Source organism: Helianthus annuus, chromosome 4 (assembly GCF_002127325.2).
Source record: "Helianthus annuus cultivar XRQ/B chromosome 4, HanXRQr2.0-SUNRISE, whole genome shotgun sequence".
NCBI classification, from domain to species: Eukaryota; Viridiplantae; Streptophyta; class Magnoliopsida; order Asterales; family Asteraceae; genus Helianthus; species Helianthus annuus.
The window spans coordinates 155,317,815-155,389,903 of record NC_035436.2 but is presented as its reverse complement, the minus strand read 5'-3'; the positions used below and the strand labels follow the sequence as shown (position 1 = coordinate 155,389,903).

The window sequence follows — 72,089 nt, the reverse complement described above, 5'->3', positions numbered from 1 at the left end:
AATTTTCATAATTCTCAAAATAATACACCGCAGTTCCGTTTTTCTGCGTTAGGGTTTGAATCGATTGTTGTTTTAAATGGATCCACATAGCAGTACCGGACGAAATACAGATGTTGAGTTTGAAGACGCTCGATCGGTCGGTGATCAGGTTTAATTATCTGCTTATCAGAGAGTTACGATTGATGAAGTTATAAATCCTAATTCTGCAAATGCAAATGCAAATACAAGTGGTGTAAATGAGCGTTCGAATGGTAAGTTTTTTTAATTCAGATGTTTAAATTGTTGGCAGATGTTTTTGTGTAATCGTTTTAATGATTTTGTATGATTATAACTGATTGGAAGGTTTTAAATGTTTATTAGAGGATAATTGATATGAAAGCAAAGTGTTTAAGTTCGCATGTTATGAGTCTGACAATTCGCATGTAATGTTAATTTTAAATGCTGATTTCGCATGTTATGATATAAATAATTCGCATGTGTAAAACATATTATCAAAATGGTGAATTTCGCATGTTATGAGTCCAACAACTTGCACGTTCTTATGATGGAATTTTGGAGTTTTCAATATATCGCATGTTATGAGTTCGATAAATCGCATGTGTTGTCTCTTTTTTATTTGATTATGTAGATGAAAGGCTTTATATTCCGGAGGTTGAAGCATCAGCTACACCTGTGGTTGGAATGCAATTTGCTTCTCTCAAACAAGCATACGTGTTTTACCAAACATATGCTAAGTTAGCTGGTTTTTCTACTCGCAAAGGTGGTGAAGTACACAGTGGTGGTATAACCAAAACTAAGCGTTTTGTTCATTTTAAAGAGGGACATAAGCCATTGTTTATTGACAATGCTTATTCGAAGTCAAAAAAGCCATTCAAATCGAGGAACAGAGGGACCATTAGAACTGGGTTCAAAGCTCAACTTATGATTTGTTCGGTGGATGGTAGATCATATACAGTCAAGAAATTTGTTGATAGCCATAATCACAAGTTTGTATGTCTACACGATATTCATATGCTGCCAGCCTACAAGCAATTGTCAGAAGTCCAGGAGGAAATGATATGGGAACTAGGCACTCTAAACCTTGGCCCTGTCAAAGCTTTTCATATAATGAGGAAACGATACGGTGGTTTCGAGAATGTTGGCGCCACGGTCGATGATTGCAAAAACTTTAGAACTCGAATTAATAGCTATATAGGAGAATATGACGCTGACATGGTGATCAATAGGCTAACTGACAAAAAATAATATTTAGTTGATTTTTCGTTTAAATATCCTGTTGATGAGGACAAACGGTTAACTGGTTTGTTCTGGGCCGATGGGTTATGCAAGCGTAACTTTATGGAGTTCGAGGATGTGATATCGTTTGATGTTACTTTCAAAACAAACAAGTAAGTGTTACATTAATGTTTTTTAATATTTTCGCATGTTATATGATTTTCTAAACTGGGAATATCACATGTTAATAAACATGAAAGTTAGGTATTGAATATATTGCATGTTATACTGTATATCAAGTACAGAGAAAGCAGGAGGAGAGTTAATTGAGGAGAAAGATTTTACAGAAAAAGATGTAAAGAATGTTGTTGCTGAATACAGAATGATAACTTTGATCAAACAGTCAGTTAGAGAGGCTATTATTTCATTGCTTGAACAAGAAAAAACGTCAAAGAAATTGTGGGAAGCATTGGAGAGAAAGTGTGTTCGGAGTAACGAGATTGTAAAGAATAAGAATAAATTGTTGCGTAAAGAGTTTGAAGTGTTCAATTGCATGAAAAATGAATCTGTTTGTAAGATGTTAGAAAGATTTGGACATCTGGAAATGGAGTTGGTGAGATATAACATAGATTATTCTGAAGAATTGATGGTGGATAAATTGTTTGATGCATTGCCAAATGATCAAGATTGGCAATATTTTGCTCTTATGCTGAAGAATACAATCAAGCCAGATGATCTAAAGGTTGACTTGCTGATTGAGAGGCTTGAAAGCCATGAATTGGAGTTAAAAAGATCTAAAGTCAACAGTCCAGCGTATCAGCAGAATGTAGAGATTTATTACAGAGGAAATGTACCAAATGCTGGTTCTCCAAAAACAGCATTTTCTGCTGAAAGTTCGAAATCAGTCAACAATGAAAGCCTTCACAGTGGTTTTCACAGTGGTTCTTCTTCAAACATTTCAGATCAAACTGCTTCAAAGAATGTATTTCAGTGTAATATCGCAATCGATTTAAAGAATGGGCAGAACTTCAGTGAAGAATCAGCAAAACAACAAATGGTTTTCTTAGCGTCTGTACTGGAATCGTATGAAGGCCTCGTCGCAGGGAAGATTGGAAATACCAATTTGACAAAAGAAGAGTATGATCAAATAGACCCCGAAGAAATGGAACTGATGGATATCAGATGGTGCATGGCCAGTGCAGTTCGTCGAGCACAACGGTTCATGGAAATTACGGGGAGGAAGTCAATTGGAGGGCCATCTACCAAACTGGGTTTTGATAAATCCAAAGTGACATGTTTTAAATGTAAACAAAAAGGTCACTTCAAGCGCGAGTGCAGAAATTCGTATGTTGCTGAAGATTCTGAAAATCCGTTCAACGAAGACTATTACAAGAAAGCGATTTATCATCAAAATAAGTCTGAACCACCAAGGTTGAAGCAGCAGGAAGAAAAATCAAGGGCTCTTGCAGTCATTTATGATGATGAAGGCTATGATTGGAGCAAAGAAGTTCTTCCAGAACAAGATGCTGTAGGTTATGCATTTGTTGCAAGAGAAGAGCATGATGCCTGGTGGAGAAGAGACAGTGCAAGATGGGAGATTGGCAAGTTGTATGAACCATTTCAAGAAGCATAGAGAGCCAACAGATGGAATGAAGAGTTGGAGTGTTACTTGGATCCACAGGGTAATCCAGTGGTCGATCCGTCAAAAGTTGATTTTGATGCAGTAACTAATGTGTTTCCAAGTGAGCGTGTTTTCAACACAAAAAGGCTTTCTGATAGCAGCTATCTGCCAGAGTTGATGACTAAGTTGAGAGAAGTCTTTGAAATGAGTCTACCAAAGGTGGTAGAGATGAAGAAGAGAAAAGAAGAAGAGCTAAAGAAGATGATTGAAGAGGTAAAGACTGTTGCAAAGCTTGCTGGTGAAGAGAATCAAAAAGCTGAGGAAGAACAAAAGCCGAAAGAGATGGAAGAAAAAGTTGAGAAGATACAGGAGACAAAGGCAGCTGATCATGCCGAGGTGTCAATTACTGAGGTAACAGAATCTTCTAAACTACCAGATGTTGATTTAGTTGTAGAAAAGGAAAACAAGTGCAGGAATTGCATTGAAAAGTGCAAAGCCTGTATTGAAAAAGAAGAAATAATCAAAACAAAAGATAATGAAATGAACAAACTTGAAAATACATTAAAACTGAAATGCAAAGAAAGGATTGACACAGAACAAAGCTTAAAATTAAAAGTTGAGAAATTAACACAAAAATGTCATGATTTTGAAAAAGAAAATAAGGTTTTGAAAGAAAAATGTGATACAAAATGTGTTGATTGTATTGAGAAAGAATCTAAGTTTCTAGAGTTACAAAAACAGTATGATTCTTTAAAATGGTCAAGTCAGAAAGTACAAGAAGCTTATGATACTTTGAAGAGCCAAGTCAAAAGTTTTGATCAGAGATTGTCTGAAACTTTAACAACCAAAGAAATGTATGAAAGACAGTTTAAAGAAAAACAAATTGAATTAAACAAGTGTGTTGATGAAATTGCTAATCTTAAACAAGTCTTGGCTGAAAAAGAAAAGATTGTTACAAAACTTCAAAGTTAACATAACTCTTCGTACATTCTCGAACGTATTTTCAATATCACACCAGATGACAAAGATACTAATAATTGTAAAAAGGGTATTGCTTCAGAGTTTCATCAGGTACCACCACCATTGAGGGATAATTATACTTTTTATGATGAGGAAAAGGTGGCAAAGGGTTTGAACATAGCTGACCAATTACCTGACAGTATCGATGTGACTTACACCAAATCTGATGATGCTGATGATTCAGAGGTGGTATGTAAGGTGGGTGATAGTGTTTTGAAAGGAAAGTCTGAATCACAGGATGAAGATGAAGGAAATCTTTATGATGGATATCTGAAAGACATGAAATCTAAGAAGAATTTGAATGATGATTCAAAAGGATTGGTTTATACCATGATTGGATCGGACAAATTATTCTTGGATGTGGTTTTCCCGATTCAGAATGTGATTTCAGAAAAAATTGACAAAGTTTTCAAGATGGTTGAAATTGAGAAGTCTGAAATGTCGAAGTTTGCTGGTAAAGGTTTCAAAGGGTATTATAACAAACCTGGTTCTAAGAAGAAAAACATGAAGTCTGGTTTGGGATATAAGAAGAAACATAATCGAAACAGAACTGAAAGGTCCAATTTTCAGACAAAAATGAATTTTGTTCAAGGAAAAAGTTTCACCGAAGAAGAAAAATTCAAAATTGGAAAACAATCTAATACAGAGTTTGAGACTAAGAAAAAGAAACAACAACAACCAAAAGATGTGTCAAAGAAAGTGTGTTTTAAATGTGATCAAATTGGCCATGTTGCACGAAAGTGTCCAACTCCAAAGTCTGTTGATGTTAAGACACAGAAATCTGAAAGTGTGAAACCGAGGTCAACCAGATTTGATTCGAGACAAACTTGGCAGTATACAACAAACAAGTTTGCCTCAAATCAAACTTGGAAATCAAATCCGAACAGGTTTAATTCTAGACAGACCTGGAATTCTCACACATCCAGAATGAGACCGTCATGGAGTCGGAAAACATCGGTTGGTGTGGCAAAACCTCAAAAGATTTGGAAACCTAAAAATGTTGTTCAAACTCAACAGGTTCAGAAAGAAACAAATTTTTACAAAAGAGGTCATTCAGAAGGTTAAGTGTGGTCTGTTAAGAAAAGTGTTGATTTGATGACAGTTGAGAAACAGAAACAGAGTTGGAAACCAAAAGTTGACACAATAAGTTCAATTTCTGCGGTGAAAACATCTGAGAATTCAGATGTGGTTGCCTATGATGCAAATTTTCCTCCGCTTAAGGCTGAAAATTTTAAAATTCAAATTGCAAGAGTCAAGGTTACACCTAAGGCTGATCAAGCCTAGGTGGATACCATGTTTGATTAAGTAGTTGGAATTGCCGGAGCTTCCTTTATCGCGAAGCATGAATCGGCATCTATCTTTATTGATTGAAAGTTTTATACAAAATTGTTTGAGTATTTGATAAAATTTGAATGTGCAGGTGCTAGATGAAGATGAAGATTGTGAGAATGTTGCACAGGAAGAGGTTGAAGATCTCTGGTTTTGGTCAGACAGGGAGTTTGTTGGTTGTTTTGTATAAGTTTGTGTTGTGTTTGATGATTGCTGTTTGTTTGTTTGGATTGATGTTTGTGATGTTTGATGTTAGTTTACATTGAATAAGTGGTGATGGACTATGCCGAAACCCTCACGGCGGAACAAAGATGATTACTCACAAGTTGAAGAACGGTTTTCTAACAGTCAAAATCAATGGGTTGTAAATCATGGGGGTACGTTATATTTTCTGCAAAACAGAGCATGAGATGCAGAAAATGGATGGTGAGACAAAGCTATCAGTATCGGTTTGTCAAATTTCTTTAATGGTTTTGCATTTTAGGGGGAGAAATTGTGTTAGAAAATACAAAAACATTAGAAAATTTGAAAAAGCCAAAAACATGATAAAATCAAAAATTTGAGTTTTGCATAAAACGAGGAAATGATAGTACATCAGTAGACAGTTACAGTATGCTAAAGAAATGTAATGATTAAATAGCATTAAGCAGTCTCACAAATGATATGTCGATAGGTTTTTATACATTTAGTAAGCTTTTTCGGGATATAAACCTAAATTCAAACTTACTTATTTCGTGGGGAACACTACTTGGATATATAGGTAACCCCTGAAATCTCGTTTGAAAGGTCTCGTATTCTGATATACTAGGTGGTTATACTCTATGATGTCTGGGGTATTATTCCGGGACTTCTGCTGAACGGTAGTTCTGACCTAGTCCTTGGCTAATACTTTATCCAAAATGCTCGAAACATAGCATTATAGCCCTCAGCTGATTAGACAATAAAATTGATAATCAGTTGTTGTAGCTGAAAAGATTCTCTAAAGGGAACACACTGCAAAGTCGAAGCTGATATCTCTCTGCTGAACGGAAGTTCTGACCTGAGATCCCTCAGTTCTCGCATACCCTAATTTATGTACAGACATCATTGTAGTATTCTTACCTGTAAGACTGAATATTGGGATTCTGGATACGGGAGTATATTCAAGAGGTGGGACACATGAATGAGTTTAAGTCTTAAAACATCTAAATCGTATCCTGAATCAGTTGAAATTTGTATGAAAATTTAAATGGATCAGTATATCGACAATCTAAGTGAATTGTTTAATTCTTAATGTGAATTTAAGCTCAACGATACTTGTGACTTGTCAAAAACTGATATGATCCTCTGATGCATACTCAAACAAAAAATATTGTTTGTAAATATGTTTGTATATATTTCTTTACTGCTTTATATTTTCAGAAAACACAAAAAGATTTTGATTTCTGCGTTATTTTCGATAAACCGATGTCTGAGTTGCTGAGTTTCAAAATCTTAGTATGCTGATTGTGTTTCTGAAAATAAAACGAGTTCATTAATTTGAAACTTGATATATTCAAAAACAGGTTGTGAAAATCTTCAAGGTCATTAATTTGAACTTGAATGATAATCTGAGAGGGAATTGGATTTTTGTTTACTGCCATATCTGTTGAGTTTATTGATAGGGGGAGTAGGTTAGAGAATTTGATTACTGGTTTTAAGTGTTGTTACTTATCATTTATATGAGTGATTACAGGAAAGATCCAGATTACGATCCCGAAAGCTGAGTCTTAGGGGGAGTCTGAAGTCGAGTTTATTGCAAACAAAAGTGTGCAAAGAGCTAGGTATCATTAGCTGAAAAGCAAGGTGTTGATCCCTAAAAGCACGGAAGCTTGACGAGAGGGGGAGCTTACTGATGATGAAGATGATCAATGAGAAAGATTGATGGATACTTATATTGTTACAATCTGAACAAGTTGGCAAAGATGATAAAGACTGAAGAGGTGGCATAACAGAGAATGTTCACTGAAGACTTCGTCAATATCCGAGGGGGAGTCTGTTGGTGCATTACGTCTATTGACTTCGTCTTGTATCATGTAATAGGATAGGATAGGTTAGAATAACCAGTGCACGAGGTTCGAGAAACAAGAACTGGTGAATTAGCATTGTGGACCGCTTATATGGACATTGTCCATATAAGCGAACCAGATTAAATCACCTGGACCGCTTTTGTGACATGTTCGTATAAGCGGTTCCAGAACTCTATAAATAGGTGCATGGTTGATTCATTTGTAACGGCTCGGAACTTGTAACGAAGTGCTGCCGAATTGCTTCCAGGTTGTAAACATTATCAGAATCAATAAAGTGAAGCATTATATTTAGTTTGAGCGTCTAATTCACTGATTCCGCCTTTGAATTGGAAAACGACTCTTCTGATCGACTCATTCAGGGTCAACGACGATCCAACACAAAACTACTTTGGAAGCAGATGCTGCTAAGATATACACCAGGTCTATATTCTTTGATCAACAGACAGAGATATATGGAACTATTACCGAATGTCTGCCAATGGACACCAAAATCAAGGGTGCCCAGATAAGGATATCGTTGAAAGGCTTTAAAGCTCATGGAGAAGGGCTTTTAGTGGTAATACAGAATATGTTTTAAAACATGCGATTTTGAAAAACCCCATGCGAATTTAATACAGAACATGTTTTACAACATACGATTTTGAGGAACACATGCGAATTTAAATTATTTTCAAGAAAATGTTTTTTTATACATGCGATTTTAATTTTTATTTTGTTTTTTTGTTTCTGTAGGTGTGTTTCTAGAATCTTGAAGAAGATGTAACTGCATAATGCAGTTGTCTGCGTTTCGAACAGTATGGGCTGCTATGTAAACTCATCTATTTTCTTTTCAAGATGTTTGGTGTTAAGGAAATACCAAACAAATATGTTATGAAGAGATGGACAAAAGATGTGGTTCCGAATGAATTAAAATCCAAGTTTGATGTAAAGGTCGATGCTAAGGATGAGCAATACAAGGCTAAACAGATTGCTCGCAAAATCATGTATACAGGGGAGTATCTGGTTAGCAATTTGATTACTGACCTTGTTCAACTCGTTTTAGTCAGGGATCAAATGAAGGAGATTAAAGAAAAAATTAACCAGAGTCGTATAACCAAGCCGCTTGATCCAAAGTTTGACCGGTTTCAAAGTTGATTGCTTATCAACAACCAGTAACTAATGCACCTCCTACTGTCCGTGTCCCAAATGGTATAAGAAACAAAGGTCGTGGCTCGCATAAAAGGATTAAATCAAAGAAGGAACAAATGATCAGCCGCAAAGGGAAGAGGACAAGGACATGTAGTGTATGCAATGAAAAAGGTCATGATATTTGGACTTGCGAGATACTGAAAGGTAAAAAACAAAAGAAGATGAAGGTAGTCCATATTGAAAAAGATCCCAGCCACAAAGTCAATGAGGTCGAAGACGAAGTTGATGAAGAGAAAGATGAGTTCGAAGATTACAGTGGAAGGAGTAATGATGGCAATGAAGAGGATGTTTGGGAAGAGGTTTCAGATGATGAAAATTAAAATTTTTAATTGTACATGCGATTTTACACGAGAAACATGCGATTTAATATACATGAGGTTTTAGTATACTAACTTGCAATTTTAGTATCTAAACATGCGATTTCATATACATCAGGTTATAAGTAGTGTAACATGCGATTCTATTGTGTTTCCATTTTATAACATGCGATTTTGTGTTATCTTGTATTTGTTACCAACATGCGATATATATGTAATTCATTCATGCGATATATATAAGTAATTAACCATCAGATGTTTTCAAACATGTATACAAAATAAGCATAATACGATATAATAAACATAAAGTTATTGTTATTGTTATTGTTTAACACAACAAAAGACTATAAAAATGATAAAGAGAAACCTAGTTACTTGAAGCAAAGATTTTGTCACGTTCTGCCGAGCTGAACTCCATCTTCTCTTTCACTGTAGACAGAGCATCGTTCAGAAAAGAGAAGACTAAGTCATCAGCTCGAGACTATTCCTTGATGTGCTCCAATGCGGCGTCTCTGAAACTCGGTGGTGGTTCTTCAAGGAGTCTCTCCCACACGCTTTGATTTTTCTTTATTTCTGAAAGAATCTTCCCCTGCACATCAGGAATCAAGTGAGAAGAGTTGACATCGGTGCTAATTTCTGTCAACTGCGAGTTGACCATAGTTCCTTTATTGCAATGTTCTTCAATTATTCAGAATCTTTAGAAGACATTTTTTTTCGTTGTTATCTCGTACTTTCTCCTTGTGTGTGTTTTGTGTTTGGTGTCTTAATATGGAAGGTTGTTATATCTGGGTATATACATTAAAATAGTAAATTTATTATGTAGGTAGGGTGGTAAGTTTAGGGTATTTATGTTAAAAGTGATCATTACAAGTCACATTACAGTCACACTGGTATTAAATTCATTTTTTCTTATATAAAATAGTAAATTTATATCTATTTTAATTACCAATTCATAATCTCTTATTGTGCACTTTAATCAACGTTGATATAGCTATATGAAATCATCAGAATCAATGTTTTTAAAATCGCAAATGGGTCGAAACAAAATTCGCACACTGTAACAATCCACAAACAATATCACATTTTTATTTTTGCATGTTTCAAACCATATTTTCGTATAGTTCACATGTTATAATAATAAAAAAACATGACCTATTTTCGCATGTTTCAATTCTTTTTCGCATGTTTATAAAAATCAATAACCTTTCTTTGTTTTTCAATTGTTTTCGCATGTTCAGAATACATTTCGCATGGCCTACCAAACCTTTCTTTGGAAACACTGAATTCACATATCATAGTGATTAACCTGGATCATCTTCTTCGATCGATGGTCGATCGATGTTATTGTAGTTCAGATGTCACACCCCGAAATATCAGAGCATTGGTGTGACTGGACTGGTATCTTCATTGCACAGCAGAAGCAAATAAAGCTAAGACTTCTAGAAAACGAACGCCACTAAGTACTCGACTCCACGTGGTTCTCCTATTCCAACCGCGCCATGATTTGAAAAAGCAACCTGAGAAAGAAACATGCGAAAAATCAACATAAAGTTGAGCGAGTTCATAGTTTGTTGAGTAAACTTCCGTTTTGCTCCCTGTGGTTTGGTCATTTTAACGGTTTTGCTCCAATAGTTTAAAAATAGCCATTTTCCTCCCTGATCTTTCGAGTTTGTCGCCAGTTTGCTCCCTAATCTTTCGAGTTTGTCACCAGTTTCCTCCCTGATGGAGTTAGAGGCTGGGAGCAAAATGAAGATAAGTTAGAAAAATCAAGGAGGAAAATGGCTATTTTTAAACTATTGGAGCAAAACCGTTAAAATGACCAAACCACAGGGAGCAAAATGGAAGTTGTTTGTTTGTAGAAGATTTGAAATAAATCTTTTAAATAACCAGTTTTTAAAAGTTGTTGTGAAAATATAGTAAAATTATTTTTCTCGGCATGTTATATGAAAACTGTGAGCTCCAAATAAACTTGTAAACATTTGAGAGATTCCTTTGAAAACAGGTATGTAAAGCGTCTATGAACAGATCATTAATGTTTTACAAGGACATTAATATATGTGACGGCATAGGAAGTACTCAACCCGAGTAGACGATTTTTAGTGTCAAATCACCTCGACTGTGTCGAATCACCTCGGTTATGTCAAATCACCTTGATTGTGTCAAATCACCTTGACCGTGTCAAATCACCTTGACCGTTGTCAAATCACCTCGTCTGGGACACAACAGCACTCTAAGTGGTCACACAAGGACCATGAGTGGGGCTCGGCCGTACCTGTTAGATCTAACCTCGTTCCATGATCTTTAATAGAATTAATGGCATTCAGTTTCAGCCTATGCTCACATGATCTAATAGTACATTTCATAGCCAAATCATACCCATGTTGACACGTATTTCACCCCCGAGAGTTATAAATCCGAAAACAGTTAAGAGAAAAAGGGGGACATGAACTCATTGGGTTGTCTCGTTTTTCGTACGCAGACCAATCCAGTCCGTTATTGTAACTAGGACATTCCGGTCTCTAGTCATAAAAAATAATGCACGTTTCGTAAATACGCGCGTGTTTTGTAAAACCGATATATTTAATATGATTCTTTTGTAAACCATTTGAGTTCGTTGAAATTAAATTTCAAATTAGTTTAGAAATGTGAGTTTTCATTCATCGAAATATAGTTTAACTTTGAAAAACTTTGCATGTCTTTCCACCCCGTAAACATTTATAAAAATGTAAAAGCGTAAAGAGATGGGGTTATGAACTCACCTGGATTTCCATGTGCAAAGCTAGCTAAATACGACCTCATGATGTTGTTTCCAAGATGTGACTCGCTAGCGTGCATTCTACATTATTCCTAACACGGAATATCTTATAAGTTTCTAAATAATGCGGTAACTAAGCTACGTGTCACCGAGCTCTACCGAATCGTTAGCCGAACGATTCGTCGATAAGTTGTCAACTTAGTAAAAATGATTAAATTATAATTGTTAAGTTTCGTTTAATGTCGGTGAGATTACTAAGTCTTGGAATACTTAATTCTTGAAAGATTTTAAAATATATAAATATTTATGTAAAAATATATAAATATATGGTTGTAATCGTGTTAGCGGTCTCGTGTAGTCGTACGTGCATGTAACGAATGTTATATGAAAAGAATGTATAACAAACTCGTATTATATATCGTATGCCGTTTAGGCATTTGAAATAAATATAAAAATTATATTTATTTTATAAGAGAATTCGCGTGTTACGATATTTGAAATAAATATATAAACTATATTTATTTTATAAAACGAATTCGTATTGTTCGATATTTGAAATAAGTATGAACTATATTTATTTTATAAGATGTAATCGTGTTGTTTGATATTTGAAATAAATATATAAACTATATTTATTTTTGTCAAACGAAAGTGTGTCATCGGTGTTCGAAACAATATAACTAGTTATATTGATTTTATAAAAGGATTGTCGAATTTCGAAGTTTAAAAATAAATATAATAACTAAATTTATTTGTTGTAAATAGTTTCCGACTCGTCGTCTTCGTAAGTTGTAAAGTGTCGTCCAAAATAATTTTATGCTTGTTTTTGTATTTTATAAAAGTCTTTCGGATCCGATAGGTTTCGTCTTATAATAAAACGCGTTTTGGTTTCGGATTTTCTCGAAAAACGGACAGAGTTTCCTCTGTTTTTGGACACCCCTGACAACACGAGATGTCGCTATTTTATCAAAATTCAATCAAGATTCAAACAATGGATATGTATAATCAATTTATATAAACAATATGGCAAATAAAACCAAGTAACTTTAACTAATATTTTCGTCAATTTATTCGGTTCGAGCTCGTTTTGCACGGTAATAATTTAAAACTAATAATTAACGATATTATTTGTGTCATAAAATCTTTACCATCTCTCGCGTGTCGATATGCCGAACGTGCTGACTGAGTTGACCGAGTCAACTGAGTTGACCGGTGGAATTGACCAAGTCAACTCACTGTGTTGACCAGGTTTGACCGACTCGACCCGGTTTGACCGAGTCGACCGAACCGCTTCAGAATTGACCATACCCGAGCCATGACTTGATGTTGACCAGCTTTGACCTTTGTTGACCGAACCGAAATAACTCGAAAATAACAACATATCTGGCCTGAAATGAACCCGCACAGGAGTCGAACCACGACCCGAACTTTGACTGAACCTAAACAGAACCATGACCCAAGACCCCAATTGACCAGCGTTGACCAGTCAACCCCAATTGACTATGTTGAACGAGTTGACTCGCCTGATCCTGTATCGATCCCCCGAAAACCAAGACCCGATCTAACTGAAACGATGTTAACCGTGGGGAGAAAAAAAAAGAAAAAAAAGTAAATGACTAAAGTATATGAGCTCACCGGAGTGCCTGCTGTGGAATCCCACCACCGCTGGTAATGAGTCGCCGAGAAAATGGCGCGTCCGCCGTTGACCATCACCACCAAACCATCATCATCAACGTCACATATCATCGTCGTCATCACCCACCACATCTGAACAACACCACCACCGCCATCGTAATAGCGGCACCGTCGCCGGCAAGAGGGTGTCGGCTCTCTTTTCTTCGTGTCCCGCTCTCTCTCTCTGGTCTTCCGTCTCGATCCTTGATCTCTCTCTCTTCGTCTTGTTGCCGGAAGAAACCAGGTGTGGCTGTGATGTGTGTGTACCGGAGACATGAGATGAAGGGGGCGGGTGTGTGATTGTCGCTGGAAAACGAGGCCACAACGGTGGCCGGTATATGGCCGGCACCGGTTGCCGGCTCTTGGTCGCCGTAATCGGACATAGAGGAAAGAAATGGGGCTGTTGGGTAGTAAACGAGAGGGAGAAGAAGACATGGGTGTTTGTTTGTGTATGTGTTTGGAGAAGGAGAGACATGCTCCAATTGTTTTGTGGGTTACAGTGTATAGATCGAGAGAGGGTGTCACACCCCGATATTTCCACGTATTACCGGTGGGCCCGGTGGGGAGTATCGTGACGTAGTTGATATCGTCATAGTCAAACAACACAATTTAATGCACAGCAGAAGCAAAAGATATAAACGTTACAAACCAAATGAAAATATCAAAGTATTACAAACGGTATGTAAAGGATCCACAGGCGGATCAAATAAAAGAAAACTGTTCAACAGATTTTAAGTGACCAAGCTTGCAAGACTTTTATTTATTCACTCGGAGTAGCCAGCCTATTCCGTCTAGTACCTGCACTTTAACCTTTTGGAAAATATGTCAGTTTACACTGGTAAATACAATTAACCGACTCATTTTGAAAAGAGTTTAAGAAAATTGATTTGAATGCACAAGGCACAAAACATCTTTTATAACTTGGGACAATTATTTAAAAATAATCTTGTATACAGTTTTACATATTTGTCGAGCGTCAGGGTCGGTTAGAAGAGCCGGACAAGATTAACTGACATGCCACAGGTATAATACCCACAAGGTTAATTCCTTATTGTGGAGTACCATTTTACATATGCAACTGTCAGGTGTATGCCTACACCTCGTGCTTAAGTCGTGGCCATTTCAATGAATGATGCCAAGGATATCCGGGACATGGTCAGTAACCCCCCAAAGGCCATATACCAAACAATACAGATTAAAACGGGTTATGTAAATACATTAATCACAATCCGATTTAAATGACTACACACCCGACCAAGCGGTATTTTTATAATACCGTATCCCAAGCCCGTATAACGGAAAATAAGTTAAAAGTATTTACCTGAGAAAGTATATATCACAATCAGCGAGTGCAAGTATCTTTTACTGGGCTCCTAATCTGGAACAAAGGTTTTTAATAACCTATTAGATTCCTAACGGGTCTTAATTAAGCCTAAACTTGGACCGGTTAGTTTTAAAGGAAGATATACGGTTCAAAACGCATGATTAAGCGAAGACCAGATTAGAATGTGGTTTAGACCCGACAAGTTTGTATACTTGTATAATATGGGTAAACTAAACACATTCTGGATTTTGAGATAAAAATGATAAGGTTTGACCCGTTTGAGCTAATTTATGCAAACTAGTTACAAAAACCGCACCGAACACGAAAATTGCCTAACGGGTATCCAACTGAGTCATGAATAGGTTTCCTAAGTTAATATGCCATAAATATGCTGTGATATCAGTAGGATACCTTCCATTATGCCCAAAATGGATTTAAACTCAAATTATGCCCCTTAGGGGTATTTTGGTCATTTTAAAGCTTATAAAAGAGATTAAAAATAATCTGAGTTTCAGGTCTGATATAATCAGTAAAAATACTTATTTTTATAAGTCATAACAATAAGGTATTGTATATATGTGAAATTTATCTTTTATAACCAAACTATGCACCGTAGGGGCATTTTGGTAATTTCACATAAGCTTTAAAGGTCAAAATTAGAACTCTGAGTTCAAAACTTTTGCTTACTGTTTAATTATAAAATTCCCTTAAAACATCAGTAGGTATTAAGTCTTATATGTTTAAAATAGTTTTAATTCATACTATGCGTTTAAAACACGTAAAAAGATGGTTTTAATCGATTTCCGGGTTTTATTAGAAAAGATGATATTTTTATCATTCCAGAAGGCTTAAAATATTTTATTTATCATATAAAATTAGTAGCAAAAAGTTTGGTATCAAAATGTTACGTAAAACTAATTTTATGCATGAAAAGGGTATAACCGACAATTACCGAATCAAAGCTATAACCCTATGTTATGCTCAGTCTAAAAATAAATAAAAATCTTCAAAAATCCCAAAATATTATATTACATCAGTGGGTAAAAAATTTGGTATAAAAAATTGGGTTTAGATAGGCTTTATGCTAATTACGCCATTTAATTAATAAAAAGCTTCTTAATTACGATATTGAGCATAACTCCTAATCTAGACTTCAAACTGATGTGAAATTTAAGGACATGTTTTTAATTCAGTAACAAAGGTTTTTGTCCATTCATATTTGTAAAATCTTGTTTTAGGGTCAAAAGGGCATAATGGTCAACATTTAAGCATATAACGGAAACATGCATATGATTCGGATAACTAAGGAACCAAGTTGTATAATCACAGAGGGTTATACTAACCTATAACCTGGTCCTAATAAAGCTCTAAGGCATTTCTAAAATACGCTACATTGGGTCAGAACTAAAATTCAAAGCAAAAGTCTACTTTTGCGACTTTCGGTTCCGAACCGAGCTTAAACTGAAAATTATCGGGTTGAACATGCTTAGACATGTTCTTACATTAAGTACCAAGTTATATGAGTGATAAAACAGGTTGCATGGATTATACATTGTTAATTATGTGTTTATTTGAAAATTAGCTTTATGTTGACTTTTTATAATTAAGTTTGACCCGACAATTGACCTAGTTAGAGTGGAAATCAGAGGGTGCCCTTTTAAGGGTTTATTGCCCACATAATTACCAACTCATAGGTACTTTCAATTCGAGAATTGACTGGACCATTGGTGATTAATCACTAAGTCAAACCTTAATTACGACCGGTTTGACTTTAGGCCATTAAACTAATAAATCTGAATTAAGAGAGGTTAAGGACACCTACTGAAGTCCTTAGTATGACTAATGATCTTTAGGAAGTGGTCTTGAGCTCCAGGAGTCTCCAGAAATTAAGTTATGAATGATTCCAAGTGAAGTGCCCAAAATGTTGCAAATGGTGTTTTATATATATGGATTTTAATCTCATAAGATCATGCCAAACAAGTCTATTGTTGCTACCAGATGATCACAACTGTCCCTATTGCATGAAATCTCATTTGCACAGCCCCTGGTATCAATTTACAGGCATATAAGTCGGTTAAGCAGGCTGAACAGGCACCTGCTATGCAATTCTGTCGCTGGTAGTCTCAGGCGGCCCGCGTAAGACTTAAGAGAGTCTTACGCGGTTGGTATGGCTCCCCCATCCGTTTACAATGTTTGCCAGAATTACACTTTAGGTCCTTGGTCCTTTTAATAGTGGTTTTAACTTAATATTTTGCACTTTTAACCCTCTAATTTGACTTTTAAGGGCTCCAAGTCATAACCAAACTTTGTTAAGTCCTCGGTTAGTTTTATGATCACCCGAAAAGCCCTAAATTTCAATGTTGACACTTTTAACCCCTCATATACGAATGTTAGCATAACTTTCTCATACGATATCGAAACCTTGTGAAATTTTTATCACGTATTCTAGTGAGCATAATTTATTGTTACAAAGCTTCGGGTTCACTAAAAGGTCACTCAGAGGTATAAATTAAACATGTTGAAACTTTTAACCCTTGCGGTTTGTAAACTTTCACTTTCTTCCACAAAAGGCTTCATATGATTCATAATTCATTCGTTTAAGGGTATAAACGTCGTGTAGGGTTGTTGAAAGGTATATTTATCAAACGTTGACACTTTGAATCCTTTTACACACATACATTTTTTGTTTGTCAACTTTAGTCCCTCATATTTGATCTATTACACGTTTAAAGCTCATGACACGTGTCGATATTATATTGGACATGAATTTTCGAGGTGTTACATCCTTACCCCCTTAAAAGAAATCTCGACCTCGAGATTTACTGAAATAAATGAGGGTACTTCTCCTTCATTGTGGACTCTACCTCCCACGTGTACTCAGGACCTCTACGGGCATCCCATTTAACTTTTACAATCGGTACCTGCTTCCTTCGAAGCTTCTTAACCTGTTGATCCTCGATCGACAAAGGTTTTTCAACGAACTTTAAGCTCTCATCAATATGCACATCTTTATGTGACATGACTAGTGACTCATCAGCTAGACATTTCTTTAGATTGCAGATGTGGAATACATTATTAATACCACTGAGCTCTTCAGGCAAGTTTAACTTATAAGCCACTGTTTCGACACATTCGATGATTTCGAATGGTCCTATATACCTTGGGCTTAACTTACCTTTCTTTCCAAATCGCATCACCCCTTTCCAGGGTGATACCTTTAGTAACACTTTGCCATCTACCTCGAATTTTAGAGGTTTACGCCTTTTGTCCGCGTAGCTTTTCTGCCTATCCCTGGCAGCTTTAAGACGATCTCTTATCTGTACTATCTTGTCTGTGGTCTCCAGGACTATATCAGGTCCTGGTAGTTGGACATCTCCAACTTCTGCCCAACAAACGGGCGTTCTGCACTTCCTTCCATACAAAGCCTCAAATGGTGCAGCTTAAATACTTAAGTGATAACTATTATTGTATGAAAATTCGATCAATGGAAGATGATCATCCCAACTTCCTCCTAAGTCAATAACACAAGCTCATAGCATATCTTCGAGTGTTTGAATAGTACGCTCGCTTTGACCATCCGTCTGAGGATGATATGCTGTGCTGAAGTTCAATCGAATGCCTAGGGATTGCTGAAAACTTTTCCATAAATGCGATGTATACCTCGTATCCCTATCAGAAATAATAGACACTGGCACTCCGTGGAGAGATACAATCTCGTCCACATACAACTGAGCTAACTTATCTGAGCTGTGTGTTTCCTTAATAGGTAGGAAGTGGGCTGACTTAGTCAGTCTATCCACTATTACCCAAATAATATCATTTCCTCGCTTTGTCTTGGGTAACTTGGTGATAAAATCCATAGTCACCATTTCCCATTTCCAGGTGGGAAGTTCAGGCTGTTGTAGCAAACCTGACGGCTTCTGATGTTCTGCTTTAATTTGCGCTCACGTCAAACATTTGGCTACATAAGTAGCTATAGACTTCTTCAAGCCTATCCACCAATAATTTGCCTTCAAATCCTGATACATCTTATCAGCACCAGGATGAACATAATATTTGGAGCTATGGGCTTCTTGGAGAATAACTTCCCTGAGTCCTCCATAGATTGGAACCCATATTCGTCCATTCAGTCTTAGAATTCCATCCTTACCATAGGATAGTTGTTCAGCAATGACTCCCAACTTTTCGTTCGGATAGTTAGCTTCCAATACAACTTCTTTCTGGGCGGCTAGCAATCTTTCATTTAAACTGTTCTTTAATTCAATGCTCTTGGCATTGATTCTTATGGGCTTAACCCTTTCCTTCCTACTTAAGGCATCGGCGACCACATTCGCTGGCCTGGATGGTATCGGATTTCACAATCATAGTCGTTTAAAGTCTCCATCCATCGACGTTGTCTCATGTTTAAGTCCTTCTGATTAAACATATGTTGAAGGCTCTTGTGATCAGAATAGATCACACATTTGGTACCATACAAACAATGCCTCCAAAGCTTTAGTGCAAATACAACGGCACCCAACTCCAAGTCATGGGTGGTGTAATTCTTCTCGTGCACCTTTAACTGTCGAGAAGCATAGGCAATGACCTTGCCTTTCTGCATGAGCACACACCCCATACCAGTGTGTGATGCATCGCAGTATACTACAAATTCTTCTATTCCACCAGGCAATGTCAACACAGGTGGATTGCTCAACTTCTGCTTAAGAATATCAAAAGATTCTTGCTGCTTAGGACCCCAGTCAAACTTGCTATTCTTGCGGGTTAGTAAAGTTAGGGGCGTTGCAATTCTTGAGAAGTTTTCAACAAACGCCTATAGTATCCTGCCAGACCTAGAAAGTTGCGAATCTCAGTGGGCGTCTTCGGCTCTTGCCAATTCATGATAGTTTCAATCTTAGCAGGATCCACCTGGATACCACGCTCACTTACAACATGTCCAAGAAATTGGACTTTACGAAGCCATAATTCACATTTCGAGAACTTGGCATAGAGTTTCTCTTGTTGTAGGAGTTTAAGAATACAACGGAGGTGCTTCTCATGATCAGCTTGATTCTTCGAATAAATAAGTATGTCATTAATGAAGACGATGACAAATTTGTCTAAGTAAGGCTTGCAGACGCGATTCATGAGATCCATGAATGCTGCCGGTGCATTAGTGAGCCCAAAAGGCATCACTAAGAACTCGTAATGACCATAACGAGTCCTAAATGTAGTTTTGTTTACATCTTCATCTTTAACCTTTAGTTGATGGTAGCCTGACCTCAAATCGATCTTGGAGAAGTAACTTGCCCCTTGCAATTGATCGAACATATCGTCGATCCTGGGCAATGGATATCTATTCTTGATAGTGACTTTGTTAAGCTCGCGATAATCGATGCATAGACGCATCGATCCATCCTTCTTATTTACAAACAGGATTGGTGCTCCCCAAGGAGACGAACTAGGTCTAATAAAACTTTGGCTAACAAATCATCTAGTTGGGTCCTCAACTCTTTCATCTCTGTTGGTGCCAATCTGTAAGGTGCTCTTGCAACAGGCATAATGTCGATTCTAATCTCTACTTGTCTATCTGGTGGTAAACCAGGTAGTTCCTCAGGGAAAACTTTCGGATATTCAGAAATGATGGGGATATCTTCAATCTTGGGCTTTTGATCATCAATAGTTATCTGTGCCATATAAATGACACAACCCTTCTTCAAACACCTAGATGCCGTGAGCATAGACACTTGCTCAAGCAACCCACACTGGGTATCCCCTTGTATGATAAGTGGCTCGCCATAAGGAGTCTTGATCACCACTTGTTTCCTGTCACACATGATTTGGGCTTGGTTATGAGATAACCAGTCCATGCCTATAACTATGTCGAAACCAGCCAATTTCAAAGGAACTAAGGATAACGGAAAAGAGTGGTTCCTAATGGATATAAAACATCCATCTAACACAGTTGAGGCTGTTTCTAAGGTACCATCAGCCAATTCTACCTCATATTTCACGCTTAGGGTTTTAACAGGTAAATTCAACAACTTACAAAACTTATCATCTACAAATGACTTATCCGTACCCGAATTAAAAAGCACCCTTGCATAAACATCATTTATAAGGAAGGTACATGTTATCACATTATCATCCTGAACGGCTTTTCGTGCATCCATTCGAAAGACCCTTGCGTTGGTCTTTTTGACTTCTTCAGGCTTTTTGGCATATTTAGGGCAATTGGTCTTGATGTGCCCCTTTTCATTGCAGTTATAGCACGTCGCATCCTTTATTTTCTTGCAGTCTAATGTCTTGTGTTCCTTGGACTTGCATAACCCACATGCAGTCGGCTTTGACTACGACTTAGATTCAAACCTGCATTTTCCAAAGTGACGTTTCTGGCAGGTTTTGCACTTTGGCTTCTCATCCGCTTGCTGACTACCCTTGCTAGACCCAAACTTCTTCTTGTGGTCTGTGTTTCCCTTATGCTTCTTCTCACACCGTCGTGAGTTATCATCCTCTCGTTTTCTCTTACCTTCTTCCGAGTTCTTAAGTGATCTCAGCCTGACCGCATCCAAAGTAAGGGATAAGGATAGATCAGCTGCTGACCTAAAAGTAGTAGGTCGAGATGCCTTTACGCTGGCCTTGATCTCCGGGGCTAAACCCCCAATGAAACGGGCAATTCGCTTGGGTTCCGGTGTTACCAAATACGGAAACAATCGAGACATGGTATTAAATCTTGTGAGGTAAGCTTGACAATCTAGGTTCTTCATAACCAATGACAAGAAGTCAGTCTCGATCTTTTCAACCTCATGTTGAGGACAGTAATTCTCCTTAATAAGAGCAACAAACTGATCCCAGTTCAGGTTGTATAGTGGGACCTTTCCAGTAGCTTGAATGAGAGACTTCCACCATGCTAGTGCATCTCCTTTAAATGACTGGGATACATACTTCACCACATCCCTATCAGCGCAACCATTGATATCAACCACGGTATCCATTTCATCCAACCATGTCATACAGTCAATTGCTCCTTTTTCCCTAGTAAAATCCCTGGGTTTGCAGGAGACAAAATATTTATAGGTACAGGTTTTTGTACGTGGTTCACGATCAAATACAATCTTCTTTGATGGAACACTGTTCTGATTTGAGGAGTGTCGATCATCATCCTTCTTTGACTCATGTTGTTTAGAAGGTGGCTTACTATGAGCCTCAGAGTGAGTCTTAGGGTGAGATTTGGAATGGGGTACTGATAAAGTTTTGCAATGCGTACCACTTGATTCCCTTAGCTGTCTATCCACAGCTTTAGCAACGGCACTATCGATTAAAGCTTGAAGTTCTCCCCCAGTTATGTTAATTCTGGTTATATCATGATTTTCCAAAGGGTGACTGTTGACTTCCTCAGACTCTGCCATGTAGCTTGCTTGCTACATAAAATGATGACAGTGATTTATTAAGAAGTTATAACAGTACCGTCACACCCCAACCGATGGCGGAATCATCGGGGCATGGCACTGAGCGAAACAGATTGTCCAGAAGTTTCCATAACAATTATTATCACTATTTAGTTTAAATAACACGTCCCATACCGTGTCCCAAATAACAAACAAATTATTACAGATAACAACCAGTCAAGTATTCTGTTCCGACAACTCAGATTTTAAATAAAACAGATAAATATTGTTCAAATGCTCCTAAAGACCCAGCCTGACAAGATCTACAGACAACTATGCTCTAGTTGCTTTTTCCTGACAGATAACTATTTGTTGGGGGCCTCTAGAGCTTTATTCTAGCCTCGATTTCCTAGCAAGCAAACATCTTAAACACCTGTCACATACGTTAAAATAAAGTCAATACATACAATGTAAAGGTGAGCATACAAGTTTGATAATAGCATATAGAGTTCGAATAGTTTACGCATAACCAGCACGTACACAGAGGAAAACGAAGCATGTTAATTATCGACATGGACCTATCGATACCAATGACTGCGGGTTGACCGTCTGAGACGGTTCGCAATACATGATTACCACCGTAATCCATGCAAGTAATTGTCCTTAACAACCCCCGTGTGAACGGGTGCTGAGTCCAAACTACAGTACTACGTCGTTAAGGCAGGTAGACAACATTCCACGTGCAAACACAATCAACAAGCATTCATTTAGTCACGTAATACATGCATATTGGTTAGCGTTCAAATCGTTTGAGTAGTGTGATCGATTTTGTTTTGATATAAGTAACGTATGTAACACCCAAAAGTGCTGAAAGCAAAAAGGGATCGAGTATACTCATAACGATTGATTGATGGATTGAAGGGAGCGCTTGAGAGTAGGGTTAGCCTGAACAGTTCGATAGCATAACGATGGATACACGTAAAATAGAAACAGGTGTAAGTGGGTCGAACAACCTGGTCGATCGAACAGCAGGTTCGATCGAATGGGTTGTTCGTTCGGCTAGACAGTTCGTTCAGACAGTCTGTTCGATCGGTCGGTAGGCTCGATCGGCTGGATTGTTCGAGTGGATTGTTTCTTCCTTTGAGTAGGATGTGTTTGTGTATGATGGTTTGAACTTTTGAAGTTTTCGTTGTAGTATTTAAGAACACTGAAGTGTTCTTACCTTTCAGGTCGATCGATCGAACGGTATGTTCGATCGGCCGGCTTAACCGATCGGTTAGGAACTTCAGTAGTAGTCCTCAGCAGGATGTCACTCGATCGAACAGCATGCTCGATCGGGTGGCATTCCAATACGTCGAACGAGTTGAAAATCGATTAAGTGTTGAAGCATAGTATCTCATGATCCGAGGAGTAATGTTGAAAAACGGCTGTTCGATCGGACATCATCTCGTTCAATACTATACTTCATGAAATTGTCAAAGTGTGGGGCTATATGCTAGCCGATCGGCTGGCCTGGTCGATCGGCTGGCATGTCCGATTGGTTGGGCTGTTCGTTCGAACAGCCTAACCATTCGGCCAGCATCCTGACCTGGTCGGCCTGTTCGTCTAACACTTGGCTGTTCTGATTATTTGACGTTATGTTGAGGTAGTTTGACAACGAGCTGAGCCATGGAACCTTCGTTCTTACTTGTTTCCCCTGCTCAGACAGGAATCACCCAAATCCGGCCAGTGAACGGTTCGGAACGGCGGTTTAATGTTTAACCCGAAGTCGGTGAACCTCGTGGATAGAATCCAATCTTGAACCACACAATCATTCGAATGATTAGTGCGTTGGCTCAAGCTCCGTTTCTACTGGTTTTGAAGGCATTGAGTGTAAAAGAGTTGAAAGAAGGTCGGAATTCCTTCTTTCAATCCTTCACATCAATTAAACGTTTAGATCTTTGATAGATCTTAACTTGTTTATGTGGAAATCGGTTAGATCCGAGCTATTCATGGTGGATTAAGGCCAAAACATGATGTTCTTAAAGAACACCATGATGACATCATCCTAGATTGCTTAGATCTTGATGATTTCACGGTTAGAAATCAAGATTTGAAAGATAGAAAGGTGTAGGAGCATGTTTTGATCAAGAAAGTACAAGATTTAGGATGAAAACTTACCGGAATCGGAAGAAATCTGAGAAAAGAGGGGGAGCACGAGCTGGTCGGTCAGAGAGTTTCCAAAAGTGGAAAGAATGACAATGACAGCCCTATTTATAGGCTCCAAAAGAGGAAAGGGCTGGCCGATCGGCTGGGCTGTTCGATCGGCTGATAGCCTGATCGATCAACAGCCTGGTTCGAGTGTTCAGTGCGACGATTTTTGATATTTCGATTTCGATTGAAGACGATATGAGTATGATAGAGTTCCTATTCAAATTACTTTCAGTCCCAACTACTATATCTAACATACAATCATCTATATTTCACCCTATCCTTACGTTACCATTCGTCGTAATTCGATTTCGATTGCATTCGATTTGAGATTCGAGTTTCGATTGAATACCACACAAAACATAAAATAAGCACGCACAGGTAACACGTAAGGCACACACACAAGTAATATAACACCAAATTCACATAGTTCGAGATTTCGAGTTCGATTGATGATTTGATTAGCTTGATCACTGATTGATTAACTTTATCGCATTGTTACTTCCTACTATTCACAGTCGTAAGTCGGTTCGCGTCGATTAAACATTCGATTACTTCGATTCTTTGTTGATTACAACACTTACTCCACATAATACAATAAAACATGAAAAAAAAAGAATAATTATAGTCAAAGAAAGTCAAAGTTGACTTTGACTTTGACTTTGACTTTGACATTCGAAAACACGGGGTGTTACAAGTACTATCATTCTCGATTATTTATTAACCATGGTATTAATAACCATATAGGTTAATTTGTTAGGTATATTCATTCAGGATTTTTATTATAATATCCTTTGTTTTTAATTAAATTATAATAACAATAGCAAAAAGGCCAAGTCACAGGGACAATTTAAATTATAAGCCAGGATTTTATAGGATCGAGGCATTAAGGTTTGAATCGTAGTTCATTACCTTTTCTTGACAGGGAGTCGTAGACTACAGCTGTGTTTTGTCTTATATGACAATGAATAAGGCCCGTAGGCATTACATCGCTAATGGATGTTTAATTAATAAACAAATTGGAAGAATTCAATATAAGGATGACTTATGCGATTTTATCGAATCACATTTGTCAGGAGTGTTAACATGTTTTTCAGATGTTAACAAGGATCTGAATCTTAATAAGGACTACCATCTTGGCCCTGTCTTTGTATGACATATGGACTAGGCTTTGCCTTTAAGATTTTATTTTATATAATGGCAAATCTTATAAAAGGAATGAAATTTTTTTATTTATTTCATATATTATATTTATGCATAAAATGACAAAAATGAAATTTTAAATTCAACATTCCACTAAAATTTAAAGAAGTACATGATTGCCTAAACGAGACTTCTAACTGAAATGACTTGCCCACGCAGGGGCTAAACAGAAATAACATGCCCACAGAGGGGCTAAACTGGAAATACATGTCCTCGCAGGGACTGAATACAGAAATAGATGTCCACGCAGGGACTTGATTTAAAATAAGGAAATTACAATACAATTAAATAAATAAATAAGGAATCTTCAAAAATCCCGTTTCTTGGTCTTCCCCATGATTAAACTCGCCAGACCTTTAAGAAAACCGCGATTGTTCCTACGCTCTTCTTGGACCTCCCGCTCTACCTGGCTCAACATTTGGAGAACCTCCTGTTGTTGTTGTTGCTCTGGTGGTATCAATTGCGGCTGCGGCGGCTGCTGGTGTGGAGGTTGAGGAGGTGGCGGGTGTTGGTACCCATAAGTTGGGTATCCAACTCCCCAGGGAGCTCCATACGGCCCCTCAGGGTGGAGAGCATTGTAGTTCGCCGCTACAAGGTATGGGTCGGCTTCAGCGTAGTTGGTATGGGCCGGCTGTTCGAACGGGTTATACGCCGCTGCACCAGCGTATGTAGGAATTGGGTTATCATAACCCATCGGTGGTGGCGCTACTGGCGCGGAGTCTACCTCAGAGACGGGGTTTGAAGGCGCACCCATTTGCGGCTCTTCATAAAGCGGCGGGTAGTGGCTGCCACTCGAAGGTTGAGGGGTGTTGATACGCACTCCTCCTCGTACGGACATCCGTGCATTTGATCTTCTTCGCCTCGGTGGCTCCGGAGGCGGCTGCTGAACTGGTGGTGGTGGCGGTGGAGTGACCGCTACAAAACGCGAATCCTCAAAGGGATCTTGTTGCTGCTGCTGCTGAGGCGATGAGTGGTAGGAGGGAGTAAATACCCAATCATATTGGGAAAATCTCGCCTGGTAGCTGTCTGGACCACGGTAAGGTGATCCATGAAAAGATGACCCATCTGAGATCTCGATGGGGTGAGTAGGTGTCCCGGTTGGAGGTTCGGCGGGATCGGTATCTTCATCCATGTCCATAGCATGGTCACCAGAGAAGTGATCCTCTGGTCCCAACGGGTAAAAACCCACTGGTTCTTCAATCAGGTTTGCCGGGTGGAACAGGCTATGGAAACACTACAAGAAAATGAACCTAATGCAACCCCGTTAAAAAGTTGCATCAGGCCTTGAAAAAGTTACATTAGACCTAATGCAACCTTTTATCAAAAGCTGCATTAGGTGGAGTTGCATTAGACCTAATGCAACCTTTTTCTTAGCTAATGCAACCGTTTTTTAAAGGGTTGCATATACTATTCAAATGCAACCTTTTTGTAATGCAACCTTTTTATATGCTAATGCAACTTTTTTACCTTTAAATGCAACTTTTCCAACACTCAAATGCGACCCTTGTTATCTCAAATGCAACCTCCATTACACTAAAATGCAACTTTTTTTTACGTCAAATGCAACATTTTTTTAAGATTCAGTAACAACAAATGCAACCTTTTTATTGTCAAATGCAACTCTAAAGAATTGTCGTTTGAAGTACAAAAATTTCTATTAATGTACAATAGTATCTCAATTACACAAGCACAATAATAACATAAATATAATAGATAATCTTTTATCATAATACGTCTAGACTCAAAATAACAATTTAATCAAAATAACAATGATAAAAAGTAACGGAAACCTCCTGCTCATCTCTAAGAACTTCAAGTACTCCAATAGATAGTTTTTCAATGATACTTTGCATCGTAGTTTCAAAGTTTGCTCATTGGTTGTCAAAATCTCTCTATATAGCTTCTAGCTTTGCTTTTTTTCATTGATGGTTCTCTTGAATTTCAAGCAACTGTGTCTTTTTCACTTCAAGGCTCGCTTTGAATTATTAGTTAAGCCCACCCGAAATCATGTGGGTTCCTCAACATCTCCCATTTTGTTCATCATTTTTAAAGCAACACCTCTTCATAAAGTCAAATGTAGCCATCATGCTCCTTGTTCATTACAAGGATAAAAGGATCAACCAAATCACTTCATCTTCTTCTAAATATCTGTAGTTCTTCATTTGTTCCTTCAAAACGGGAATGAAATAAAAAAAAAGCAACCAATTAACCAAAAATACAAGTTGCTTGTTGAAAAACAATAGCCAATAAACTAACAGAAAGAACATAACCATATATTATATGTGCATTTGTTATCATACCACAATTGCAAAATGAATGTCTTCATAGCCAAATGATTTGAGCCATAGAACAAGCAACTGACTTTTAAACGTCAACAAATACGTAATTCTTCAAACAAACTTTCAAAAAGAAAAACTAGAAAGAACTTACAATTTACGTTGCAGTGTCATCATATTTATCAAATTTATCAATGATAACCAATCAGTTTTAATTAAGTCGACTTTGGTTAATCGGTTATGAAGCTTATTTGGTTAAGTTAACCCCTTACAACAAAACAACCAAAAATCTCAGCAGAACTTGAAAATAAATCATCATTATTATTTATTATTTATATTATTATTATAATATTAATATTACTTTACATCAGTAAACATATATTAAAGATCTTAAACTAACAAGAGTATAATATTCTTACTACTTTACATTAGTATCCCAATCTAGTGACCACAAATTGCCCATGTTATTTTAACCCATAAGAAAGACCTTGTTTAAACCAAAAAGGGATTGGTTACTTACATCATCTCTATTCAGCAAGCCAAGGAATTTGTTGCGAGAAGAAATCTCTTTATTTTTGTCAACGACCTTGGGACCCTTCAAAAAAGAAATATCAGTAAAAGAATTTAAACCCATGCCAAGATCAACGGAGAAATGAAAAAAAATCCATACCCTGATCAAACTTGGAAATTCTTCTAAGTGGGCCTCTCCATGCTACCTTCCTACCTAGTTCACATATCATATAATCCATAGCATTTATTACAACTTATAATTTCCAAACAAAACAAGTTACCACATTATTAAATACTAAGAACTGAAAATTGAAAAAAAACAAAAGTTGTTAGTTTGTGATATTCAATATATGGGCAGATAAACGATGAATCGATGCACTAGCTTTTTAAAACTTGACGAATGGCAAGTGTTATAATGTCTATTAATTATAAACCCTAAATTCCATTTAGAGAATGAGCATACCGCTTTAGTTTTAAGCATTCTACGAAGCCAAAACTGCAGGCACCCAACCGCCTTCTTCAAGTAATCAGCTACACACCGGTGGGGGCAGCTACTACCAAATAATGTTCTAGTGACGGTCTAGCAAAGAAAGGGCGGCAACGAGAAGCAGAGGGGACTGAAGAGAAGGGGCACTCAGGCACCAAAAGAATTTTGAGACGAGAACCTGGAACCATAAAGGTAAACCAATTTGTTCAAAAATGTTTGAAATTAACTTAAAAGTTTAAAAACTTTGAAGCTTAAAACAGGTCATTATTAGTCTACATGTTTATAAGTCAACATCCATGAAAAGTAAACAAAAATATACCTGTTGCATGTGTCAAAAACAAACAGTAACTGTTACAAGAAAGGGAATTTGCATATTACAATTATAAAAGAATAATACCTATTAGGATGGCATTTGACTATCAATCCATTAAAGATCATCATTTTCACTTGCACATAGGCATCTAAAGAATCATAAAATAAGTAAGTCATTTTGCTAAATAAAATGTAACTTGTCATATCATCCATGTCTTCATACTCCTCGTCCTTATTAGCCTCATCTTGTCATCTAAAATATAATACAATCAATAAATAGGAATAACAAAAGTACTGAAACAACAAGCAAAGGTATAGTTAACTCACTAAACTTACATACCTTGAGATCTTATAATACCCCTTCATTCTCATAAACTTACGTTGAGGCCTGGCCTTAAGCTGGCATAAGTTAAAAACGTTGACAAATTCAGTATATCATATGGTGATTACTGGAGAAAAGAAGACAATTAGTAAGAAGGAACCACATGGCAAATAAAGTTTAGACATCAGATTGTACAAAGTGCTGCTAGTTATAAGTTAAGAACAGTACTGGCACGTGCAACTCTTGCAGACATACATGAATCAACCTTCTGAATTAGTATGAACGAAATGGAAATGTGTCAAATAAACCAAACTATCCTTAAGACGCAGATGCTAAAGTACCTAGGTTTTGATTTGGTGACAAAATAATATCAATATAACATAGCAATTTACTAACTAGTTAAACACTCAAGAATCAATATCTATCACCACCAATGCTTAAACATGAAAATTACCAAGGTGATAATTGATAACTCATCAATATACATCACCACCAATGCTTAAAACATGATTAAGTGATAAAGAATATCATTGTAACATAGTATTAGACTAACTGGCTGAACATTCAAGAATCAATATCCATCGCCACATATTACACACAAATTAACTCAGAATTAAGCAACATGATGGTATTTTGAGAAAAAATAAAACGCAGATTCAACATGATGTTATTTTTCAAGATTTAACTGAATCGGCGTTTAGATCTAATGAGACAAATAGTTACATTAATTCAAATAAACACAACATCACATATTTCTAATAAACTGAACATATACATATTCTTTTTAACTGACCACGAATTGAAGGTGGGTTGAAGCATCGATTGAACCACTCACAACAGGAGATTGAACAACTTCTGGTGGTTGAACCACTCGCTTACGGTTGAATTGGGTTACGCCGTTTGAGAGTGGAGAGGGAAACTAAATTTTTAATGTAATTGCCGCTAATATTAGATCTGATATCGGTTTGAAAGAGAGAGGGGGAAACGAAAAATTTTATGTGCAAAATTGCCGCCATCAAATGATTGTTGCTGATCGATCACCACTAAAAACCTAATTTCAAATCAAACTGATAAAGAGAGAGGGTGTGCTGCGAATATGTGATTCCGGTGTTCGAAACCGTGCCCTCGACGGCTCGGCCCCAAACCTGTTTGGAGTTATTTCTTTGTATTTTTTTTTTTCATTTTCTTGTTTTATTTCCTTTTCTATTTATTTTTTGTTCTATTTTTAATCAACTCACATATTTAACAATCCAATTAACCGAACACGTTATATTTTTTTGGGATTTCGTCTTTCCTTTTGAAACTCTATTTATCTTTATTATATTGTAATTTAATTTAATGAATCTTGTTTTTCCCAATCTTGTTTTTTTTTTTTCAACTGGCCTCATTTTATCGTTTTTTTTAATAGCTGGTTTAAAATATATTACTAGTTAACAATTGTTTTTTTAGTAAAGTTACGTAATAGTTTGTTGAATTATAGATACTAATAATATTATTATTCATCTATTGTAATCGAATATTATCATAATTTGCATATTTTACGTATGTATCATGCTGGTAAAAATTATAACATTTCTAATAAAAGTTATAAATTCTAATAAAATTTGCAACCTTTCAAGAAAATTGTTACAATTTTTAATGAATTTCGCAACTTTTAAATATAAAGGTTGCAATTTTAATAAAATTTTGCAACCTTTTATTAAAAAGGGTTGCATTAGTTTTCTAATGCAACCTTTATGTTGAACAAATTCGCATTAGAGTCAAATGCAACCCAATTAAAAAAGGTTGCATTTAAAAAGTTGCATTAGCCTCATTTTCTAGTAGTGAAATAGGGTGTTGGGTCATTGAAGGAGTGGTGTGAGTTTGAGCGTTGGAGAGGAATGAAGGAGTGAGGTGAGTTGTGGGGCTCGTTTTCAGATTGGGGCCCGAATGAATGGTGGTAGGAGGGTGACAAACTTAGCGAGACGGATCGCCTCGCTGGCTCCAAATACGTCCTCCAATCTTCCTGAGGACTTGTACTCATGGTAATAGATGGGGTTCGCCGGTGTGAAGGTCCGGCTTCATGATCGTGACCCGTAATTGGGGCCTTACCTCGTCCTCTTCTAAATCTTGGTGGCATTTTGATAAACCTGTCAAAACAAACAAAAGAACAACAAAGGAAACAAATAAAGGACAAAATAAAATGAATTAGGATTAGTCCTAAGTTCTTTGTCTAGACTCAAAAGTCGAGGAATGTGTAAATTGTGTCATTGAGACTAAACACAAAAGGCTAGTGTTTAATTCACTCAATGTTGGCTCTGGTAACCTGTCACACCCCGATATTTCCACGTATTACCGGTGGGCCCGGTGGGGAGTATCGTGACGTAGTTGATATCGTCATAGTCAAACAACACAATTTAATGCACAGCGGAAGCAAAAGATATAAACATTACCAACTGAAAGAAAATATCAAAGTATTACAAACGGTATGTAAAGGATCCATAAGCGGATCAAATAAAATAAAATTGTTCAACAGATTTTAAGTGACCAAGCTTGCAAGACTTTTATTTATTCACTCGGAGTAGCCAGCCTATTCCGTCTAGTACCTGCACTTTAACCTTTTGGAAAATACGTCAGTTTACACTGGTAAATACAATTAACCGACTCATTTTGAAAAGAGTTTAAGAAAATTGATTTGAATGCACAAGGCACAAAACATCTTTTATAACTTGGGACAATTATTTAAAAATAATCTTGTATACAGTTTTACATATTTGTCGTCCGTCAGGGCCGGTTAGAAGAGCCGGACAAGATTAACTGACACGCCACAGGTATAATACCCACAAGGTTAATTCCTTATTGTGGAGTACCTTTTTACATATGCAACTGTCAGGTGTATGCCTACACCTCGTGCTTAAGTCGTGGCCATTTCAATGAATGACGCCAAGGATATCCAGGACATGGTCAGTAACCCCCCAAAGGCCATATACCAAACAATACAGATTAAAACGGGTTATGTAAATACATTAATCACAATCCGATTTAAATGACTACACACCTGACCAAGCGGTATTTTTATAATACCGTATCCCAAGCCCGTATAACGGAAAATAAGTTAAAAGTATTTACCTGAGAAAGTATATATCACAATCAGCGAGTGCAAGTATCTTTTACTGGGCTCCTAATTTGGAACGAAGGTTTTTAATAACCTATTAGATTCCTAACGGGTCTTAATTAAGCCTAAACTTAGACCGGTTAGTTTTAAAGGAAGATATACGGTTCAAAACGCATGATTAAGCGAAGACCAGATTAGAATGTGGTTTAGACCTGACAAGTTTGTATACTTGTATAATATGGGTAAACTAAACACATTCTGGATTTTGAGATAAAAATGATAAGGTTTGACCCGTTTCGCCTAATTTATGCAAACTAGTTACATAAACCGCACCGAACGCGAAAAATGCGTAACGGGTAACCAAATGAGTCATGAACAGGTTTCCTAAGTTAATATGCCTTAAATATGTTGTGATATCAGTAGGATACCTTCCATTATGCCCAAAATGGATTTAAACTCAAATTATGCCCCGTGGGGGTATTTTGGACATTTTAAATCTTATAAAAGAGATTAAATACAATATGAGTTTCAGGTCTGATATAATCAGTAAAAATACTTATTTTTATAAGTCATAACAGTATGGTATTGTATATATGTGAAATTTATCTTTTATAACCAAATTATGCACTGTAGGGGCATTTTGGTAATTTCACATAAGCTTTAAAGGTCAAAATTAGAACTCTGAGTTCAAAACTTTGCTTACTGTTTAATTATAAAATTCACTTAAAACATTAGTAGGTATTAAGTCTTATATGTTTAAGATAGTTTTAATTCATACTATGCGTTTAAAACGCGTAAAAAGGCGGTTTTAAGCGATTTCCGGGTTTTATAAGAAAAGCTGATAATTTTATCATTCCAGAAGGCTTAAAATATTTTATTTATCATATAAAATCAGTAGCAAAAAGTTTGGTATCAAAATGTTATGTAAAACTAATTTTATGCATGAAAAGGATATAACCGACAATTACCGAATCAAAGCTATAACCCTATGTTATGCTCAGCCTAAAAATAAATAAAAATCTTCAAAAATCCCAAAATATTATATTACATCAATGGGTAAAAAGTTTGGTATAAAAAATTGGGTTTAGACAGGCTTTATGCTAATTACGCCGTTTAACTAATAAAAAGCTTCTTAATTACGATATTGAGCATAACTCCTAATCTAGACCTCAAACTGATGTGAAAATTTAAGGACATGTTTATAATTTAGTAACAAAGGTTTTTGTCCATTCATATTTGTAAAAATCTTGTTTTAGGGTCAAAAGGGCATAATGGTCAACATTTAAGCATATAACGGAAACATGCATATGATTCGGATAACTAAGGAACCAAGTTGTATAATCACAGAGGGTTATACTAACCTATAATAGGGTCCTAATAAAGCTCTAAGGCATTTCTAAAATATGCTACATTGGGTCAGAACTGAAAGTCAAAGTAAAAGTCTACTTTTGCGACTTTCGGTTCCGAACCGAGATTAAACTGAAAATTGTTGAGTTGAACATGCTTAGACATGTTCTTACATTAATTACCAAGTTATATGAGTGATAAAACAGGTTGCATGGCTTCTACATTGTTAATTATGTGTTTATTTGAAATTAGCTTTATGTTGACTTTTTATAATTAAGTATGACCCGACAATTGATCTAGTTAGAGTGGAAATCAGATGGTGCCGTTTTAAGGGTTTATTGCCCACATAATTACCAACTCATAGGTACTTTCAATTCGAGAATTGACTGGACCATTAGTGATTAATCACTAAGTCAAACCTTAATTACGACGGGTTTGACTTTAGGCCATTAAACTAATAAAACTGAATTAAGAGAGCTTAAGGACACTTACTGAAGTCCTTAGTACGACTAATGATCTTTAGGAAGTGGTCTTTAGCTCCAGGAGTCTCCAGAAATTAAGTTATGAATGATTCCAAGTGAAGTGCCCAAAATGTTGCAAATGGTGTTCTATATATATATGGACTTTAATCTCATAAGATCATACCAAACAAGTCTATTGTTGCTAGCAGATGATTACAACTGTCCCTATTGCATGAAATCCCATTTGCACAGCACCCGGTATCAATTTACAGGCATATAAGTCGGTTAAGCAGCTGAACAGGCACCTGCCATGCAATTTTGTTGCTGGCAGTCTCAGGCGGCCCGCATAAGACTTAAGAGAGTCTTACGCGGCCGGTATGGCTCCCCCATCCGGTTACCATGTTTTCCAGAATTACACTTTAGGTCCCTGATCCTTTTAATGGTGGTTTTAACTTAATATTTTGCACTTTTAACCCTTTAATTTGACTTTTAAGGGCTCCAAGTTATAACCAAACTTTGTTAAGTCCTCGGTTAGTTTTATGATCACCCGAAAAGCCCTAAATTTCAATGTTGACACTTTTAACCCCTCATATACGAATGTTAGCATAACTTTCTCATACGATATCGAAACCTTGTGAAATTTTTATCACATATTCTAGTGAGCATAATTTATTGTTACAAAGCTTCGGGTTCGCTAAAAGGTCACTCAGAGGTATAAATTAAACATATTGACACTTTTAACCCTCGCGGTTTGTAAACTTTCACTTTCTTCCACAAAAGGCTTCATATGATTCATAATTCATTCGTTTAAGGGTATAAACGTTGTGTAGGGTTGTTGAAAGATATATTTATCAAATGTTGACACTTTGAATCCTTTTACACACATACATTCTTTGTTTGTCAACTTTAGTCCCTCATATTTGATCTATTACACGTTTAAAGCTCATGACACGTGTCGATATATATATTGGACATGAATTTTCGAGGTGTTACAGAGGGAAAGACAGACTTGGTGTCTGTGATTTCTTTTGTGTGTGTGTTAGGGTAGGTGCAAACAAAGAAATCAAAACTTTGAGAGGCAGTGGATAAGGTATGGGGGTGTTTATGGCTGAAAAAAAAAATGAAGAGATTAGTGCATCTCTACTATTATACACATAGGGTTTGTTTTAATGGGCTTGGGCCCAAGGCCCACAAGGCCAATATCGTGTTTCAAGTGGCCCGAAATCTCTTACGAGACCCGTTTTCAACACCCGTTTTTCTAAAAGTTGTCGTAAATTATTATTATAAATTCAAAAGACGTAATTTAGTATTGTTAATCGCGTTTGCGTGTTCGCTCGTCAATCACGGTCAAAGTCGCGTTTTTCGATCGTCATGCGTTTGTGATGTTTTGAAAGTACAAAAAGTTCGAAAACTAAATTTGTAGACATAAAATATTAGTATAAAATTCGTACTTGTCGGCGTTGTCAGTATTTTGTACGGTTTCAGTTCGTTAACGTTTGATATTTCGTAGATTTCCCGCAGACCGTCATACGCGTACTGTAGAGCCGAATAGACGTTCTTAGGCACTCCAAAGGCCTATTTAAGTTAATGTATGTCCTAAACAATATTTATTATCGTCCTAATGTTTGTTAATCACGTATTAAGGGCCGTAAATTGCCGGTTGTCACATCAGAACTCCAAATCAACAGTTATGAAATCGCAGCAAGAAGAACAAAGGAGGCTATGAATAATGATGATTTTAACCTCTTCGATCAATGGTCGATTGATTCAAGGTTCGATTTTGAATTATCTTCCGTCAGTTACAGAGATTACGATCTCGTAATAACGATTTTAACCTTTTCGATAAGATTTGAATATATTAATATGATTAATTTAATGATATAAATTAGTTTGATGGATTGAAGATCCTACGACTGTTGATATCGCGTACATAACGTAAGATTAGTGATATTGTACGTTAACCGACATCTCTCTCTCTGTATATAGTAGGAGTTGGCTACAAAGCCAATATTTCCTACAAAGTGTAGGAAACCATAGGATAGTGACATGTGTCAATTATGTTTTTTTAATAAAAAGGGCATTAAGGTAATTTGATAATTAATTTATTTATGGAATTTATTTTATTATTAACTAACTCATGAGAATTTTAAGGAAACTTAATATCTCATTGATTTCGTATTGGTGGTTATCAAAATTACTGGAGGTTATCATTTCATGCGATTTTCATATCTTCTCTCGTAAATCAATTGCTTGATAAAAAATAATGGCTTCTTAAACAAGTTCTTGACGATGTGTTTTACAAGTTAAAAGGTTAATGTTGATGTGTTATAATACCTTTGGTATTAAATGTTGTTTTAATTAATGAAACGCAGTTCACTGAGAGATATTGGTATTGTGTTTTAGCAGTTAACAGTTAATAAACGCAGTTCACTAAGATATATTGATGTGTTTTACTAGATAAAACACAATGTGATGAACTAGATGAAATACACTGTCTTGACGCTGTGTTTTATCAGTTTCTAGTTTATTCATATTGTGTTTTATCATAGTGTTGTGTTTTACTACAGTTGAAGTTGGATATTGGATGTGTTTCATAGCAGTGTATTTTAGTAATAAAACACAATGTGACGAACCAAATGAAATACAAATTGAATGTGCTTTAGAAGAAGAGGATGGATGAATTGCGAATGGAACGATAAACATGATATCAATCGTGCTTATATTTCAATCCGAATTTGTTATCTTGATCCATGATTCTAGCTATTTGTTGTATGAAAGAGGGTTTTCTATAATTGGTTTGAGAGAGAGAGAGAAAATCGCGAGATTGTAGGGGGTGTGTTATTTATTACATTTATTTGATTGATTTAAAACACGTAAAATGACAAGACTACCCCTAATCTATTATGGCAATTAATTAATGACACATAAATATTACAAAAATGTCACTGACATGAACTCAACCATTAAACACACCCATCAGATGAGTCATACGCTTCCAACACTTTGTAAGAAAAACACATTTTGTGAAAAAACCTACTCAAATTAAGATAATTCAAAACACTAAAATATTTAAACACCCTTAAATATATTTTCATTTCGTGGGCGGCTCAAAATAAACATGACTCGGACCACAGTCCATCAACCTCACAGGAAACTCATCAATCTCATCCGTCCAAGGATTAACATCATCACGATCAACGGTCTTCATCGCACGCCAAATAACACTATTACACTTGAAACCCGACCCGAACGCGATATGCCAAACCCGGTCTCCTTTCTTTACCCGACCCTTTGCTTCCACGTAAGCCAGCTCATACCATACCGAACTACTGGAAGTGTTTCCGTACCGGTACAACGTCATCCTCGAAGCTTCCATATCTTCATCACTAAACCCTAACGCCTTTTGCAGAGCATCCAGCACCGCCTTACCGCCGACGTGAGGAAGAAAGTGATCGACGGCGTTGCCGTAACTAGGTACGTACTGTTTAGTATTCAGTAACGGAAGTAGTTTTCTCGTGATGTAGGTTACTTGATACGCAAGTTTCTCTCGTATTGGTAGAATTAGGCGACCTACGGTGATTAGGTTAGGTTTGATTGTGGATATGGCCGATGCGAGGAGGTCTTTGTTGATGGTGATGCCGATTATTCCGGCGGTGTCTTCTTCGCGAAGGATGCAGTTGTAGGATCGATCGGAACTTGATGTGTTGGTGTGTATTGCGTGTAGGAATTGATATTTGGAGGTTTTGTGATCGGACTGGCGGTTGGAGAGGAGGATCGCGGCGCCTCCAACGCGGAACAGGCAGTTGATGAGGAATTTGGATCGATCTTCTCCGAGGTAGAAGTTTTCGGTTATGCTTTCTGTGCTTATTATCAATGCGTAGGAGTTGTTGTGCACCTGTGTAAATAAGCTGTTAAATTAGTGTGTAGTTTGTTATAATCGGTACTAATTGAGTGATTTCTGCATTAAGATTTAAGAACATGAGTATTATTCATAAGTTACAGTCTGTAACCTTTCTGGATAGTTGTACCGATGAATAGTGGCTATTTATACAATCAGACTTAGATTATTGTTTCTATTGTAGCTCTATGTCATTTGGAAAACATTAGCACCATTGAAGGTATTAGGTAATACAAATGTTAAGAAGATGAAACAAATTAGTGTAAAGGCACATATGTGCGTATAAAGGTACCGAATAACCTGAAGGAGCTGTTCTGCAAGTCCTATTGCTAGAAGTCCTGCACTGCATCCCATTCCAACTAGATTGTAGGTGATGATGTTTTCTCTAAACTTATACCGGTTGACTATTATGCTACAAAGAGAGGGCACTGTGTTATAAATACAACAATTCACAATTAATATCCCAATGTCCTCACATCTTACACCCGTTTTTGCCAGAAGCATGTCTACTGCACCAAAGACGGTCATTTCAACTTCCCTTCTTGCATCTTTCATTGATGGATTATATCTTTTTTCAAAAAAGATCTCTGCCACGTAAGTGGAGTCACCAATGCCCGATCTTTCTAAAGTTTTCTTCATGAAATCCAGTATTTCTTCTGAGAAATATCCGGTTTGTATTGCTTCTTTCATCATAACCTCTCTTGAGCGCTTCTGAGATGTCGGAGGCTTGTAACAGGCGAAATCTAGTAAATAAACTTCTCTTGAGGTTTTTTTGTTCATGATGAAACACAACAGAAGAAGACAGATAAGCAGGACAAAAAATATAGTTTTGGAATTTAAGATAGGGTGGAGATCCTTTAAATCTAGGTTGATGAACATGATTGGGGTATGAATCTTTTTTTGGCCAATTGCGTTCCGGTTAAAGGCTGCTAAACCTAAATCTAATGGTAGATGCAAGTTTTTATGCAGAGATTTTCCAACAGATCTCACAAATTCTCAGAGGTGTGTTGAGCCAGTATAGTTATAGTACTTATAGGATTTAGTGGTCCTGGCTATTATTTAAGATGCGTGGAGCTCCCATATTGCCCGATTTGGGAAACTGGCTCTTGAATTAGGCTTACCTTTGCTAACAAAATTCCTTATCATATCATTTTCTCGAAGAAATCTCAAGTACATTCGGTATGTATCTCACAGCATACCTTATTCATATTGCTATATTGGAGATACCAATATTTTTTTTGTAGTGTGCTCTATGTAGATTGGATTTGAAGTTAATGTTAAAGATTACTGCCCTGCTGGTATTTTAGACAGTAAACCTAATGCGCCTTATGTGTATAGTATTTGACGTTTGTGCTAAAGAATACCACCATGTTGGACAGTGGCGTCTCTGAGAATTCATGTACCTTGTTCGAGCTCGAAAAATGTGCCCTTCAGGAATGTTTTATTATTAATTTTTTAGAATCATATGGTTATTGGACTCACTAAACCTTATGCTAATGGGCTAACTTCTAAACCATAAAAATTGATTTGTAAATGGGTCTATATTGGAATTGGTATGAGTATACTTTTAAAAATAATTAACATGTATATATCACATTTTTTTTTTAAAAAAAAACACGTGCTCCTCGAAATTACGGGCCCTGTGCGGTGGTCCTCCCCGCACACCCTTATCACCGCCCCTGATGTTGGAGATACCTATTGATATGCATAATCAAGTATTCAAATTACCATTGAAAATGAACATAAATCTAAAAGAAAATAGGTTTACAAATGACCATATTCAGTAGCACTTCTTAAACTAAATTAGCTTTTGGGGTTTTGTTTATATTCAAATTTCAAAACGAACCGTTGCATCTACTTTCTAAGCATCAGTTATATCCTTACTCTTTGTTGTCCAAATTGAACATCTACCATGTTTTCACACATAATGCCTCACTAGTTTTTTTTTTTTTTTTTGAACTTTATTATCAATAGTGACCTCTGTTGATCAACATTTCAGTGTTAAAAAAGTTATGTGTATAATTTAATTAAAAATTTATATGTATAATTTAATACAGATCCATAGAGTATATAATTCTTTTCAAAGGTAATTTCTCAAGAAAAATAGGGAATCGTGCGTTAAATTTGGATCTGAAAACCAATCTGTCTGTTCATAAATTCTATAATATTTCTTGAGTTTATAAGTTTTTAAGATGTCTGAAGAAGGATACATCAGTTTTGGCTTTTTATGCAACAAGTCGTAATCCCTATAAACAGATTTATATAAGATCTGTTTTATATATTGTCAAAGGAAGTACAAAAGTGTACAAAAAAGCTTTTCTATATGGTGTCTATAGACCAAAAATGAAACACATTGAAGAGTACATGTAAAGTCTACATAATACTTATCTATAATTGTTAGCCATTTGGCCAAAATGACTGTTCTTTCATAAGCATGTGACTTTTGTTGGATGTTAACTATATGAAAGTGTAGAAACATGCATTTTTCAGTATTGTTGAATGAAACCGTTTTTAGGACACTACGTGCAGTGCTTGTATTTTCCATGTGCAAAAATGCTGGCATCTCATACATCTGATGTAGAAAATCCTTTAGGTATTGTGATATTGAATTTGGAATTTTTGGTATTGCAATTTTAGGGATAAAAGACAAAACTTAGCCTGGAATAAGACACTTTAAACAGCAAGTGGTTAGGTAAGTAAGCTTATAGTCTCTCTATGCTGTTTGCTTGTGCATGGGGCTAAATACACACATACGTTTACTTGACTTTTTTTGTCAATACGCCAATATTAATTTTATTGAAAACAGAGTTGTATATAACCCCGGTCAAAATCGGTATTACCGCCACTGTGAAGGTGGTGTGGTGGGTTCACCCTCGGTCCCAAGTTGTTTTAGATGTTTTTTTCTTATTCGTTATTTATTATTATTATTATTCATAATTTCATTATTATTATTTATAATTTCATTATTATTATTTTTGTTATTACTCCTATTATTATTACTGTTATTATTATTATTATTATTATTATTATTATTATTATTATTATTATTATTATTATTATTGTAATTACGATTTTGACAACTTTTATGCAATTAAACGTGATACCATTATAAATGAACTTTTGTATTGTACAATACATACATTTTTCCGTCACATAGGCAGGGAATTTTCATAAGTTAATTACATAAACGAAATTTTGAGCAACTTAAAACAAAATGTTATTAAATTTAATGGGAAGGTGCGAAATCTACAGGGCATTGTCGACGGTCTACGGGCACCGGAAATCGAGGAATCTCATCCGTCCAAGGGTTATCGTCACTACAATTTACGGTCTTCATTGCACGCCAAATAACACTACTACACTTAAAACCCGACCCGAAGGCAATCTGCCAGACTTTATTACCTTCTTTGACCCGACCCTTTGCTTCCACGTACGCCAGCTCATACCATATCGAACTACTGGATGTGTTTCCGTACCTGTACAATGTCATTCTCGAAGCTTCCATCACTTCGTCTGATAACCCTAGCGTCTTCTGCAAGTCATCGAGAACTGGTTTCCCGCCAACGTGAGGAAGAAAGTGGTCAACGGCGTCACTGTACTTAGGTATGTACTGTTTGATCTTCAATAACGGAAGTAGTTTTCTCGCAATGTAGGTTGCTTGATACGCAAGTATCTCTGTTATAGGAAGAATTAGGTGACCTACAGTGATTAGGTTAGGTTTAATTGTGGCTATGGCGGCAGCTAGGAGGTCTCTGTTGACGTTGACGCCGATTATTCCGGCGTTATCTTCTTCCTGATAGATGCTGTTGTAGGATCGATCGGAACTTGATGTGTTATCATGTATTGCGTGAAGGAGTTCGTATTTAGAGGTTTTGTGATCGGAAGGGCGGTTGGAGAGGAGGATCGCGGCACCCCCGGCACGGAAGCAGCAGTTGATAAGGATTTTGGAACGGTCTTTTCCGACGTAGCAATTTTCGGCAATGCTTTCTGTACTCACTATCAATGCGTAGGAGTTGTGGTGAACCTGTTATGATTAGCAGTTTGTTAGGTTTGTCTGCAATTTTTAGATGCTTGATAGTTGACACCTGATATGCGCATCATAATAGAAACATAGCTTAGGTAGATTCAATTTCAGCATGTGTATTTTGTCATGCAAAATAGACAATGGTATTAGGCTTACATTTTTTTGTCAATTTTATCACAGTTTGATGATAAACTTGGTAAAACGGACAAAAACATGTTATTTTTTCACGAGAAAATGTATATAGACTAAAATGGAAACCGGTCTATAACACTTTGCTGCATTACACCCTGCAATACGGTAATGACCTTTTTGCTTTATAAATTATTGTCCAAAATTTGAACTCTGGATATTTGTACACCATGTGGGGCAATTGACAAAAAAGTTGAATGACAAGGTTTATTGTTGGATACATCAATCTTTCACAGCTATTAATCTGGTATAATAGTTATTATATTCTCTTTCAAAATCTAGTACGTCTTGAGCAAAAGATGACAGAAACTATAAGTTTTAAAAACATGGTTGATGATTATGCAAAGTCTTGTACGTGATTAGGAGTAGTGTAAATTACCTGAAGGAGCTGTTTAGCAAGTCCTGTTGCCAGAAGTCCTGCACTGCATCCCATTCCAACAAGATTGTAGGTGATGATGTTTTCTCTAAACTTATACCGGTTCACTATCATGCTAGAAAGAGATGCTACTGTGTTATAAATACTACAATTCACAATTAGGATCCCAATTTTGTCAGTTCCTACACCTGTGTTTCGCAGAAGTATGTCTAATGAACCGAATATGGTCATCTCAACTTCCCTTCGCGCATCTTTCATCACTGGTTTATAACTTTCTCTTAGTACGGCCTCTGACACATAAGTAGAGTCACCAAGGCCACTTCTATCCATAATACTTTTCATGAAATCCAGCAAGTCTTCGGTTAAATATCCATGCTGTCTTGTTTGTTTTATAAAAAACTCTTTTGAGCTCTTCTGAGAAGCTGGAGGCTTGTAACAGACAAAATCTATCAAGTAAACTTTGCATGAAGGTTTTTTGTTCATGACAAAACATAATAGAAGAAAAAGACACACGAGTAAGGCTAAATACGTAACTTCTGTATGGGAATTTAAGGTAGGGTGGGTAAGGAGTTCCAGGAGATCTTTTAACTTGAGGTTCATAATGATCATGATTGTTGTATGAAATCTTTTCAAGGGATTGTCAAAAGCTATAAGAATGCAGGGTTTTCTAACTGATCTTATGAATTTTATATTACAATATAGGGGAGAGACCCTTTGACTATAGGCTTGCGTAACAGAAATCCTTATATGTCCATATCATCCTCCTGCACAAATTTGAAGGAAATCAAAAGAATGTATGTCAATATTTCTCATACAATTAAATTTCTCTTAGTAGGGCATTTCATTTGTATTAGACTTAAAGCTAACCTGCTAAAAGAATACTGTGTTGCTATATTGTGTGTATATATATAGAGAGAGAGAGAGAAAGTGTAACGTACAATAGGGCTTATCGTACGCTCGTACTCGATTGTGAAATCGCATGTTATAAAAAGCATGTTGGTATTTTTGATGAAATCACATGTTGCTTTTTTGTAGCAATTTTGCATGTTGGTAAATATGATGAAATCGCATGTTGGTATATAAAGCAATTTCGCATGTTGGTTTTTTCAGCAAAATCGCATGTTCAAGAGTGAATTCGCACCGGATTGTACGGCTGGGATGATCGCGTACATTTTGTACGATAAGAGCCATTGTACGTTAACCTGCCTCTCTCTCTCTCTATATATATATATATAATATACTTATGAATTTGCATAGTCAAATTTGTATCAGCTGACGTACATTTAGTCTGTTTCATGTGTATCAAACTTGAGTCAACACTAAAAGTTATTATCGATCCTATAATAGAGATATTTGTGGATTTCCATGCTCAATGTAGTATCCATGGTTGACATTTATGTGTGTCAAATTTGAAGATAAGGCAAAAGAATGCCACCGTGTTGCTATTTTGGAGACATAGATGAAATTGCATGATTAAATTAGTAATAAATATCAACATAATTTTCGATGAAAACATGGCTTTTAATTGACCAGATTCAGTAGTACCTTTTGTTGTTGGTTAGTTCTTATTTGGTTGGCTTTTTTCCACCAACTGATATCACATATGTGAGGGTATGGTCTAAAAGTGGTACATTGAACAAAAATTGTAGTCTAAATAGTGTATACTGGTTACTTATTTCACAGGCCAAACTCAATAGGTCCACATGGGTTTCACCCTAAAACCAATTGTCAACAAAACCAAATTTTAGGATGCAATGTATAGTGCTATTTAATTCCTGTGTAAATGCACATTCTGACATTGCATACATCCAATGTAAGAACCTTTTGGTATTATGATGTTATATTATGAATTCTTGGTATTGCAGTTCTAGTGACACAAGACAAAATTTCAGCACGGAATTGGACACCAGATGGGAAATGATTTGGTAAGTAAGCTTCTAAAGTCTTCAATAATACTTGTGCATGCATATGACCGGTCACAAGTATTAATGTATTCAATAAAAGGCGGTCAAATGGGTGAGCCGTGTGGGTTTAGTAAGGTGATAAAACGGTTTTGCTTCATACCGAGTATTGCTTTGTATGGGGTGAAACAAGTCAAGCCGTGCTGAGTTGACCTAAAACACTATTTGTCATTCTTTTTTTTCCTTTCCATTTTAGAATTTATTGTGTGTTAAATTAGAAAGAAACATATTTTGATGCAACAATAGTATACTATTTTGAACAAAGCGATTTAGTAGATTGTTACAACAATAGCATTTAAAATACATCTTGGGTGACTTTCGACCCGTTTCTTTTTAGCTAAGTGTTTTGACTCGTTAAAGATGAAACATAAACCAAAACGTTCCATTTCTAAGTGAATATCCATCGCTAGTGTTTGTTGTTTTAGATAACAAGTGTATTAGAATAGATATGACGTTGAAGTACTTTGTTTTATAGGCGGTTAAACTAACTACATAAAAGGAAAAGTTTTGGTATTTTGGTCTTTGATTTAGTACAACTTTAGAGATACAATAAGTTTGTTGGACTGGAATTAGCGATTTTAACCGACATGGTAGTTAGGCCAGTAGGCTTAAAAGAGTCTTTGGTGGTATTTAAACATGCTTATAGCCGAACAATACATGTGGACAAATTCCCACTTTCCTTTTTTTTTTACTTTGATTTGCCGTCTAGACTTTGGTGAAGTCGACCCTTATAAACATCCTGTACGGTTGCATTTAGGTATACCCAACCCTTGAATGGTTGTAGTTTACATTGTGTATTGCAAACAACACATTTATTGAACTAACATGGTTGCATTGCTACACTAATAGCATACATGTTTAACAGGTCTTAAAGTGAAGACCTAGGATCACTTTAAGAACGTTTAATAATAAAATTGGACTTCGCTAACTACCTATGCGCAAAGTTTTAAAAATTTGGTTTGTAAAGATTATGATACTGATTTTATATCGACAACTAATGAGATCTATGGGTACCTACGACCTCGTGGTCCAGTGGTATGGTGTTTGCCCACATAAAAGTGAGGTGAGTTTAAATCCTTGCTAGGTGGTATATAGGTGTAAAAAATTGCAGTTGATTGATTTCCTCTTTTTGCAACATATGATACACCTTAAATAATATTTTGATGATTTGTAACAACTAAGAGCATTCACAATGGATCCCCTATATATTTGTGAGTAGGTTATTTATATTATAAGGAATGGTTGTGAGTGGTTTTTAGTGGAGGAAAGAGAAAATGTTACTATTCATATGTAAATATACGCTAAACACTGTTCACCCCTATACAATTTTTAATATTTTTTGAAAGTGTTGTGAGTGGAGGAGAGAGAAAAGGTAATGATAAAGGTATAAAAAATATTATTTAATCGGAAAAAAGAGAGAAAACTAGTGATTTTTAGTGTAACTATAGGAATAAGGATAAGGGATTGAATGTGAATGCTCTCAATAGAAAATGAAAGATAACTTGAAGGAACTGTTTAGCAAGTCCTATTGCCAAAAGTTCTGCACTGCATCCCATCCTGTTAACTATAATGCTATGTAGGTGTGTCCTTCATTAAAAAATTTGAATTTACATTATGTTCTAAGAGCTTATAAATTATAACATGTATTCACATGTTTTTTTAAGAATTATTTACACATATGATTCATGTGGTCTGTCTTGATGTAGTTTTGCTCCTCAAGTCTGGTAAATTATATGCTTGGTCCAAAATTATGCACGAACGTAACACGTTTGGCATCTAGATGTTAATACATCTTTTTATTTATATACATTATAATATAATGATCTAGACATTACATCCACTAGTCATGTTAAAACACATGATATTATCAATATAGTTTCGATTTGAAATGTAATTGCAACATTACATTTTAACTGGTAACTAATTTTATAAAGCTGATTCAGAAAAGGAAATATTCGAACAACTTAAAAAATTAAAACAAAATATTATTGAAATTAACTTGAAGGTGCGAAAGCTATTGGAAAAGGTCCAAATTCCGTAGTAGTCACCGGATATCGAGCAATCTCATCCATCCAAGGGTTATCAGCACCATGATTAACGGTCTTCATTGCACGCCAAATAACACTACTACACTTAAAACCCGACCCGAACGCGAGCTGCCAGACCTTATCACCTTCTTTGACCCGACCCTTTGCTTCAACGTAAGCCAGCTCATACCATATCGAACTACTGGATGTGTTTCCGTACCTATACAATGTCATTCTAGAAGCTTCCATCACTTCGTCCGATAATCCTAGTGTCTTCTGCAAGTCATCGAGAACCGGCTTCACGCCAACGTGAGGAAGAAAGTGATCAACAGCGTCGCGGTAATTAGGTACGTGCTGCTGGATCTTCAATAACGGAAGTAGTTTTCTCGCGATGTAGATTACTTGATACGCAAGTTTCTCTGTTATCGGAAGAATTAGGTGACCTACGGTGATTAGGTTAGGTTTAATTGTGGCTATGGCGGCAGCTAGGAGGTCTCTGTTGACATTGACGCCGATTATTCCGGCGTTATCTTCTTCCTGATAGATGCTGTTGTAGGATCGATCGGAACTTGATGTGTTATCGTGAATTGTGTGAAGAAGTTCGTATTTAGAGGTTTTGATGTCGGTAGGGCGGTTGGAGAGGAGGATTGCGGCACCTCCGGCACGGAAGCAGCAGTTGATAATGATCTTGGAACGGTCTTTTCCGATGTAGCAGTTTTCGGCAATGCTCTCTGTGCTCACTATCAATGCGTAGGAGTTGTGGTGCACCTGTTATGATTAGCAATTTAGTAAGTTTGATTTGCAGTTTTTAGATGCTTGTTACCTGCTAAATGCACATCGTAATAGAAGCATAGCTTAGGGAAAATAGTAACATGCTTCCGTTTTTGTCAATTGTATCACAATTTGATGATAACTTGGTAAATTGGACAAAAACATATTTTTTTTTGCGAGAAAATGTGTATAGAGTAAAATGGAAATCGGTCTAAAACGAGTTGCTGCGTTACACCCTGCATTATATGGTATTGACCTTTATGCTTTATAAATTATGGTCCAAAAGTCGGACCGTGGGTATTTTATACACCATGTGGTGCAATTGCGAAAAAAGTTGAATGGCAAAGGTTATTGTTAGATACATGAATCTTTCACAGGCCTAAGCTATTAATCTGGTATAATAGTTTTTATATTCTCTTTCAAAATCTAGTACGTCTTGAGCAAAAGATGACAGAAACTATAAGTTTTAAAAACATGGTTGATGATTATGCAAAGTCTTGTACGTGATTAGGAGTAGTGTAAATTACCTGAAGGAGCTGTTTAGCAAGTCCTGTTGCCAGAAGTCCTGCACTGCATCCCATTCCAACAAGATTGTAGGTGATGATGTTTTCTCTAAACTTATACCGGTTCACTATCATGCTAGAAAGAGATGCTACTGTGTTATAAATACTACAATTCACAATTAGGATCCCAATTTTGTCAGTTCCTACACCTGTGTTTCGCAGAAGCATGTCTAATGAACCGAATATGGTCATCTCCACTTCCCTTCGCGCATCTTTCCTCAATGGTTTATAACTTTCTCTTAATATGGGCTCTACCAAATAAGTAGAGTCACCAAGGCCGCCTCTATCCATAGCACGTTTCATGAAATCCAGCAAGTCTTCCGTTAAATATCCGTGCTGTCTTGTTTGCTTCACAAAAAACTCCTTTGAGCTCTTCTGAGAAGCTGGAGGCTTGTAACAGACAAAATCTATCAAGTAAACTTTGCATGAAGGTTTTTTGTTCATGACAACACATAATAGAAGAAAAAGACACACGAGTAATGCTAAATACATAACTCCTGTATTGGAGTTTATGATAGGGTGGGTAAGGAATTCCGGGAGATCTTTTAAATTGAGGTTCATAACGAACATGATTGTTGTATGAAATCTTTTCAAGGGCCAAATGTCTTCCTGTCAAAAGTTATAAGAATGCAGGGTGTTCTAACTGATCTTACAAATGTTATGGAGATAGGTATATAACATTTAGTCGTGCAGTTCGTTTGTATTAGATAGCTAACCTGCTAAAAGAATACTGTGTTGCTATATATATATACACATATAAATTTGCATGGTATCAACTGACTTAAATGTAGTCTGTTTCATGTGTATCAAACTGGAGTTAATGCTAAAGTTATTATTAATCCTATATTAGAGATATGACGTCAAAGTACTTTGTTTTATAGGCGGTTAATCTAACTACATTAAAAGAAAAGTTTTGGTATTTGGGTCTTTGATTTAGTACAACAAATTTAGAGATACAATATGTTTGTTGGACCTGAATTACCAGTTTTAGCCGACATGGTAGTTAGGCCAGTAGGCTCAAAAGAGTCTTTGATGGTATTTGCACATGCTTATGGCCAAACAAAACATGTGGACGAATTTTCAGTTTCTTTCTTACTTTAAACTGCCATCTAGACTTTGGTCAAGCCGACTCTTTTAAACTTTCTGTGCAGTCGCCATTGAATGGTTGTAGTTTACATTGTGTATTGCAAACAACATGTTTATATATAGAACTCATTTATTGGTCTTTACGCTTGCATTGCTACAGTAATAGCATACTACATATATAACAGAGGTTAAAGTGAAGACCTAGGTTCACTTTTAGACCGTTTAATAATAAAATTGGACTTCACTAACTTACCTATGCACAAAGTTTTAAAATTTGGTTTGTGAAGATTACAACACTGATTTTATATCGACAACTAATGAGATTTATGGGTAGTTGGGTACCCACGATCTAGTGGTCCAATGATATGGTGTTTGCCCATATAAAAGTGACATGAGTTTAAATCCTTGCTAAGTGGTATTTAGGTGTTAAAAGTTGCAATTCATTGATTTCCTCTGTTTGCAACATATGATACACTTTAAATAATATTTTGATGATTTGTAACAATTAACAACATCAATAAATAATGAAACATAACTTGAAGGAACTGTTTTGCAAGTCCCATTGCCAAAAGTTCTGCACTGCATCCCAATCTGGACTAGATTGTAGGTGATGATGTTTTCTCTAAACTTATACCTATTAACTTTTGGTATGGGGTAACGGAATGAGCGAGGTAATGGAATGGACAAAAGAATGAATGGTCTTGTTTAGTAACCATGTGAGAATGAAATGAATCTTTACTTTGTATTGTTTGGTAGGCAAGAAAAGACGAAGGAATACAATCCGCGGTGGGTGGCGGTAGTGGGAGGTGGCGGTGGTCGTATTGGGTGGTGACAGTGGGTGATGACAGTCATGGTGGTCGGTGGCGGTGGTAGGCGAATGGGGGTGGAGGTGGTCGACGACGGAGGGTTGTGGCAGCGGTGGGTGGGGGTGGTCGATGGTGGTGATGAAGGGTGAGAGAGAGTGAAATGAAAAATAACAAGGGAGTGGATGACATGAATTTGAGGTTTTGGGAGAGGATGAAATGTTATGTAATGGGAGATTCCATTACCTTTGATCGATCAAACACATTTTTCATTCTCTCGCAATAGTCCATTTCATCCCCTCTCTTATTCCTGCATACCATAGCAGGTTTTTCCCTCATTTAACATCTTTTAATTTACATTGTGTTTTAGGATGTTATGAATTATAACATGTATACACATACTTTTGGGTCCTAAGTACACCAAACTTTTTGCTATTTGAACCAAGTGATGTGACATTAACAAATGCATATTTGTGTTTTTCTTTTACAACTTTTTATATATGATATTTTATTAAAAAAGTGAATATGGTTTTGCGATGTGCTTATTTTTATCTACGTTTTGATATAAATTTTATAAAAAATGGAGCCATTCAAATTTAACATTTTATAAGTCGTTAAACAATTTATATTCCGTTTTTTTATAAAATTTATATCAAAACAAAACGTAGATAAAAATAAGCACATTGCAAAACCATATTCGTTTTCTAATAAAACATAATATGTCGGAAGTTATAAAAAGAAAAACACAAATATGAATTGTATTGGAAGTTATAAAAGAAAAACACGAATATGAATTTATTAATGTCACATCACTTGGTGCAAATAGCAAAAGGTTGGATGTAAATAGAATCACCCATACTTACACATATGGTTCATGTAGAGTGTCTTGATTGTAGTTTTGCTCCTAAGTCTGGGAAATTACACGCTTGGTCTAAAATTATGCATGAACTTTAACATGTTTGGCTTCTGAATGTTAATTTTTTATATACAATATAATATAATGATCTAGATATTACATCCGCTGGTCATGTTAAATTTCATATGATCTTATCAATATAGCTTCGATTTGAAATGTAATTGCAACACTACATTTAACTGGTAACTAATTTTATAAAGCTGATTCAGAAAAGGAAATATTCAAGCAACTTAAAAAATTAAAACAAAATGTTATTGAAATTAACTGGAAGGTGCGAAATCTATAGGGAAAGGTCCAAATTCCACAGTCACCGGAAATTGACCAATCTCATCTGTCCAAGGGTTATCGTCACCATGATCAATGGTCTTCATCGCACGCCAAATAACACTACTACACTTGAAACCCGACCCGAATGAAAGGTGCCAGACCTTGTCACCTTCTTTGACCCGACCCTTTGCCTCTACGTAAGCCAGCTCATACCATATTGAACTGCTGGATGTGTTTCCATACCTGTACAATGTCATTCTCGAAGCTTCCATCACCTCGTCCGAAAGCCCTAGGGTTTTCTGCAGGTCGTCTAGAACCGGCTTCCCGCCAACGTGAGGTAGGAAGTGATCAACGGCTTTGCTATAATTAGGTATGTACTGCTGAATATTCAGTGACGGAAGGAGTTTTCTTGTGATGTAGGTTACTTGATAGGCAAGTTTCTCTTGTATTGGAAGAATTAGGCGACCTACGGTGATTAGGTTAGGTTTAATTGTGTCTATGGCAGCGGCTAGGAGGTCTTTGTTGATGTTTACGCCGGTTATTCCGGCGTTGTCTTCTTCACGAAAGATACTGTTGTAGGACCGATCTGAACTTGATGTGTTATCGTGTATTGCGTGAAGAAGTTCGTATTTAGAATTGTTTTGATCGGAAGAGCGGTTGGAGAGGAGTATCGTGGCACCTCCGACGCGGAACAAGCAGTTGATAAGGAACTTGGAACGATCTTTTCCGACGTAGCAGTTTTCGGTAATGCTTTCTGTACTCACTATCAATGCATAGGAGTTGTGGTGCACCTGTTATAATTAGCAGTTTGTTAGGTTTGTATGCAGGTTTTACATGCTTGATATTTGCTAAATGTACATCATAATAGTAACATTAACATAGTTTAGGTATTATGCTTCCATTTTTGTAAATATTCACAATTTGAGTGTTAATATAGGTTTTAATTGCTGGCCTTAGTAAATTGGACAAAAGTAAATAATGTTGTTATTTTTCAGAATATATATATATATATATATATATATATATATATGTATATAAAGTTTTGAAACATGATTAGCAATAGTGGGAATGACCTGAAGGAGTCGTTTAGCAAGTCCTGTTGCCAGAAGTCCTGCGCTGCATCCCATTCCAACAATGTTGTAGGTGATGATGTTTTCTCTAAACTTATACCGGTTGACTATCATGCTAGAAAGAGACGGTTCTGTGTTATAAATACAACAATTCACAATTAGGATCCCAATATTGTCAGCCCTTACACCTGTTTTTCCCAGAAGCATGTCTAATGAACCAAATATGGCCATCTCAACTTCCCTTCTTGAATCTTTCATTAATGGTTTATAACTTGGCTTAAAAAAGGTCTCTGCCAAATAAGTAGAGTCACCAATGCCACATCTTTCCAGAAGATTCCTCGTGAAATCCTCTGTCTCTTCCGTCAAATATCCGTGCTGTTTTGCTAGCTTCATAACAGAAGGTTTTGAGCACTTCTGAGAAGCTGGAGGTTTGTAACAGACAAAATCTATTAAGTAAACTTTGCATGAAGGTTTTTTGTTCATGAAAAAAAATAATAGAAGAAAAAGACACATGAATAACGCTAAATACATGACTACTGTATTTGAATTTAAGACAGGGTGGGTAAGGAATTCTGGGATATTTATAAAATTGAGTTTCATAGTGAACATGATTGTTGTTTGAAACCTATTCAAGGGCCTATTTCTTTCCTGTTAAAAGCTATAAGAATGCAGGGTTTCTAACTGATCTTACAAAATACAAAAGATGTAGTGTGATTTTATGGATATATAACTAAAAGATTTAGCGATTCTGCCTGTTTTGTGAAAGCGTGGATTTGTCATATTACACAATAGGGGAAGACTCTCTTTGACGATAGGCATGCGTAACAGAAATCCTTAAATGTCTATTGTTTTCTTGAACAATTTTTTTTTGTATCTGTGACTCTTTGATACAATATTTCTGATACAATTAATCATGTTTATCAGATTTGAAGTTAATCTTCTAAAATATTGCCCTGTTGCTGTATTATATATCCCTATGGATTTGCATGGTAAAATTTGTATCCAAAAAATGACATAAATTAGTGTGCTTCATGTCTATCAAAAAGTTAAGAATAATAGTGCAAATACTGTGTTAGGGATATGTATGGAATAACATGTTCAATATAGTTTGCGCTTCGTGTGATTATGTGTGCCACTTTTGATTTTTGAAGATAATGCAAAAGAGTACCACCAGTCCTTTCTAATTTTTTTTTTTTGGTTAAAAACGTCTTTGGTTTTATTTCATCATCATTTATGAGAAAGTACAAACAAGGATTGTTTCTAATATGAATGTAAACATTATTTTCATGATTGTAAAATAAAATCAATTTTTAGGATGTTACGTATAGTTCTATTATTTCTCATGTGAAAATGCTGGCGTTGCATTTGCATACATCTGATGTAGGAAACTTTAGTATCATGATCTTAGATTATGAATCTTGGTATTGCTGTTTTAGAGACAAGGCAAAATTCAGTACGGAAATGGACGAATCAGATGGGAAATGATTTGGTAAGTAAGCTTTTAAAGTCTTTAATAATGCATGTGCATGTGCATGCACATGCTGGTCGCAAGTAGTATTATATTTTATTAAGGTGGTGAAATGATGGGCGGGTCAAATGGGTTTAGTAACATGTCAAAATGGTTTCAGGTCAAAGCTAGTAATTGTTTGTACGTGATGAACCAAGTTAAACTGGGTGAAATTGGCATGAAACACTATTTGTTCTTTATTATTATTTATTATTATTTTGTATTTCAAAGTATCCTGTGTGTTAAATATGATTAGAAAGAAACATATTTTATTACAACCATAATATAATATTTTGAGTAAAGCAATTTAGTAGACTGTATGCGTTTAAACTATTCTTTGGGTGGCTTTCTACCCATTTCTTGATAGCTAAACTTGCTAACTCGTTAGAGATGAAGCATAAGCAGAATCTTCCCATTCATAAATGAACAGTTTGGAATCGCCATCACTAGTATTTTTTAAAGGTTTTAAAAAACTAGTGGACTAGGATAGATATGCTGCCAAAGTACTTTGTTTGATAGGCGGTTAATATAACTACACTAAAAGAAAAGTTTTGGCATTTTGGTTAGATTCAGTAGACCAGATTTAGAGATACAATACATGTGTTGGCCCAGAATTAGAGACTTCAACTGACATGGTAGTTAGGCCAGTAGGCTTAAAGCCTTATATGGTATTAGCACATGTTTATGACCAAGCATAAAGGTGGACACATTCCAAGTTTCTTTGTATTTTGAACTGCCGGTTCCCAAACTTGACTTACTGTGTTTAAGTACACCCAACCCTTAAATAGTGTATTGCAAATTACATGTTTATAAAATTCATCTATTGGTATTAACGGTTGCATTGCTACTTTACTTATCGCATACAAAATGTTTCACGGGTCTTAAAGTGAAGACCTAGATTCACTACCGGTGCACCCAAATGCTTCTCCCCAGTGGTATCAAGGTATTAGGTGTGTAAAGTAGTGTCCCTTTCCATAAGGTTGAGGGTTCAGGTCCCATAGTGAATATTTAGAAGTTGGATTAGGTGAATAATGTGTTCTTTTTTTAATTAATAATAAATATATAACCCACTCGGCCACTCATATGAAGCCACCTCAACCCACCACTACAGTTCACACTACCATAACACACCATGGATGAAATTAGGAAAAAATGTGATAACCAGTGACTAGTCACATCTAAGAATTTGCGAGTTATATATGGATGATTCCCTTGACTATAATAAATCCTTTATATGTTAAATTAGAATAATAAATAAATAAATAAATAATTTAAATGATGTAAGATGCATAAAGATCCTTCTGTTAACTATGTTACAACTCACAAAAAAAGGAAAAAAAAAACTACAAATCTTTATCATAATGGACTCGGTATTGCAACGTAACATTACAGCTAGTAATCGTAACAGGATGTTTTAGGAACTTAAACAACATAACATTAATCGACTTCACTTGGAAGGTACGAATATACAGGCATTTGTTCGTCGCAATCTGTCAAAGTCACCGGAAATCCGGAAATCTCGTCCATCCAAGGATTATTATCATCATCATTAGCATCAAGGGTCTTCATTGCATGCCAAATCACACTACTACACTTGAAACCTGATCCGAACGCGATGTGCCAGACCCGGTCTCCTTTTTTCACCCGACCTTTTGCCTCCACGTAAGCCAACTCATACCATATCGAGCTGCTAGAGGTGTTTCCGTACCTGTACAATGTCATTCTCGAAGCTTCCATGGCGATGTTGGAAAACCCTAGGCTTTTCTGCAGTCCGTCGAGCACCATCTTCCCGCCGACGTGCGGGAGGAAGTGATCGACGGCGTTGCAGAAATTAGGTTGGTACGGCTGGATGTTCACTGACGGAAGTAGTTTTCTTGCGATGTAAGTTATTATGTAAAGGAGTTGCTCTTTTATCGGAAGGATTTTGCCACCTAAGGCAGCGATGTTTGGTTTGATAGTGGCTATGGCGGAGGCGACAAGGTCTTTGGTGACGGTGATACCGATCATTCCGACGTTGTCTTCTTCCCGTTGGACACAGTTGTATGACCGATCTGAACTTGATGTGTTGGTGTGCACTGCATGAAGAAGTTGATATTTGGAGTTGTTGTGATCCGACGGGCGGTTGGAGAGGAGGATCGCGGCGCTTCCGACGCGGAACATGCAGTTGGGAAGGATCTTGGAACGATCTTTGCCGATGTAGAAGTTTTCTGTAATGCTCTCGGTACTCACTATCAATGCATAGGTGTTCTGATTCACCTGTGTCAGTTAATTAGCGGTTCATTGGTTTTCAACATATGGATTGAATTTGCGATTACCTTTAGACCGTCGCAATTTTTTGACTGTTTTGAGAGACTGTTTTGAGACCATTTGGCTTTTTGCAACGATTTGCAACTGGTATTTATAATTTAGTTAATTAGTCTTGATGTTTTTGCGACTGAATTTTGAGCAAAGCTAATGTTGTAAATGAGCTGATATACAATTTTGTGATATATATTTGGTCGCAAATCTGTCGCTAGTTTTGTAACCGTTTTTACAGACGGTATTTAAAAGTAATTTATATTTTTATTATTTTCTTTCAGTTTTTCGACTGTTTTGTGACCACTTTGCGACTGGCATGTATAATTTAAGTTTAACTGATTATTTTTTACATTATATTTATGACTCAATTGCGACCGAAACTAGGTGTTTGCAAATTCACATCTGTTTTGCAACCAGATCTTGGGCAGTCGCTAATTTTGCTCATTATTTTCTATTGCAAGTTTCAGTTGCAATAGCCCAGTTTTCTAGTGGATGGTGATGGATAACGTACGTACCTGAAGAAGGTGTTTAGCTAGTCCTATTGCCCTAAGTCCCGCGCTGCATCCCATCCCAACCAGACTGTAGGTGATGATGCTTTCTCTAAACTTATACCGGTTGACTATCATGCTACAAACCGATGGCATCGTATTATAAATGCAACAATTCACAATGAGTATCCCAATATCATCACATCTTACACCCGTTTTTGCCAGAAGCATGTCAACTGCACTGAAGATGTTCGTTTCAATTTCCATTCTTGCATCTTTCATCGAAGGATCATATATCAACCCAAAACATTTTTCTGTTACATAAGCGGAGTCACCAATGCCATTTCTTTCATAAATTTTCTTCATGAAATCAAGCAAGTCTTCTGAGAAATATCCACTTTGTCTTGCTAGCTTCATAGACAGTTCCTTTGAGCATTGTAGAGAATTTGGTGGCTTGTAACATGAGAAATTTACCAAATAGACTTTGCATGAGGCTTTTTTGGTGGTGATAATTAGAAGACAGATGAGTGGGAGTAGGGCTAAGAACATAATTATTGTGTTGGAAAGGGTAAGGAACTCCAGGAGATTTTTCAGATGTAGGTTGATGATGGTCAGCATTATTGTGGTATGAAATTTATACATAGATCTTAGTTGACCTTTTATGGATATAAAACTAAGAGTTGAATGACAAAAGGAATGTAAAATGGTGCATTTTGTATCGTGTTTGGCCAGTACGAGAAAACAAATGGTTTTTCGTATTTCATCATTTTGTTCCGCCTTTTATTTGTGCATACCAAACCTTAATTGTAAGATGCGTGGAGCTCCCATATTGTAAAATAGGGGTAGAAGCTCTCGAATATAGGCTTACCCTTTATGTAACAGAGATCCTTATATGTACATACATGTCATTTTCTTGTAAATTCTCAGGTCATACTTAGTTGTGCGGACTTAAATCTTTTTTTTTTATCTGTTGCATTCAGTTGTGTGCTTCATGTTTCTCTCATTAGTTACTGTTGCTATGTATGGGTTTACATGGGTGTTGTTTGTTTTTTAAGAGGTAAAATGTCTGCCATTTGCGGACCACATCTGCAGACATCTGTGGAAGAAGAGGTGGACCAAACCTCTGCAGTCTGCAAGAAGGCTGTTTGTTTTTTTACGTATGCAAACTTCTAAAGTAAACTAGTGGTAATGTACGGGCGGTGGTGGTGTTGGACGGTGGTGGTGGTGGTGATGGGCGGTGGTGGTGATGGGCGGTGGTGGTGAGTGGTGGTGTTTAGCCCTCTGCAGACCTTAGAAGATCTTAGAATTGGGCCAAGTTTGCACCAAGAAGAGCTCGCGCAAACGTTTTTTAATGAAACGCTTTCGGAAAAACAAACAGTCTGCGCGTGGCAATGTCTGCGTGTGGTTTGCGCGGTGTAGACAGAAGAGCTTGCGCAGAGCTTGTCAGAAAAAACAAACAGCACCATGGTCAACTTTGCATCATTTCAACCTGGGCCGGATTTCAATTTTTTAGTTATATCTTATTAAAATTTTATTTACTGATTTATTAGTATATCATGCTTCATATATTAGTTTTGCAGATCCACAGAGTAGTTTTATATTTTGTTGTAAATTAGTTACATAATAGTTTTAAAATTATTTATGACTTCATCTGGTTTTAAAACGGGTTCAACTAGTAAACAGTTCAGACAGTTGCGTTGGTTATAAGTGATGAAACCATGTCTTCTTTGTGAGGACCAGCATAGAGCTTTCTTTTCTGCGGATAAGGATACATATTTAAAAAAACAATCACTTTTTAAAAAGAAATCCGGTGGCTGGAGAGTGGAGATCACGGACCGGGTACGCTGATGGATGTGCTTCGTGGATATGCACTATGAATTTGATGTTAAAGAATGTTTCTACTGAAATGTATGGATATGCATGACCATTTTGTTTATTTCAAATTTGACGTAAATGGTTAAATGCTAATGTGCTTTTAGTTACGTGACAGATTCAAGTTCGAATATTGCTATGTTGAATTTCGATCATATTTTACTACTAGATTTTGAGTTTCAATTATTTTGTTTGTTTATAAAAGTCTCAAATAGTAAATAATAATTAAATAATAATATTCTATAATTCTATAACTTATAAACAAATAAATGTAGACGGTGAAGTTTTTATCAATACTCACAGATAAGTGAGAAGTGTCTGGGTAGGGTGTGATAAGAGCGAACTTTACCTCTGTCATAGGAGATAAAGATATGATCCTGACGAGACCTCTCGAGTTAAAACCCATATTTTTATAGTATAAAAATACAGGTAATCTGAGGCATGTATTACTAATTTACTATTAAGGAGAAAAGAAATGACGGCCGGATATCATGAACCACCTAAAAATTAACAGGCACCAACACCTAGGAAGAAAGGCAAACAAAAGGGTAAGACAAATCAAGGAACCAGGTAGGACAAATCAAGACACCAAGACTAACTTATCTCTATACGTCCTTTGAAAAACTACCTTTATCCGACGTCTTCAAGAACTCGTATCATGTACTCAAACAGGTGCAAATCTAAAAAATCTTTCTTAATTTAGAGTAAACTTCTGTTTTGCTCCCTGTGGTTTGGTCACTTTAACGGTTTTGTCCCAAACCTTTAAAAATAGTCATTTTACTCCCTGATGTTTTGGTTTTGTTGCCAGTTTGCTCCCTGCGGGGAGCAAAATGGAAAAACAAACAATTTGGATGGAGTTAGAGGCGGGGAGCAAACTGGCAAAAAAACCAAAACATCAGGGAGTAAAATGACTATTTTTAAAGGTTTGGAGCTAAACCGTTAAAGTGACCAAATCACAGGGAGCAAAACGAAAGTTTACTCCTTAATTTATTCAGATATCAGTTTGGGCCTATCTCTCCTTATCCCTTCTCCATTGTGATTAGGGATGACAATGGGTCGGGCATTAGGAATCCCATACCCAATTGTAAAATCGTGTGTTATACCCAGCCCAATACCCGTTGAATATCGGGTATATCCGCTAATGTATTATATAACAACTATATAAATTAAATTATGATACATTACATATATATAAGTTTTATTATAAATAAATAACAACATTATAATTTTTATATTATTTTATGTATATACTTCATACATACAAAATATAAATAATATTGTCTAATACATATTCCAAAAGAAAATTTATTGTTTCACATAATGAACCTACTAAAATAAAGCACTAACACACAAAAGTTAAGGGAATATAAAATTATAATAAAAAACTTTGGGTATATGATACGAGTATATAGTTCGGGTAAACAAGTATATGATTTCAGGTAATCGGACCGAGTATCACCTAATCTCATACTCTTCCTGTAGCCGCAAAAATTCTAAAACTAGTCCCATACTCGTTAGGTTTTGGGTATACCTGTCCTATATGTTTCGGCTTTCAGGTATACTCCTCGGTCTTTGATTTTTTTGTCATCCAAATTGTGATGGTTTTCACTTCACACTTTCACGTTGGTGCCATCATTTGCATCTTCTGCACATGCCAAACCATCTTAATCTTCCATCCCTAATCCTATCTAAAATGTATGCCATCCGCAATTTATCTAGAGAAACGTTATTCCTTAGAGAAACTTTATTCCTTATCTAGTCCAATATTGTGTGCCCACACATCCACATCTCTACTACCTCTAACTTTCACGCTTGCGTCTTTTTGATAGCCCAACAATTAGTTTCGTATAACACAGTTGAGTGAAATGTAACCCTACAAAATTTCCTTTTAATCATGTTGGGAACCTTTTGTCATTGCTCATCACTTGCACCAACCTGCCTCAACGTGGTGAGTTGCATTAATGCCAATAACACTGTCACTCTAGAACGAACAAGTCTAAATACTTGAATTTGGTTGTCTGCCGGACAAGTTAGCCTTCAATAGTAATTTTGATGTCACTCTCATCATTGGCACCGTTGAAGTTACAATGAAGGTACTCGGTTTTAGACGAACTTATGTGTAATCCTTTACGCTCAAGGTCGCCCCTCCCTCTTCTAGCCTCATATATAAAGTCATGCTTACTCTTTTCTACCAACACAATATCATAAAAAATTGCATACACAACTGGATTGCCTTTTGTATCGACTTTGACAATTTATTCAATATAACTACAAAAGAAGCTAACTCAACACAGATCCTTAATGACGACTCGTCTCCACATGGGAAAAGTGTGTATCTCCCATTCTGCAGTAGATATTTTATTAGCACCAGTAGGGTGGTGGTCGATTGACAAAGGCAAAGCATTTAAACACTTGGGGTTGGGAGGAGGGGGAAGTATTAGGTTCAAGTCCCACAAACGACAAGGATTAAAAGAAATTCACCAATAATAAAAGATATTTTATTAGCACTTCCATACATATCCCTAAATATCTCGATATGCATCAAAATTTCTTCCCTCTAAGCTATCCTAGATCAGTTGATGAGGCGCACTGTCATAGGTTTATTCAAGATCTATGAACACCACATGCAAATCCCGTTTATTCTACTTGGTACTTTTCTAATAGTCTCCTTTGAATGTTTATAGCCTACATAGCAGAACGACGTGGCATAAACCCACATTGGTTCTGAGTTCCCATATAATTCTTGTGTCGATCTCACATAGTATGAATTAGGTGTTTAATCCACTTGTAATTATCACAACATAGTGTGAATCCTTTGTTACTATATATAGTTACTAAGACACTTATCCTCCACTGGTTTAACTTCTTGCCGAATTTAAAGATAATATTGAACGAAATTTTTAGCCACCGAAAGATAACATTGAATGAATTTGTTAGCCACCGAACCCATTGCTGTGCCAAACACTTCTACACCTCTACGAGGCTATAGTACGGTCCAATCGCCTTAGCCTTTAACTTTTAAATAAAACATTACTAAATTACAAATACACAACGGAAGAGAACAAAAATCAAAGGATGAATTTGGAACTCTTATCAAACTACTTTATATTGTATTAAGTTGCCTTTAGTAAGTATTTGGAGTTGTAAGCTTCTACAAGCCAACTAGCTTAGTGATATGTATGAAAGAAAACATGTTTTTGTATGTTAAATTCCCTATATTTGTAGTTGTTTTATTTCAAATACGCATTGGATTGGTTAATCTTTTGTATTTTGGTGTTTTACAGGTCCCGGAGTTAAAAACGAGGATTAATGAAGAAAACCAAGCCGAAATGGTGAAAAGAGATGGTACGGCCTGTACACAACCATGGAAGGTATGGGTCATACCAATGCGCTGATAACTAATTAGTGAAACTCTAAATGGGCCCAATCAACACAAGGTACGACCCATGTGCTATTAAAGAGCGTATGACCTGTACACCGATCGGAAACCCTAAAAATGCCTATAAATAGAACATGATGGCTAAAAAACCTATAGGACGAAATTGGGCGATTGTAAATGTGAAAAGGGGTTGTTTTGAGTCGATTAACCCGATCTAAAGGCAAAGAAACTTAGGAACCGAAGATCTAACATCTGGTTTGTGGTAATCGCGTTACTAATCGGGTTTGAGACTTTTAGTTTCTGTTTTCTAAGCCTGTATCATGTTTCTTCTGTGTTAGACCTATTGATGGTTGGCTAACCTCCTTATAGCCAGTTAGGCAAGATGAATTCTAGTTATTGTTATGTTTCATATGTGACAACTGGCACCCAACCGGTAATTTCCGTACAATTTAATTAATACTTGATAACTGCAATTATGTGCTTAAATGTCAACATTGTTTGATTACATGATGTACTTGTGAATTCATGCACGTTTTATACTACAAATATTGCTTTATGCATTAATGAATAGCGTTGCGTCAGAAATACTAGTAAACTCACCGGTAAGACACATTGTGTCAACAAATCTGCAGAAAGCAGTCAGACACTAGAATTGGGGCCTAGGTGTAGGTCCAACGACAAGAATACATTAAAACCCAAGTACATACAAGGGTTAACATATAGACATTCCGGAAGCTAAAATACGCACTGAAAAGCACCCGAAATACACTTTAAATGCTGAAATTTATATATTTCAGCAAAATTCAGCATTATAACGAGATTTTACCATGTAAAAATATGACTAAATGGTCCTGAATATTTTCCTAAGTGCCGGGAATTAAAAGGGTCACAAAAGGATACATAAAGAACACTAAACGGTGCAATTTAGCACTTTAACGAACCGGTATCTAACCGAACAACCGGACATTACCCGCAACATCAAAATATTACTAGACGCATTGTGTATTTATTTTTGAACTAGTTAGGGTCGCCGAACACCCTAACACACTATATAACACATCATACATTTAAACACTAAACACTATACTTGAAATCTAATTAGAGTGGCCGGTCATCGAAGGGCCCCACCAAGATCTTTCTTAATCTTGCAAGATCACACAAGATATCCTCCTAATCTTTCCTTGGATTTAGTGAGATCATGCTAGTACTATAAGGAACACTTAATCCATTGGTTAATAGCAAATGATGGTTATAAGAACTCATGGACTCCACTCATCTCACCACACTACACCACACAACACACTCTCCCACTCCTTCCCTCATCTCGATCGTGAGCCACCACCCTCTTCACCACCATCATCATCTCATGTTCATACAATCTTAAGTGTACATAAGGTGTAAGAAGGTCTATAGTGAAGCTTGGTGGTCTTGGATCTTGAAGGACCTCCTCCATGTGCTTTTATCCAACCATTTTGTCATCTTCAAGTTCTAGTAATCTTCCCTAGCCTTGTTGCTAGTGGTGAGCCCTCATGATCTCTTATTTCTTCATATCTTGATGGTTAAAAGATGATATATATTGTTAAACACAAGAACACTAAAGGATATGAACATGAATCTTTAACACAAGCTTAAATACATAAGAATATATGTTGATTGTGTTGATTTGCTTCTTGTTGATTGATTATTAGTGTTAGTGATGTTAAACATCATATGGAAGCTACTAGATTATGACTAAACACATGATCTAGTAAGTTAAAGTGGTGATCTTGTGAAAGACCAAGATTATCATACCTTATGTCTTCATGAACTTGAATGAAGAAAGTAATTTTCATATGTAAAAATGAATTAAACAAAATACAAATCTTGTGAATAGATGATTTCCAAATGATTTCCTCAAGAAACCAAGTTTATTTATGAGATTTACAAAGTCATGGTTTCTAAATAAACAAACCATGTTTTTAGTGTTGAAACAAGACTAGAAACATGTGTGTAACAAGAAAAATACAAAAGAAATATTTTTAGAAAAAATCATCTTACAAGTTGTAAATGGCTAAATCTTTCAAGAAAGTGATTTACAAACAAATAACCATGTTTTTAAGGGTAACTAAACCTACTAAATAACATGGTAAGTTACTACAAGTTTTTACAAGAACTTCAAGTTCATGATGTAGTGTGATTTACATGATCTAGGCTTATGGTAAGACTTGAATGAGTTGTTGATGTTTGATGATGATTTAAAAGAAAATAAACACATGTTTTGAAAACATGAGAAACCTCCATTTTTAGGGGAAACTATGTCAAAATTTTTATAAATTTTGACACTTAGAAAAATATAACTTTTTGAGAAACTTATTCCCTAAAAATGTATCTAAAAATATTTACCAAGGTTTCCCTAATTTTTGTGTTAAGAAATGATGATTTCTTCAAGATTAAAATTGATATTAAGTATGTATACTTTTGAGAAAAATATTTATATATTTATTGATCACCAAATTTTGTGCTAAGTGTATGTAGTATGTATTACATGTAATAGTGTATTAGGACTTGAAAATACACTAAATACTCCTAAGGAGTGAAAATACAAAAATACACCTACAACATGCTTAGACAAATACAAGAAAATATATTTTTTAAAATATATTACTTGATAGAATAAATAACTTGGACAAGTTATGAACATGAAATGAAGTTTTGGACAAAATACATAATTCGGGTGAAAAATACAAGATACTTATATTTATTTTTGAGAAAATAATATAAGTAAGACACATAGTTAAAAATATAAATTATTTTTAACACAAGAACAAATACATAAAAGATGGTGACTTGTACTTGTGCGATACAAGTCTAGTGACTAACGTTAATAAAACACGTTTAGGTCACGACGCTAGATAAGCAAAAACCAGTGAAGTTTACGGCGCAAGGAACGCAAAGTTGTGAGTTCATGCTCCCCCTTTTCTTTTAACTGTTTTCAGTTTTATAACTTCGGGGTGAAATACATGTTACAAATGTTACAATGTTTACAAATGGTATGATGGATACAAGAATTGAGGAATGATACGAGAAATCGTGTCACGAATAGGGTACCATAAGCATCATTAATCGTGTAAATACTAAGACCGCAGAACAAAAGGTTAGATCTAATGGGTTTTCGGGCAGCCACACTCTTGGTGAAAACTAGTACCGAGTAGTGCTTTTGTGTCTCAGTCGTGAATCGACAACTAGAAAAATGCCTATGGTTTGGATGCTTCATATGTCGTGTCATATGTTAATGGCCTTGCAACCCATTAACAACTTGATACATGCAGAAATACTTGATTTATACAAGATACATACCATGTTTGTCATACAAAGTATACAAACGTTCAATACAAGAACTACATGAATTCACACCAACATTATGTTGACATTTTTTTTCCAAAAACTCACATGTATTTCAGGTAACTAAAGTGGATGTGCGCACGGTCTTACTCTTGCTCGTGGATGTTGCTTATGTTTTACTTTTGAATAAAGTTGTAAACTTTTCCGACAATTTGCTGTCTCGTGATGTAAACACTTAAACTATGATTTCAGTTATGTAATGTTTGACATTTGAAGTTATTTTTACGAGCATGTAGTATGTTTACCAATCGTATGCAATGAAAACCTTTCATGATCACACCTCGTGCTTCCGCTTAAGAAAGGGGTGTGACAGATTGGTATCAGAGCTGCGATTGTAGTGAACCAGGATTCCTTCCCGAGTCTAGTCTACAATCTCTAGGATCCTTTCACGAAAACAATTCTTCAAAGAGTTTTCATTGCATAAAACTTTCCGCGACATCCACTACCTGAAACTGTTTACAAGAGTCAAGAAAAGACACTACGAGACTTAGGGTGCACTGGAGTAGCACTTGTCTATGATTAAAGAATTACTTGCGATTATGTGTGATAATTGATATATACATACTAGAAGTAGAATGTCACAAGTATACGTGACTTCGTCTGAAAACAATGGCCTATCTGAAGGAAGAGATACGAGGATGAAACGAACTGTGCGGACTGTGCAAGGAGTTACGTAATTATGGATGCATACATAATTATGGAATTCAGTGCACAGAAACCACATCAAGTCTTGTCACGTATAGATTCCCTCTGTACAAGAAAAGGGCAAGCGTGAACACCCTTCTCCCAGCCTATTAAATACTCTGCTGGAGTAATAATCGTTTGATATCACTTATGTGGGTATATGTCATACTACTACTGTCTCGCATGACGATATCAAACAAATGTCTTGTAGGATCGTGCGACTAACCCAAATGAGTCGTTCAGAGGAGTTTTACTCTGTTTCAGGTGCGGAAAACAAGAAACAAAGGTAGAAACAGCTAAATCTTCATTTAATTCACTGATTGTATTGATCTGACGTTGTTTACATTCAAACCTCACACCGGCAACACTTCAGCATGGAAAACAAGGACTCAGTTATCTGATTTCGCTCATAGTGACCTATTTATAGGGTCCTGATTCCGCCCGTAATTACATGATGACATTTGGAGCGGAATCAGCTCTTGAGATTTCGGGCGGAATCACCTACATATGTAGGTAGGAGCGAAATCAGCTTCTAACACTCTAAACCTTCCTATTTTCTTGTAAAACGAGCCCTAATCTATACAATCTAGTCTAAGACTCGATACAAGACGAAGTCGATAGATGTATGCACCAACAGACTCCCCCTCAGATGTTGATGAGTCGCACGTGTCGAGTCTTCGCATCTTCAGTCTTGATCAGTCTCTGGGCTTCATACTCTCTATCTTCATCAATAGACTCCCCCTAACAAAATGCTGGCATTCCTTTAGTTCTTCACCATCATCTGATTCAGGATCGTTATCTGGCTTTTACAGATCCATGATCGTTGCCTGGCTTTCTTCAATCAGAATCCTCAGGTATTGTAACCTGGCTCTCTAAAACATAAGCTTCTCAGGATCGATCAACCTGGCTTACTATCCCACAGCTTTTAATTTCCAAGATCGAAACTTGGCTCTAGTTCTGCTCAAGATCGATAATCCAGCTCATACTTAACCTGCATAAACTCTACCTCACAGTAAATTTCTCATTTTTCAACTATAGAGACATGCACCAACACTGACTCTCCCTCAGATCAAACAAAGAATTTTGATGAACCTATTGAAAGATTAGATTTTGAAAACATTTAATTTCAAAGTACACACTCCCGCTCAAATTTTGTTCATCATGTTTAGCACTCGGAATTTTGAAAATCAACTTTTCAATACCAGTTGTCGAAAATCTTTTTGAATTTTCCAAAGTTTATGCTAAAACACACCGAAAATCTTTTTGGATTTTGAAATGTAAAGAGATGCAGTAAAGAAATATTTACAAACAATATTTTTGAGTTTGTGTAAGAGGATCATATCAGTATATGAGACGAGTCACTAACACCGTTAAGCTTCACTTTATTTTAAGTTCTAAACAATTCACCTAGATTGTCAGTATATTTGTCCACTTAAATTTTCACACAAATTTCAATTGCTTCGAGATACGAGATTAATGTCTTAATGAACTAAACTTATCTGTGTGTCTCACTACTTGAATATACTCCCGTATCCAGATCCCAATATTCAGTCTTACAGGTGAGTATACCACAGATGATATCTGTAAAAGGGGTTATATTGCGAGGGCCGTGAGAGCTCAGGTCGATACTTCCGTATACGCAAAGAGATGACGGCTTCGACTTTTGGTGTGTCCCCTTTAGAGGATCTTTTGTTTCAACAGCAATGATTATCAATTTTATTGTTTAATCGATTTGCTGAGGGTTGCGCTTATATTTCAAAGCATTTGCGAAAAGTATTATACGGGGACTAGGTCAGTATTTCCATACAGCAGAAGTCCCAGGATAATACCCCAGATATCACTGAGCATAAAGACCTAGTATCTCAGAATAAGGGATCTTTCAAACAAGATTTCAGGGGTTACCTATATATCCAAGAAGTTGTTACCCACAAAATAAGCAAGTTTGAATTTTTTAGGTTTTTATCTCGCCACAATTTACTAAATGTGCAAAAACCTACTGGCATATCCACAGAGAGATTGTTTATCACATTTTTACATTCCAATTCTTTAGCATGGTGTGGCAGTCCACTGATGTACTATCATTTCCTCTTTTTACAACAAAAACTCATTTTTGAATTTTATCATGTTTTTGACTTTTTCAAATTTTCTAATGTTTTTGGATTTTCTGAAATTTTCTACTCCCCCTAAAATGCAAACACATTTCAAAGGAAATTTGAAAACTATCTAAGCTCTTGACCCAATTACAGAAAAAACTTAAAACAAACTGTACAAATAAAGTGACAACCGATATTGAATCGCATCAAATCGCCATCCACTGGACATAAACAATCAGAACTCCCCCTTTCAACAAACTATTTTCTCATTTAGATTTCAAAACACTTAAGTTTGTTTTAATCAAAATGATTTTTCCGGAAAGTAAGTTTGTTATAACCACTTGTAGGTTCACTTGTAAGTTAGGGGTATGGTTCATCATATTGTTTATTAATCACTTGAATGAAGATTACATCAAGTTCAACTCAATGACCTTGACGAATCCTTTGTACCAATTGTAAAACACAAACATCTATACCATGTGTAGGAAACAAACATCTACACACGACATTTTACCAATCAAAGATGCCGAATCCTGCTTCTCACTTACCAACCTGGAAGCTCCGGCATAGTCCTTCAACCTGTAAAATTTCAACAATTTTAAGAACTTTCATACAAACTCATTATGAATGATGCCGATTCCTGATCCACGATTACAAACTTGGGATCTCCGACGTAGTCAGATGTTTAAGGGAAAAGAATTTCCACCCAAGTCTGACCAACCTTGGGTGTTTTTAGCTTTTTAAGCTCTTGTTCAGTTGGGTTAAAAGTTGCTTTCTTTGTTGCGTAAAAATCTTTAACCACTATAACTTTCCCATCAAGCATTTTCCCAAAAATTTTCTTAACATTCCCATTGAATGTTTTCTCGACATCAAACTCATTCTTCTTGGAGTAGAACTGATCCGAGATCTCAACCTTACCAAATTTTTGTTTAATTTCTTCAAACTTCAGTGATGGAAAATCAACATCATTTACTGAATTTTTTACCTCAACCTGTGACTCTTCTGGCTTTGTGGAACCAGATTCATCGCCAACTTTCTTATTACCTTTCTTAACAACCCACACTTGGTTGTCTTTGGATTTCTTTTTATTAAAATTTTTCTTCGAACACTCACCAACTTCATAAGTAGAGTTTTCAAAAATTTTAAAGTTTTCAGTTGGTGGTTCAACATTAACAACTTTTTCTTTTAGTTTTTCAGAAACTCCCTGTTTAGGCTTGACATTCTTAGGACAATTCCATGCAATGTGACCAGCTTCCTTGCATTTGAAACATATTCGAGTTTCTTTCGGGTGAAACACTCTAGTTCCATTCCTTTTCTTTTCAGCAAGAAACTCCTGGTTTGACTGTTTCCAGAAGGGTTTCTTCTGTTCATCCTCAGCACTTCCACCTGAAACAAATTCTGTTTTTGTTTTAGAATTTTTCTCATTTTTATAATTTTCGGGTGGAATAAAACCTAAACCTTTCTTTTTGAGCTTACCGTTGTGGTTTGATTTCTTTTGAAAACCAGAACCAGAACTGTAACCTATTTTCTTGTTTAAACGTTGTTGAACTCTTGAAGTGTATTTTTTAGGTTTATCAGTAAGATTTAAATCTTTTATTTCAGAAATATTAATTTCTGTCATTTTGAAAACCTTTTTGATCATGTCAAATCGAACACTTCTTATTGGAAACTCTTTGTTATAATATAATTTGTTAGAATCATTCAAAGTATAAACTACTTCGAATGTTTCATCATTCAACTTCGATTTGGATATCAAAAACTCTTTACTATAAGCCTTTTTGACCGACGACTTTGGACCATTGACTGATGAACTTGACCCTCCAGATTCAGACTTTGACTCAAACTCCTCATCAGTATCTAACACCTGATCGTCCACCTTTTTGATTAACTAAGACTCATGATCAGTATCAGACGAGGTGAACGTGACGTCAATATTTTCTGGTAATTCATCAGTTGTATCGGTTTTTAGCTTTATATTGACTGCTTTTTCAAGTTGCTCCTCGTTTGGTTTTCTGGGAGAATACCCTTCCCAGATTGGAGGCGGACACTTGTTATAGCTAACAGTCGGTTTCTTACCAGTATCCTTCTTCTTTTGCTTGTAGTCTTGGAAAGCTTCGAAACCTGCAACAGTTGGATAAATTCGATCAATGAGATAATCAGAACTAGAATAGCTTTGTAATAAACGTCTAATTCTCTCATTCTCAATTTTCTCTGTTTCCAACTCTTGCTTCCACTTAGCACTTTCTTCGATATAGAAATTGATAGTTTTCTGCTTTGACATCATCACAACATTCATCATTGTCAAAGCATTCTCTCTTTCTGAGTTTGTCTTTTGAAGACCAGTCACTGTTCTGTTCAAGACATCATAAGATTCTTTCACATAATTGAGATTGAACAGTAATTGCTCTCTGTTCTTCTCATACTCAGCTAGCTTTTCATCTTTGACTGCACATTCTTTGCAAGATTTAAGACACTTTGAACATGGCTTGACAACTTCAACAATCTTTTCAACTTCGACAAATTTCTCTACTTCGATCACTTTCTCAGCTTCAGTCACCTTTTCTTCTTTTTTCACTTGCTCAGTCTCAATCATCTCCTCAACAACACTTTCAGCATTCTCATTCTGAACAACATCTTCAGATTTCATTTGTTGTTGTTCTTTTGCAGCTCGTTTCTCCTTCATTTTCTCCAAGCGATCTGTAAAATAGAAATGAAAACTTTCAGGAGACAAATGAGATTTTGAAATATTAATATGTTTTTCTTCTTCATCATCACTACTATCATCAGTTGGTGATTGATCAAATTCAATTGATTTTTCAGACACATCATCCGAAGAACCAGAAACAGATGGTGTTTGATCAAAGACAATGTGACACCCGAGCAAAATCCGCAATAATCCTAATTTCCTCACTTCACTCCTCAGTTCTTACTTGTCAAATTTCGGGACGAAATTTCTTTCAAGTTGGGGATGATGTGACAACCCGAACTTTCAAGTTTGTACTATTGCTCTTATTATTTTAACTGTTCATAATTATCTCCTTCCACGCTTTCGTTAACTTAAACTTGATAACTTCTTGCTATGATTAATTTGGTGAATGTGGATCTATTTGATTGTAACTTGGCATGGTTGGATCTTGTTAAGTGTTAGGTTTAGGAACCGCACACGATACTGGGCCACCGTTTGATTTATGGGCTACGAGTTTTATGGGCCACACACACACATTCACGCACATTTCAGCTTGTGGGCTTGAGTCCGGCTGAACTGATTAAGCCCACAACTACTGAGCCCACACAAACACTTTAACTTCACATCTTAAACCAATTAACTTAAACCAATTCGGCCCAAGCCCTGGTCCGCATGTTATGTATATAGAGTACGTATCATGGTTAGTTATCACAAAACTCAAACTGAAGAAACCCTACCCTTCTCCCAAGAATACGGACGACAGCTGATACCCTTCCCCACCTCCATCGAAACCTTTTCTTTTAGGGATCACCCTTCGTGTCTCAAGTTCCTGGTTAGTCGATCATCCTTATTCAATTCTTGATGTATTCTTAGTTCTTGATACATGCTATTTGGTTGTTACGCTTACGCCGATATATGGTATGATTATTACATGATTGAGTTATTTTTTTTTCTGATCGTATGTTAAGGATAACTAACAATAGAATAGTAATAATATTCTTATAATAATAGGTTATTGAGGTTATGAATGATTACAGAAGTATAGAGAATAGGATTGCATGTGATTTCTTGTATTTTGCTAGATCCTGTCACATGAAATATAATCAGTTTTGTCGGCCAGTGAGTTAAGCATGAATTGATTCAAAAATCAAGATTTAAAGAAAACAAACCCACCAAACCAATCGGTCCAATCAGGTAATATAGATTCTGTCATAGTCAAACTTTAGTAAATTATAATAGTTGAGTGGACCATTCAACATATAGGCTAGTGGCTAGGTTGGCAGCCCTATACATATTAGTGTCACCAAACAATGTTGGTCCAATAGAATTTAATGTGAAATAGTTATCGGCCATGAAACATGATTAACTGTTAGATTCATATGTGCCTTTATTAAATTGATTGACTTGGTTTTCCTATGCACTATGTAACTTGTATATAAAATAAATAAATAAATAAATAAAATAAAAATTTGTGAATTGTATTTGTATTTAATTTAATGGGCCGCATAGAAATTTGGGGAACAACATATGTAAATTAGTTTCTTAAAAACTGGACCATACTATATGGCTAAATCACTAAATTATGGTCTGCGACTTTTATTTGGGGATGCACCAGTGGGCTGGATTATTTGCTTTAATGATGGGTTAATAACAATGGGCCGGGTAGTATATCGGTAGTACTAGAACGGCATGA

At 36.2% G+C, this 72,089-nt stretch overlaps 2 protein-coding genes and 2 long non-coding RNA genes across 6 annotated transcripts; 1 reads left to right on the top strand and 3 right to left on the bottom strand.

Annotated features, from left to right (window-relative positions):
- Window positions 1-26,927: 26,927 nt before the first annotated feature.
- On the bottom strand, window positions 26,928-30,301 carry LOC110877073. 3 transcript variants are annotated; one of them, XR_002556730.2, is made up of 7 exons: window positions 29,949-30,301; window positions 29,174-29,282; window positions 28,919-29,086; window positions 28,498-28,699; window positions 28,195-28,248; window positions 28,045-28,119; window positions 26,928-27,416 (listed from the first exon to the last, which is right to left on the bottom strand). It is a non-coding gene; the product is annotated as an uncharacterized LOC110877073 (long non-coding RNA). The 3 variants fall into 3 exon arrangements; XR_002556729.2 differs by having other exon boundaries at window positions 28,195-28,244; window positions 29,174-29,232; window positions 29,949-30,300; XR_002556728.2 differs by having other exon boundaries at window positions 29,174-29,232; window positions 29,949-30,299.
- A 7,030-nt stretch (window positions 30,302-37,331) lies between these two features.
- Window positions 37,332-46,688, top strand: LOC110877072. The gene is made up of 4 exons (XR_004890337.1): window positions 37,332-37,531; window positions 37,617-37,892; window positions 43,655-43,736; window positions 44,410-46,688. It is a non-coding gene; the product is annotated as an uncharacterized LOC110877072 (long non-coding RNA).
- A 4,243-nt stretch (window positions 46,689-50,931) lies between these two features.
- LOC110877069 (3-ketoacyl-CoA synthase 2) lies at window positions 50,932-52,598 on the bottom strand. The gene is made up of 2 exons (XM_022125228.2): window positions 52,012-52,598; window positions 50,932-51,729 (listed from the first exon to the last, which is right to left on the bottom strand). Exons 1-2 carry the CDS (start codon window positions 52,537-52,539, stop codon window positions 50,932-50,934), a joined length of 1,326 nt encoding a protein of 441 aa, XP_021980920.2. The 5' UTR covers window positions 52,540-52,598.
- Window positions 52,599-53,820: 1,222 nt separating this feature from the next.
- LOC110877067 (3-ketoacyl-CoA synthase 20) lies at window positions 53,821-56,895 on the bottom strand. The gene is made up of 2 exons (XM_022125224.2): window positions 56,329-56,895; window positions 53,821-55,771 (listed from the first exon to the last, which is right to left on the bottom strand). Exons 1-2 carry the CDS (start codon window positions 56,848-56,850, stop codon window positions 54,953-54,955), a joined length of 1,341 nt encoding a protein of 446 aa, XP_021980916.2. The 5' UTR covers window positions 56,851-56,895; the 3' UTR covers window positions 53,821-54,952.
- Window positions 56,896-72,089: the final 15,194 nt, after the last annotated feature.

Coding starts and splice junctions, on each gene's coding strand:
- LOC110877069 (XM_022125228.2), bottom strand. CDS start 52,539: ATGTATTTAGCGTTATTCATGTGTCTTTTTCTTCTATTATTTTTTTTC. Junction 51,730..52,011: donor TTGCTAAACGACTCCTTCAG/GTCATTCCCACT, acceptor TAATTATAACAG/GTGCACCACAACTCCTATGC.
- LOC110877067 (XM_022125224.2), bottom strand. CDS start 56,850: ATGTTCTTAGCCCTACTCCCACTCATCTGTCTTCTAATTATCACCACC. Junction 55,772..56,328: donor TAGCTAAACACCTTCTTCAG/GTACGTACGTTA, acceptor TAACTGACACAG/GTGAATCAGAACACCTATGC.